The sequence below is a fragment of the Arachis ipaensis genome, chromosome B8 (assembly GCF_059453495.1).
Source record: "Arachis ipaensis isolate K30076 ecotype BB chromosome B8, ASM5945349v1, whole genome shotgun sequence".
Classification (NCBI taxonomy): domain Eukaryota; kingdom Viridiplantae; phylum Streptophyta; class Magnoliopsida; order Fabales; family Fabaceae; genus Arachis; species Arachis ipaensis.
In genome coordinates, this window is record NC_142443.1 from 17,332,508 (window position 1) to 17,404,596 (window position 72,089).

General features: G+C 34.7%; 2 protein-coding genes, 1 long non-coding RNA gene and 1 pseudogene across 3 annotated transcripts; all 4 read right to left on the minus strand.

Annotated features, from left to right (window-relative positions):
• Positions 1-10,830: 10,830 nt before the first annotated feature.
• LOC107614182 (uncharacterized) lies at positions 10,831-13,748 on the minus strand. Its single transcript, XR_002352016.2, has 2 exons — positions 13,117-13,748; positions 10,831-10,935 (listed from the first exon to the last, which is right to left on the minus strand). It is a non-coding gene; the product is annotated as an uncharacterized LOC107614182 (long non-coding RNA).
• A 4,888-nt stretch (positions 13,749-18,636) lies between these two features.
• Positions 18,637-20,661, minus strand: LOC110265401 (uncharacterized). The gene is made up of 3 exons (XM_088497557.1): positions 20,464-20,661; positions 19,381-19,488; positions 18,637-19,284 (listed from the first exon to the last, which is right to left on the minus strand). Exons 1-3 carry the CDS (start codon positions 20,659-20,661, stop codon positions 18,637-18,639), a joined length of 954 nt encoding a protein of 317 aa, XP_088353683.1.
• A 673-nt stretch (positions 20,662-21,334) lies between these two features.
• On the minus strand, positions 21,335-22,843 carry LOC148547335 (uncharacterized; annotated as a pseudogene).
• Positions 22,844-66,184: 43,341 nt separating this feature from the next.
• On the minus strand, positions 66,185-70,010 carry LOC110265240 (protein FAR1-RELATED SEQUENCE 9-like). Its single transcript, XM_021108134.2, has 3 exons — positions 67,612-70,010; positions 66,914-67,201; positions 66,185-66,364 (listed from the first exon to the last, which is right to left on the minus strand). Exons 1-3 carry the CDS (start codon positions 69,322-69,324, stop codon positions 66,185-66,187), a joined length of 2,181 nt encoding a protein of 726 aa, XP_020963793.2. The 5' UTR covers positions 69,325-70,010.
• Positions 70,011-72,089: the final 2,079 nt, after the last annotated feature.

Genomic DNA, 72,089 nt, shown 5'->3' on the forward strand with positions numbered 1-72,089 from the left:
TTACCAAGGAATGAACGATCATGATCTCCACACCATTATCATAAACAGTTACTCTTTGGTAGAAACCACTCTGAGGCATCAAGATATGATTGGTGATTCTGTGAAGTAGTGCTCTTACTGGACCAAGAGCCTTATGCATCAGAATAGTCCCATTAAGTGCAGAGAAATTTTCACAAGTTCGAGTTAGAGCAATCTGATAAGAGATTCCAACCTGCGAATCCCACTTTTCAGTCATGTAGGCAGTTGCTCCTTCATCAGTATATCCTAATGCTGCACTGATAGTTTCTCTTGTTCAGAGATAAATGAACCCTTTTGACATATGAGTGAATTGCTCCGTCAAGATACACTATGTTTGCATAGAACTCGCGAACCAAGGATGGGTAAATAGGTTTTTGAATGTTGAACAGAGGAGTCCACTTCAGATTATCAAACAGAGTGGCAAAGTTGATGCCTTTTGCAGTCAGTGTCTCCAAATTCACTGTGTGAGAGGCACATAGGTGACGTTTAGCCAGATCTTGATTGTGGAACTCATAAGTAGCACATGAGTTGAATCTACCCGGATCAAAATGAGAATGCCCCTTGTTGAACTTGTTTTTGAAATCAAGGGATTTTATGTTTGGCGGTTTCTGAGTGTTGCAGAGAGTGTAGCCTTTTGAGCGTTGAGAACTGCGGCCGGAGGGGTGAGGGGTTGATCTTCTTGGTGGTGAATGAGATGGAGAAGATTGTGACTCCTCTTCTTCTTCTACAACAGGCTCCTTTTCCTTTCCAATCTTCTTTCGAGATGAGATTTTCTGGGCAATAACTTTTCTCCTCATGGTTTCGGTTGTCTGAGAGGAAGATGAAGGAGATGAAAAAGAAGTAGAATGTATGTGAATGTGAGTATGTGTTTAAGAGGTAGAAGAAAATGGAAGATTTTTAGAGAGTGGAGTTTGGCTACTTCTTTTAGGAGCCACCTTCTTTTTTCATGATATGAGAATGAAGAAAGGAAAGGGAAGATGAAAGAGTGGCCGAAGAGATTGGAGAGAGATGGGAGGTTACAATAGCATTTAATGCTGAGTAGAGAGAGAGGGTTAAGTGAGTAATGGATCATTAATGTCACGGTTATCAATCAAGGAAGGTTTTTAAATTAAAAAAAAATGAGAGATTAGTTCCTAGAATCAAAGAAAGAGGTAGGGAAAAGATTATGATTTGACAGGAACTCCTTCTTACAAGGTATGAAGTGACAACTTCCCCAAAAATTATTAAAAAAATGAGGAACTCAAAACGGGCCAGAGACATGGATAAGGTCAAAGAAGATTTAATTGGGCCCAAGATCATTAATATCAGATTTAGTCTCCCCCTTTATCCTGGCCTGTTCATCACGTCCTTAAATTTGTCTCCTCCCTTCCTACGAGACAACCAAATAGAATCAGAAAAAATCACAATTTATCAACAGAATTCAATTCTATCATTCCTAAACTGTTCCTCAGTGAACAGAACCTATTCTCACACAAAGGTTTATTGAATATATCAGCAAGTTATTCTTCGAATTTCACAAATGTGTTGCACCATTAATTGGGGTTCCATTTGAAACAGGCCCAGAGAAAGATGAAAAACCAAGTGGATCATCATCGGCGGTCAAAGGAGTTTTCGGTGGGGGAATGGGTTCTCCTCTGCGTCAAGCCATTCTGACAACAGACGCTGACCATGCAACGTCACACCAAGCTCAACAAATGGTTCTATAGGCCATTCCAAATTATGGAGAGATTGGGTCCAGTCGTTTACCGTTTGGATTTACCGCCAGCATGTGCCCTCTACCATGTTTTCCACGTCTCGGTGTTAAAGGAATTTAAGGGAGCGCCACCACTTGAATTGCTGTCAACTACCGATCTCTCAGTTTTGTTGCAGCCCTGGCCTAGTGCAGTGCTTGCACAACGAACTTGAACATTCTCGAATGGAACACGATTTGAACTGCTCATGGATTGGGAAGAGGTGCCAAGAGAGGAAGCATGTTGGGTCGGGTTGTTTGACCTTAGGACTCTGTTCCCAAATGTGGACCTTGAGGGCAAGGTCCTAGTAGAAGAGAGTATGGTTGATAGCACACCAAGAGTTCCAGGCCCACTTGAAGATGCTGAGAAGGATTCAGGAAGTGAAGAAGTTAGGCCAAAATTAGTGAATGAGGTGAGAGATGGCCCAAAGAGAGTGAAAAAAGCCCCAAAATGGATAAAAGACTATACTAACTGAGGGAGTACACTATACTAACTGATGGAGTAGATAGTAGGAGATTACACTTGGGAGGTGAGGTTACTAGTTTGTTAGAATGAGTGGAACTTATGATAAAAGGAAGAAATGACAGATTTGGAGAATAATCTAAAAACCATTGTGAAATTTATTAGGAGTTTCTCCCTCAACTCGAAGGAGGGGTTTCTTTAGATTTCTTCAGTCATAAATACACAGTCCATTTTTTCATTCATTTCTAACAATTGTTTCTTTTATACATTTAAATTCACATAAAATAAATTATTATACAATTCTTCTTCTTCTTTACATAATCAGAACCAACAGCATATGCTACTCTATTGTACAGTGAGGAATTTTTGTTTGGTGATCGAGTTCTTGGGAAATTGTTCGCAACACTGGATCCAAGAAGGATATGTTTGTTATGGCCTCCAATAGAGTCTCTGATTGCCTGCAACTTTCTTCGAGTAACACTATCCTTTATAATTTTCTTTCATTGCGATTTACATTTATGCTGTTATTAGAGGAAGGAAAAGATTGCTGCCCAAGATGGTTGAGATTGATGCTATATAGTGAAATTTTGACAATAAATTTCTGCACTTTATGCCTCATTTGACATGATTGATAAAGAAATGCTTAATAGAGGACAATTAGGATTACTAAGACTGCTTAAGGATGCTTCTTGCTTGCTCCTTTTGAGATTATATTACGATCAATTAACAAAAAAAGTCTGTAAATCTGTTGCACATTATATAATTTAAAATCATCTACTCATTCTATTATATAATTTTGGTGCATTAAATTACTAGAATGTGGGGGAAACAATACAAAGGAGAGTGCCTTTCCACCTTCCCCACATCCCCATCACGACAAGAGGAAGAACTTCCATCCTCAACTTGCCATCCGAACACATTTTCAAGTTAACACGCAAACGGTTTCGCACCCCAAACCTTGTCATCTCGACCATTCTGGCCATACTAGTCATTGCCAGTCTCAACACTCACCCCTAAATTCTAAATCAGTCACATCTTCGCACTTTTCATTCTTAATTCGTCAATTTCCAAGCTTACTTCATCCACAAGTTACCACCATCTCCTAACCCCATGATGTTCCTAGACTTACTAATAAGATTTAGGATTAACAAAATGGAAATAGAGGTTTGGAAGTTTGTAGTTTGGCTTAGAAACACAAAATCCAGATTTCTTAAATAGAGGCCACTCGTACGCGTGGCCCACGCGTACTCGTGACCTTTCAGTAGTGCACTCCCACACGTACGTGTGGCCCACGCGTACGCGTGACCCCTGTTTCAGCAAATCTGGATTACGCGTGGGAGTGCATTTTGGCCTATTTCGCGTACGCATAGCCTTGTCCGTGTACGCATGTATGCGGGGAAGAATCGACCCTTCGCAAATGAAGGGTATGCGTACGCATACACTGCAGTTTGGCCAGAAATGGCTAACTCTGCAAAATTTCAACTTCGCCCTCCGAACTTCCGACGCGCATAACTTTTTTGTTTTAAAACATTTTTCATCCGTTCTTCGAACGTCGTAAACCTCACAAATCCAATTTTCATTTGAAATAAGTTTGAAATATTTGGAGGTCTGAAAGCCAAGTTATAGCTCACCGAAGTTTGGCAAAAAATCAGTTTTTTCACAAAAATCCTCAAACCTTTATTTTTACCAAAAAAATCAAATTCAATACCATATTCCACTCATACAATAGCACCACAATTCACCATTTACAGCACCATCATCCCCTTAATCAGCCATTCCTCGATATTACACCATTTCAAACATAACCTTCCTCAACTAACTAACAAATTCATCAACCATTCATCATATACACATATTCAATTCTAACACCTTACCAATCATCATTAAAGCATCATCTAGCATTCTATACCTCATCCCCAATATCAAACAACAATCATCTCCCAACTTAGTTCACAATTATTCCCAAGGCACTAAACAATTTAACATACACATGCATTCATTCCTATCCTATGGTCATCTAACCTAAGTTTTCACAAGACATTATATATTAAATACGAGAAACCTAAACCATACCTTAGCCGATTTTCACGTATTAACCAAGGCAACCCTCAAGGCAAGCTCACAAGCCTTCCTCACCACAATTCAGCTTCCCAAGCTTCCAATTAAGCATCCAATGCCCATAAATCAAACTCCAATATACATATATACCTAAATTCACATTAGCACACATGTATATATCTAAGACTTAATACCCAATACAAAAATTAAAGGAATTAGCTAGAGTTCTATGATCCTCACCTTACCCAAGCGTCATATAAGTAAGAGTGAATATTTTCTTCAAGCTAATCGGGTCCTATAACATCAAAGAAGCAAAATCACACCACCACTCCAATAATTTTCGAAAATCAAAAGGGGTAGAGCAACTGGAGTGAAAGTGAGGCTTACCAATGAAATTGTTCCGATAGATTTGTAGAGCTCGACGCGATGGTTGTGTGGTCACAAACGGTACGACAATCGGAGCTCAGAGTGGAAAGATATGGTGGTTTGAAATGGAGGTTAGGGTTTGGAACCCTTCTCTTCCCCTTGGCTGTTTCAGCATCCTTCTTTGCTTAATGGGGAAGAAAGGGCTCTCCCTTCATTAAGTATTGGGCCAATGGATTGGGCCTTGGTCTCATTTTGAGCTCGGTTCGACCCGTTTGAGGAGGTAGAGTCTCATATATTTAAAATTTTGCATAAACACTCTCTCTTTCTCTAATTTGAATTCTAAATTTTGTCTTTAATAGAGTGACATTATTTAAACTCAAATCCTAAAAAAATAATTAAGAGATATGACACTCAGTGTTTTCAACAAAACCCTAATGAGAGGAAAGTAGAAAAAAGTATGATATTCATAAATACATTTTCGCAGCTCTCTTTCCTGCCTTTCTAACTCTTGATTTACAGCATATATAGGTAGTATTCTTTTTTTTGCTCTCTTAGAGACTTAGAGGCTGATTGGTATAATAAAAATGAAAATAAGACATGAAAATATAATTGATTAAACATTTTAAAAAAAAATTAACGAAAATATTTTCAAAAAAATAAAACAAAGTTAAAAACACTATTTTCATGTTTTCAGTCTTTTCGGTTTTAAAACTAAAATACGTTATTTTTGGTTTTGGGACAAAGGTTTGAATCTCTCTTTTATATGTTTCTTTTTTCACGCTACATTCACCGAGTGTATTTTGCTAATTTTTTTCTGGTTTTTTCTCCTTTCTCTATACGTTTTGTTGTTAGAATATCTATTATTTACCTTTAATTTATACATACATCTCTTAAAAAGATAAAATCTTTTTTTTTTTTAATTTTATTTGACCCTTTCAATTTTTTATTTTAGACTTGATTTTTGTATTTTTGAATATATAGATAAGGTAATTAAAGAAAAAATAAAGCTCTAATTAGAATTAAAATATGTATTTATTGAGTTGTTTATTTTATTTAGTATTAAATACGTATTCTACAAATTAAACATATTTTTGTTAAATTTCTTTTTTTTTGACATTTATTTTTCGTTAAAAAAATAATTTTGTTATGAAAATAATTTTTTAAATAGACAGTCAATTATAAAAGTATCGATAATAAAAATTAAAAAAATACATAAAAACTTAAAAATATTGACAAGATGGTTGGTTTTTTGTTTTAAATTTTTTTAACTTTAATATTTATTTATTCATTATTTTATTAATAAATTATTTGTTAAAAAAATATTTACATCAATAAATTTTGATAGTAATTGATTCGTTTGGTGTAAAACTAATTTGGTATAAAACTAATTAAAGATAGTATAATAAGATAGTAATTTATTTCATATTGATACAGTATAAAAATTAATTGTTAATTTAATAAAAAATTAAATAACTAAAATCGTACATTTAATAAAAATATAGTTTTATAATTTTAAACTATTAAATATACATTTTGAAAATAAATCAACCAAAAATATTTTTATTATTTTCGCTACTTAGAAATGATTCTTTTTTTCACAAACCAATCACATTTTTTAAAATGCGAAAAATTGAAAATGATTTTCATTTTCAGAAAACAGAAAATATTTTCACAAACCAATCGGTCCCTCAGTTTTTTTTATTAGTGTTTATTTTTAGAGGTTAAAATTGAAATCAAAAGACTGGAACTAAATATTATATTTAGTAATCAGAAATTAAAACTAAAATTTTAGTTTTATGATATAAAATTTCAGTTCTTTTAGTACTTCTAAAAAGTGAAGACAGAAGAGACTAAAATTTTTGGGATTGAAAACTAAAATTTTAATAACATTTATTTTTAAAAATACTTATTTAATTTTTCAAATTTTAAATTTATTATCACTCAATTTTTATATTTATTTTAAACCAAATATAATACTCAGACATAACTCAGATCAATATATTTTACACTAAATATAATATAAAAATTTAATTTAATCTTTGTCTTTCAATTTTAAGTTTCCTTCTAAATGTAACTTTATTAATCTTGGTTCTAAATGCAACCTTTAGTTTAGACAATTGTGCTATTAAGATTTGTTATTGTACTTTGTTGTTCTTTTTTTCCGTCTTTTGTTGTGTCAAGGCCAAGGGTAATGTGATATTGTCATTATTCTTCATTTTTATTCAATCATTTGTATTACGGGATGTTATTACTTTTTTGCTCACTCCAAGTTTTGCAACTACCTTACATTTTATATGGGTGAATATTTATTTCGGTCCTTGATAAATTTTTTTGAAGAATTATAAATTTTAAATAATTTTTTTTAAAATTTAATTTTATGAAATTGGTTAGTTATTTTATTAATTATCTCTCTTTAAAATATATTTATGTGACACGATGATCATTAATATATTTTTTATTTAATTTTTATAAATAAAAATAATTTAAAAATTATTAATATTTCTTAATTTTACACAGTAAATTTATCCAATGTATTTAAAAAAGGTAACAAAAGAAAAACTACATAATATTGACAATTATCTCTAAAAGACAATAAAATTCCTAACAAAAATAATTTGTCAATCTTAATTGATTCTTAACAGATAAATTAACAGTTTAACCTACTTTATTCTATTAATACAGAAAAAATATTGACAGAAGAATTGATAAATCTCATAAAAATAAAGATCAATGACAAAAAATATTAATATTTTTTATTAAAAATCTCATTATGTTTTAAAGTAATGGTCAGAAATCGTTTAAATTTTTTTTTTTATATTGGATCCTAACTCCAATCAATTTTGATCCGAATGTTTCTGGACACTTCTTGCAGTGATCCAATACTTTTAGGCTTCAATTTTTCAAGATTTGCAATTGTGATTTTTCATTTTGCTACATCAGAATAAAATTATCCCTTGCCATGTTATGACTAAGGATGACAATAAAACAGATAGAGATAAATTTTTGTACTATTTGATCCCACTTGGCTTTATTCTACAATAATTTGCTGAGGAATTGTTCTATTCTTATTCATGGGTAATAAAAAATTAAACTCTAACCTATTTCTGTGAATACTCATTTTATTCTTATAATTATTAAAATTTAACAAATAAAATTAAATTTTAAAATTTATATAACTATTATTATATACATAACATAAATTAAAAATAATATAATATTATTAATTATTTTACTAATTATTTTATTTTTATTACATATTATATATATTACAGTAAAATTATATATATACCAGAGTGAGTAGAAACATGTATTACTTAAACTCATTCTCTCTAAAATTCTATCTCGCTAAAAATCTTACCTGACAAATAGGAGTAAAATAGATATCTACAGATCTATATGGTATTGCCAAGAGATATGACATTCACTGATTTTATAATATAACTCTTTTTTGCACCTATACTTCTTAAATTTGCAACTCATCTTTTTTTGGATTTTTTTTATTGTAATCTCCTTCAGCAGGTGCGCTTCTCCTTTATCATAATTTTCCTTTTGAGCTTTGTCCATTTCTCCCTTGATTTTTTCCGTCTTCATTTTTAATGTCATGATTTTTTTTCATAGTATTTTTGCATATGAAACATTTTTACCAAACCCAAGTGCAAACTAAAGTCATCAAGTAGTATTATATTTGTAATAATAACAATGCTTATTTAAAATAATAATTTGAGCCTAATAACAAAGAAGATTCTTCTTTGAAATATGATTTCTAAAATTTGGTTTCTCCTTTAATAATCTCTAGATCTGTCCTTGATTTGATTCATCCCTATTCTTTGATGGTCATGCCAAAAAAAATTGAATGAGATAGTTTCGTTTAAAAAAGAGACTTTTATTTATGAGAGAATTGACTAAAAATTACACACACATATATATATAAACATAAAGTATTATTTGTATTAGTTTGATTAATATCAAATTTGATTTAAGAAACAAATAAAACCAATGAATTCACAACAAATAATTGTCACATATCATATATAGAGATAAATGACATTTGAATTTGTTGATTTTTTACTCTTGAGTTAAATATTAAATCGAAAACATTTGCAGGGAGTGAACGAAAGCCAAGAAAGAAGTTCAAATATACAAAGAGAAAGTGAAGATGTATCTATCTTTTAATGACAATAATATCATACAAAAACTAAGCTTAATTGACTCAATTCAACGTTTGAGTATATCTCATCATTTTAAACGTGACCTTCACTTTATTGCGTCACGTTTTTGTTTTTTTGGTTTCCCACGGTATCCCCCAACCCGACAGGTCAAGGACTAATCCGTCGCGGTACTGAGCTCCATTTAAGGGTTTGCCGCTGGCCAATGGGTTGCTGCATGCACAAGGCGGGATTCGAACCCCCGACACTTACTTAAGCGGACTAGTGAGCTAACCACTAGACCAACCCAACTTGGTTCGTCACGTTTTTGTTTACTCCAACAAAAAGGATATTATTTTTCATGGGCTAAAAAATTTGTATGTGGAAGTAGAATGAGTGTTATACCTTAATGTGGTAATTTTTGGTGTTTTTTAAAATTATGAGAGGTACACAAATCGAAGTTGTGTTTAAAAAATTTTAAAAGTTTGGAATACACAAATCGATCCGATTTGTGTTGAAAAAATAAAAAAATTTTGGAGTACACAAATCGGACAGTCGGATTTGTGTATTCCAAATTTTTTTAATTTTTTCAACACAAATCGGTAGGTCCGAGTACAGAAATCGGATGGTCCAATTTGTACTCCGTACATTAAAAAAATATCACAATAGATCACAATTTAAAAAAATATCATTGTTAATCCAATATTAAAAATAAAAAAGTGTATTTCATCAGGTATATATGTAAAAATTCAATATTTTATCTTATATGTAATTCCAGTATAAAAAAATATCCATTATTAATTATGGATTCACACTAATTATGTGAATTACATAGATATTTTCAACTAATTCAAGAATAAAAAGGGAGAATTCAACGAACCAACTATTGTTCAAGATGCTAAAGGAATATGGAGTTTGTATGAGCATGCACAATTAAGGGTTTATAAAAAGGGAGAATTCAATAACCAACCGCTTTAATTACTAATTCACTGATTTAATAATTCAACTGGTTGAACTCCAAAATAAAAGTTTTATAATAAAATTAAATAATAAATAAAATATAAATAAATACACTAAAATATATTTATAAATTTATAGTGTAACATGTTTATAATGTAATAAGGACTATCACTTCTTTACGTGGTAGAAATCTTAAGAAAAAACAAAAAAAAGGAACTTATTACATTAACATTTATAGCAAAATTTTACCATGGTTATATTTATGTATGTATACTTATTTCTGTTTTGTTTTTTTCTGGATAAACAGTTCTGCTTATCATTTGTGGTAATTTCTCCAAAAGCTAAAACTGGATTACACCAAAAAAAAAGCCTTTGTATCTGTTTCTATATATGTACAAATTCAATTATATTTCACAACAAATAATTAATAGCAAGAGCAGCATAAAGAGAACTAAAACAGATAAGATGCGTGTTCGTATTGACACCTCATATGATTGGTGTTCTTAATTAGAAGCATAAATATGCTTTTGGAAGCTGCCCTGTGGTCCTAATTGTATTGGCCTTCTCTTTGCTTTGCGCTCTTCTTTCATATGCTTCTCGACTTAACCAAATTTTTAAGATCTTATGACATTCATGGAATATTCATTATATTAGCATATGTTGAACATTGCAGCAAAACAAAGAAGGCACAAAAAACATAATTTTAAATGACCTAATTGAACACAAAAAAAAAAAAGGAACAGAGCACAAAAATACACAGCACAGTAGTGAAGAAGACACAAAAGAGTACAATACAGCACAATAACAGTGAGCTAATCAATAATCAGTCAATAATCAATATAATGTATCAATATCAATAATCAATAACCATTCAACAATTTATCAGTAATCATTCAACAATTTGTCACTATCAATTTATCATCAATCTGTAGGCCAATAACAGAGTTAATCAACCTAGAACAAGCAAGAACAAGCTAGTAAGCCAGTAACAGATTTAATCTTTATCATCAAGCAGTGAGCCAAAAAAACACAAAACACTAGCAGTGAACACTAGCACTAGTAGTGGGCAAAAAATATGACGAGCAATGACGTTTGAAGAACAAGCACGAAGAAGGTTTGATTTCTGAACAAGCACAGCAGCAGAAAGCAGAGTTAATCATTCAACAATTCAATCTGGCACTAGCAGTAGCAGAATCCTAAACCGAAGAACAAAAACATTCAAAATAAAAAACAATCTGAGTAGCACTAGTAGAATTCTAAACCTTCGTTCTCGCTTTGGAACAGAGCATTAAAGAAAATGAAGAACAAGCCCAAAGAAGACTGTAAATCAATAGAGAAACCAAACAGATCTTAAGGTTTTTAATTTTTCATTCAATTTATGCAGGAGTTTTTTTATTTTTACAAAAGAAGACATTGTTTAAAGATAACTTGTTCCTAAAATCCCAAAAACCGATTTGCTTTCCCTTTCATAATTTAACCAATCATATGAGAAATAAATTCAACCACAAATTAGAGAGAACAAATAAAATCTTCTATCTTTAAGCATGAGCAACAATTATATCAATTATAACAATTAAATTTCTCATTAACCTTCCATTATAGACAAATAAAAAGATTGCTATATATCAAGAAATCATGTTGTTTGAGCCAGATATAATCAAATTAAATAGATATTAGATTATATACCTAATTTTGCTCTTCTGAATTGATTAAAATGAACTCGATTCTAGCTAAGTTAGGTCGTATATCTAATTATATATCTATTGTGTTGAAGTGACGATTAATACTCAAGTGAAAAAATTCAAATACGGCCACGTTCTGGAGTATAAAGAAATGTGATAACTATAGTATTTATAGTCTCGATCTTATCAACTCATGTGCACTATTTTATGATTCTTTGTCCACAAAACCTAAGCCCAAAAACCCAAGTCCAAATATTACCGTTTACATAGTATATTAATCGAACAAAATAAATCTTAATTTACAAAGAATATCGGTGATAAAATGGTAAAATTTTATTTTAAGATGTGTTTGGACAGAATGTTTTAAGAATTAATCACATTCTAGAGTATAGAGAAATGTGATAACTAACAGTATAGTCTTGATCTCATCAACTCAATTGCGCTATTCTAGGGTTTGTTGTCTTATAATCTCAATCTCATCAACTCACTTGACCTATTCTAGGGTTCGTTGTAGCCCAAAAATCCAAGTCCAAATATTGTAGCTTACATAGTGTATTAGCCGAACGAAATAAATCTTAATTTGCAAAGAATACCCGTGATAGAATGGTAAAATTTTATCTTAAGATGTGTTTTGATAGAATATTTTAAAAATTAATTATATTCTGAAATATAGAAAAATGTAATTTTAAAAATTAATTATATTCTGAAATATAGAAAAATGTAATAATTAACCGTATTTATAGTCTCGATCTCATCAACTCACTTGCTATTTTTAAAACATTCTATCCAAACGCATCTTAAGATAAAATTTTACCATTCTATCGCAGGTATTCTTTGCAAATTAACATTTATTTTGTTTGGCTAATATACTATGTAAACTACAATATTTGGATTTGGACTTTGTATAGTAGACAACAAACCCCAGAATAGCCCAAGTGAGTTGATAAGATCAAGACTATAAATACTGTTAGTTATCACATTTCTCTATACTCTAGAATGTGATTAATTTTTAAAATATTTTATCCAAACACATCTCAAGATAAAATTTTACCATTTTATCACATATATTCTTTGTAAATTAAGATTTATTTTGTTCGGCTAATATACTAAGTAACTGTAATATTTGAACTTGGATTTTTGGACTTGGATTTTGTAGACAAAGAACCCTAGCATAGTGCAAATGAGTTGATAAGATTGTGACTATAAATACTATAGTTATCACATTTCTTTATACTCCAAAACGTGACTATATTTAAATTTTTTACTGTTTGAGTGTTAATCATCACTTCAATACAATAGATATATAATTAGATATATACGATCTAACTTAAATCGAAGAGCAAAATCAGGTATATAATCTAATCTCTATTTAAATTAATTTATAATTCATATACAATTCGATTATATCTTGCTCAAACAACATAATTTCTTGATACAAGACAATCTTTTTATTTGTCTATAATGGAAACGAAAAATTTAATTGTTGTAATTGATATAATTGTTGATCATGCTTCTCTCTAAATTGTGGTTGAATTTGCTTCTCATGCCATTGGTTAAATTATGAGAGGGGACGCAAGTCAGTTTTCGGGATTTTAGGAACAAGTTATCTTTACTATGTCTTCTTTGCAAAAATAAAAAACTCCTGCATAAATTGAATGAAAATTAAAAACCTTAAACCTTCCTTTGAGCACTGACCTTCGATCTTTGCAGTCTGGGCAGACAATGACGGATAGCAGTTGAGCGCGACGGCGATCAGACAAAGGCGAGCAGATGAAGACAAAGGCTTGCAGATGAAGACCAGACGACGACCACTGTTATTCCTTCTTCTTCACTTCACCGCTGACGACCGATGAACCAGCTTCCAAGGGCGAAGATCGAACAGACATATCGTTCAGAAGACGACGGCGATGGCGGCGGCGGCGGAAGTTCAAGGTCGTCCTCCTCGGCGCAGCGACGGCTACCAGACAACGGCTAGCAGAGGAAGACGACGGACACCGAGCCCACCTCGAGGAAGAAGTTGCGATCGGTGAAAGCGAACAGGGGTTGGAGACTTGGAGAACGAGGGAAGCTAGATGGATGGACGGACGGACGGACGGCGGCTTTGAGTGCGACGGACGGCGGCGATGTGCCACTGCTTGCGGCGGTGGTGAGGCTAGGATATTTTTTTTTTTGGCTCAATTTGTTTCTGAATGAAAGAAAGAAAGGGAGAAAGGGGCTGGGGGAGAAGAGACGAATGAGTTACTTTTTGGCCAATGCTATGGTATAGAAGTCAAAAAGCTTCTAGATCAAATTATTTTGAGTAATTGTTTTTTTTTTTTTTTACTTTGGGCCAAAATTTTAAACAACAGAAATTGAAAGAACAACATATAGCAATAGCAGCATAAAGAGAACTAAAAGTCTAAAACATATATATTAAACAGATAAAAAAAGAGACTTTTTTTGGTGTAATGAGGGACCGTTTGGAAACTTTAGAAATAACTTTTTTTTAATTTTTGACTTATGAAAAGTAGTAGTATTAATGTCTGGTGTAATTTTTAAAATTAAATTGTAACTTTTTAAGAAGCTATTTAGGAGTTTATAGAGAAGTTAAAAAAAATGATTTCTCTCATAATACTTCTACTTTTCATCACATTTCTATAAAATAAGTACTTTTAGAGTTAAAAATTCAAACACAAAATAACTTATTTATAAGTTATTTTTAACAGAATTATTTATTATTTAAATTATTTTATCAAAAACACTTAATTAAGTTGGTTACTCAAACTGGTCTAATTCAGTTTTAGCTTTTGAAAAAATTACTACAAATAAAAAAAATAGAACAAAAATAAAAGAAAAGATTTAATTTAACAATATTATTAAAATCAGACTGCTAAAAAGAAAATACACATACATAAATATAGTCATAGTAAAATTTTGTTACAAATGTTAATATAAGAAGCTCCTTTTTTTTTTCTTTAAGAATTCTACAACATAAAGAAGTGGCCGTTTTTATTACATGATAAATATATTAGATTATAATTATATTTTAATGTATTTATTTATATTTTATTTATAAAACGATTATTTCAATTAAATTACAGTCAACCGAGTGAATTATTAAATTAATAAATACCGAGTGAATTATTAAATTAATAAATTAATAGTTAAAACAGTTCGATTTTTTGCTGATTTTTTTATTTAGTTATTAATTTTCGTCGTCCTTGGAGATGCCGCAACAAAGCCAATTCCACAAGCAATTGCACAGTTCTCTCTGTTCATGTCCAGACAGCAAACCATTGGGAGCCGGTGTATTTTGTTGGTTTCTCTTGTCCAACTGAACTTGAGAAGAGAAAACATAAAGAGGGTCACTCTTTAAATTATTCTTATTTTTATTTTTCTTTTAATATATATGTCCAAATATAAAAAAATTAAAAAATTAATTTATATTGACATTGATTTTTTATACACAATAATTATAGTTTAATTATAAATGATAAACAAAAACACATAATTATTATATATATATTATTTGTAGGATAAATAAAATTTATGTAATTAAAAAAATATCTATAAAATCTATATAAATTTAAATTCATATCTTATAATTCAGAATAAGAAAAATGAAAAAAATAACAGAACATACAAATTTAGAAGTCATTTTTTTTAGGTGTCAACTTTTTGTATTTGATACAATTCATATCAATCAAATGAATATATACAGGGCCAACTTCATTAAGTGCTCACATACTGATTGAGCCTTCCAAAAGTAGTCAGATTATAGACCCACAAACTGACAAACCCCACATAATTGTTAGTTCTCGAAAATAAGCGTCCACAAATCCTACATGAATGTTAGTTCTTAACATTATAGTACTTTTAACTTAATCATTTTTCTTAAACATGCTACAACTACCGATTCATACACCATTTAAATTTATAATTTAGTTTGTGTATTTTTTTATTTTAATTAAAATATAATTTGATTTGACTTAGACTTACGTCTAAATCTTGCCAACCAATGTAATAAATCCTTCCTTAATGCAATCCATACTCCATAGCATAAAAATAAGAATATGAAACTTCCACCCAATCTGAATTCCACCTCATTTGAATTTGCCAATGTTGTGCAAAACTAACTATTTTTTTTTAAAAAAAATTCAAATTTTGTTCATATAAAAGTTTTTATAGAGGTTGAGTATTACATAAAAATATAGTGATCATATAATAATTTAATTAAATATATTAAATTATTTAACGATTTTTCTATTATCTTTATGCGATATATTATCCCAAAAAAAATATTAATTTTTAATTTATTATTTTAAAAATGATCTAAATATATAAATTTGATTATATAATTATATAAAATTTCTTATATTACTATTGTATTAAAATTATTTTTAAAACTGATAACAAATTTTTTTATTTTTGTAATATCTAATATACGTAGAATAATCGGCACAGTAACACAAATGTGATAAAAAAAATGGGAACAATTAAATATTTTTTTTATAATGAGAAACCTTAAAAAAGAAGTTGTTCTGTTCTAACTTCTAACTATTTTTTAACAGCACAAAGAAGTACTAGTGTTGCTCTCTCATATGTGGTGGAGCTCAATTTAAATTAATTATACTGCATTTACGTTTGCCATATGAAAGATAATGGATATAAATATTGTATACTGAATTAGTATTTTGTATTTTTTCTTTCAGTAAAAAGTACAAAGATATCAATAAAAAATACAATTATTTGTTTTTTTATTTTTTTATTATTTTTACCAATTTTACATAATTATATTTTTATTATTATATTTTTCATTTTAAATTTTTTGTAAAGAAAACAAGTGAGAGTAAATTAGACTTTCATAATTTATTTATTTTTTTATACTTAGTTTATTCTTAAATAAAATACAAAAATATTAATTTTTGTATCTTATCTTTTATAATTTATTCCCAATGTCTTATTTTGTTTCTCAAAACCAAATGCACCATTAGATTTTATTCGTGGATTTTAGACACTAGTCTTTAAATTAAACATGATTATGGTAGTTACACTTTATAATTTGATCAATTTTTTTTTTTAGTTTTTCCAGATTTATAAGAGTTATCAAATAGAAAAAATATATAACCTTAGTTTTGGCTATATTTTGTAAATATTGTTAAAGTTTTATAACTATTATCATCATCATCATTATAATCATTATAGAATGCACGTTATGTATGTATAACTAAACGAAAGCTATTACCAATTTACCATGCACAAAACGAAAAAGTAATGATGCATAATTAATACAGGATTAACAACACGTTGCAATCAACTTTTACTGTTCTACACACAAAAACTTGGAATATAATACAAGTAGTAATTCCGCACCAACTACTCCCTCGTCTTTTTGTATAAATTAATTGCTAAATACTAATGGGATCCAAGAGTAGTGCAACCAAGTAATCTTTCAGTAATTCTCCATAGTGTATTCATCCTCAACGTGTGCATAGACGTAAAATCAATTATGTGTGCCAAATGATGAAGAACAGAATCAAGCATTGACTATGGGATATTCTTTGTCGTGAGACATACTTCGTTTATATCCTTTCAAAACTGTTCAATTTCCTTATGAATGAGTTTATAGGCCTCTTCTTGTAAAATGTTACATTGCTTCATGCAACATTCAACTGTGGAAGCTAAGCAACATGAACCCTTTGTTGCTCAAACTAGAAACAAATCAAATCCAAGAGCTCAGTTAGATAAGTTGTATAACTGTAATTAATATACTTACTGAATCATTTATTTATTATTCATATATTATTTAAATTATATTTTTCAAACAATTTTAAATAGTAAAATTGATATGCAAAATAAAAATGAAAAGAAGAGGTTGTGATATTATAACTACGAATTAGCGCTGACTAAATTGACAAACAATAAAAACAAAAACATGAAAATATGTCCTTACAACTTCTAATTATTAATATATATGACAACATGCATTTTGCTTTTAATTACAATTTATGAGCTAAATAAAAAAGTTTGAAGTTCATGCTAGCAATTTTAAAAAAGAATAGAGAACTAAGTATATTTTAAATAACAATAATTCTTCACATTCAAGCAATTTTTTCATATAAGTCCTTACAAATCTTTTAAATATAATTTACCTCACGCGCCAACTAATGTAACCAATTTTTTAATCAACGTGTGAATATATAACTGCCTTTTTCGAACGGATTTCCTTTTCTTTTTCACCGTTTTCGATCTTCCATCTCTGCATTTTTTTCCCTTCGTTTTCATGCGTTCTCTTTCGTCATTTTCGTACGTTTCTCTCTGCGTTCTCTTTTTTCGTTTTTCTCGATTTTCTTTGTTCTCTACGTTCGTTTTTGAAATCAAGCTCTGAAATCGTTTTGAAGATAATGAATTATTCAAGTTCAGATTGTCAACCACTACAAGAAACGTCGTTAAAATCGACGGCCAAATCGACGGCTTAGCCGTCGATAATATTGAAATTCGACGGCAAAATAAACGGCGCAGTTGGTCGCTATAAAGCCTGTCGATTTTTTAAAATGCTAATAAAATCGACGGCTTTCATAGCCGTCGATAATAATCTAATAAAATCGACGTCCATTCCGTCTGTAATATGGGTGTGAGAATTTTACATTCTTAATAAAATCGACAACATTGCCGTCGATATTATTATTTAAAATCGACGTCCTCTCTGTCGATAATTGATTTAATAAAATCGACAGCCTTTTTGTCGATATTTAACTTAATAAAATCAACAACACTACTGTCTATAATATGTTTAATAAAATCGACACTGTTACCGTCGATATTTAACTTAATAAAATCAACATCATTGTTGTCTATAATATGTTTAATAAAATCGACGCTAAAGCCGTCGATATAAGCTTGAATAAAATCGACAACATTGCTGTCGATTTTAATAGTTATATGTTTTAATTTTTTTTTCTATTTGAAAAATAGTAAACCGTTAATATAAATAAACTTTTAAATATAAAATAAAATTTAAACAGAATATTAGATAACAAGACAAATAAACTTTTAAATATAAAAATAAAATTTATACTAAATATTAGATAATGAGTTTACAAACTTATCAAAATAATAAATAACCCTCTAACATAAAGACTCAAGACAAGATAAATAACTAAACTTAGACTTATATTCGTTTAAATTGCAATCTACTAATAATACAAAATATTCAAAGTAAAGTAATTAAATAACCTACTCATACTCGTCTAAATAATCATCTGAGTCATCAAAATCGTCGTCAGAATCATCCTCCCTTTGAGAACTCTGTGGTTGTCCTGGTCGCTGCAGAATAGGTGGAAGTTTTCTACCTGGGGTTGGGGTTGGGACTGGGGCTGGGGCTGTGCTTTTCTGAGAGCTTGGGAAAGTAAAAGGAGGAGGTGGGGGAACACGTGATCCAGAACTACTAGGACCCATGACTCTCACATACTCAGTCAAACTGCTCAACTGATGACTAAATTGATCCATCTGTGAGTTACTGGTGTTGAGATCCTCACGCAAGGATTCAACAGTCTGTTGCCACTCTCTTTTCTCCCTTTGGTAGCGGTCTTCAAGCTCTCTATATTTAGTGGCATGTTGTTCAACTTCCCTATTGAGTATTATGATTCGTTCTCTAAGATCCAAAACATCAGCGCTGGTGGTCGTGGTTGGCCCATCAACTCGAGGCCGCACCATGGAAGAGTCCCTTACCTCACCCATGCCATATACCCTACCTCTTCGTTTTCCACCCACTGTCTCAATCCATATGCTTTCCTCAGAGACAGGCGGTGGATCAATTACACCAGCCTCTATAGCAGCCTGCCGCTCTTGGTCAGCCTGAAACATACGCTCTTGAAATATATCCTACAATGAGGAGAAATTATTGATAAACTACTATAAGTATTAATAATGTATAATAATTAGATAACAAAATAGTTACAATTAATAAAGGTAAGTTACCTTTGTCTTTCGGGAGTGTTCATCAACCCATTGAGTCCTATCCTCTTTGCGAGTATGAGTGTGCTCAAAAAACTCATCCATACGTGATTGTCTTCCAAGCGAATGATTCTACATAATGTAACCAAATTATCATGTAATATGGGATGTATTGTACTAAGCAATTGATTAAGCAGAAAATAAAACTCAGCAGTTTGCATCAATTCAAGAAGAAACTAGATCAAGATCATTATTAAGAATAGATTTCACTCTCTATTGATTAAGGCTTACCAAAGCACAACCAGATTTCACTCTCTTTTGGTACCAACTTATAGAGCATATGTCTACTTCAGTAATAATCCAAATTGGTCATTATGCCATAACAAAAAAAAAGGTACTTAGGTACCCTTCAATGGCCCCAACATCATGTCTTGCAATTCATGAAGCACAAGATAAATAGATAATGACTTACTTAGAAGACTGCATACAGTAATTAAGTAACACTCTTACATGCATAAGCATAATAATTAACTATGAAGCATGATCATAATTGGAGTTAGAAAACCTTGGCTTAGTCATCAGAGACAAAATAATGATGTCTACTTTAATGGAATAAATATTATTGCTCGGTGCTGACTTACTAAATCAGAAGAAAACCAAGATTAATGGTTGGAAAAGTTATAAGCAAAGTAGTAGTTCATTGTTAAATATTTAATGTACTTGTTTCTTTCTCCTGCAAGATTTAATAATTGATTAATTATATAAATAAATAAATAATGTGGGGTCCAGCAAATGGGCCAAGGAAATCAGTTAAACTCCCTCTTCCAAAGAAATAATTGATGATTGCTTTGTTTTCATGTGTGGGATGGGAGATATGTTATGTGCAGTTCCCACTTCCCACTGTGCTTGCTAGCAAAACAAAAAGCTCTCATCTTTGTATATTTGGAAAATAGCAGCTTGATGATATCAGCATGAAGTGTGATGATGATCCATATACTGTGTCCTTTCTATGTATAGTGCATGCAAATACATATTATTTATTTTATCAATTTATATTCAAATTCTGTATAATATAAATATAAGTTACAAATTCTATAAGCAACTTACTAAGCGTAACCTCGCTTCTGGAAAGGTGGTGCCTCCTGCAGTGTGAAGAGAAGTACCTCGAGTCGATTTCCTGGCAGCTGTATTTCTCGCCTGTAATTGTCTATAGGCATCAGTGTTCCAACGTCTCATCAATTCACCAAGAACTTCTAGTGGGATCCAATATGGACGGGCACCTTTTTTGCGAATGGCATGGAGCATACCTCTCAAGCGCTTGGCAGCCCTAAACCTCCAAGCTTGATAGATATCATCCTCTTCCGTATCAATAATGTCAAAGCATTTCTATTTTAAAAAAATCATTGGAATAAAATTTAGCCTCTGAACATATACAAATTTATTTTGCTGATAAATAAATAACAAGTAATGCTGAGTTTAACAAGTAATAATAATCTAAAGATATCAGAATTCTCTCTAATAGCAAAATTATGTAAAATATTAGGATAAAACGAAAAACAATAATGAGGTTTAGATAAAATTAGTTTAATAGTACTATTGTCGAGAATCCAATGGGTGTCATGTTTGATGTTTGTGAAGATTTAAATTCAAATCAAAGGTTTGCACATGGATGGCAGCAGGGGTAAACTTCAACAATATTAGGCTTTAATAATCAAATGAAGTAGAAGAGAGTTCATTAACACAGTAAAACAAGGTAGATAAAATTTACCCTCCACTCAGTCCACCATATTTTCCGAATATCATCATCTGCCTCATCAAAACTCAGCCAAGGCTTGTTGTAGTTTTCCTTAAAAACCTGAGAAATACGCTTCAATCCAAGCTTAGGTGGGTGCCAACTACATCAAAAACCAAAAAAATGATAATGACATATTACTTAGTAAAAATGAGACATGCTATTCATAAAATTTAAAGCAAAAGGCTAATAGCTAGGAGGTCCTTCATCCTCCTCAACATTCTTCTTAAAACCAACTTTATTACGCCTATAAGGATGACCTTCAGGTAAATATCTCCTGTGACAGTCAAACCATGAATTCTTTCCGCCATAATCTAACCAAAAGGCCTTGGTATCCTCCATGCATACTGGACACGCTAATCTTCCCCCCCGTACTCCAACCAGATAACATTCCATAAGCAGGAAAATCGTTAATTGTCCACATTAATGCAGCCTTTAACTGAAAATTCCTCTTGCTATGAATGTCGTATGTTAGGACGCCTTCATCCCATAACTCTTTAAGTTCATCTATCAATGGTTGAAGATAAACATCAATTTTTGCTTTGAGATTTTCTTTTCCGGGTATGATGCACGTTAGGAATAAAAAAGGGTCTTTCATACACATATGAGGTGGAAGGTTATAAGGGGTAACTATAACAGGCCAACAAGAGTACAGTGTGCTAAAATGAACATTAGGAGAAAACCCATCAGAACAAAGTCCAAGTCTAACATTACGCGGTTCACTTGCAAAATGAGGATGGTTGGTATCAAAATGTTTCCATGCTTCACCATGGGAAGGATGTGTCATCACGTCGTCATTTCTGCGATTTTGGTGATGCCACAACATATGAGGGGCAGTACTCATTGATGCATACAACCTTTGTAGCCTTGGAATCAATGGCAAATAATGCATTCTTTTATATGACACCTCTTTATTTTTTCCCTTCCTAGGCTTAAATCTCTGCTCCCCACAAAATTTACATTGTCTAAGATCTTTGTCCTCTTTGTAATATATCATACAACCATTGACACAACAATCTATCTTAACCTCCTTAAACCCAAGTTGGGAAACAATTTTCTTAGCTTCATAGTAATTAGCAGGAATTTCATTTGGAGTTGTTTGCATTTCTCTAAACAAAGTTGCCCACTGGTCAAAAGATCCCTGAGATTGGTTTCCCTCTGATTTTATACCCAGCATCCTACTAGCAAGTGACAATCGTGAATGGATACAATTTTCCCACAAGGGTTTACTAACTGAATCTAAGAGGTCATAAAATCTCTTGGCATCTCGATTTGGTTCCTCCACTGTTGGTTGCATGTACATGTGAAACTCAGGTTGCAAAGCATCAACAACCATCTCATGATAACGATCAAAATTTTCTTCCCATGTAACACCACCTAATTCAGAGCTACTTTCAATATCTTCTTCTATCCTAATCTGATTCTCTGTGGGTATCTCTTCTCCATGCTCTGTCCAAACCCAATAATTAGGTTTAAACCCATGAGTATATAGATCAATCTTAATGTCGATCAACTGTTTAAACGTCCCACATTGACATCTGGCACATGGACACCTAACTAAATCTCCTCTGAAAATTCATGAGTTCTAGTACACACATCCACAAATTCATTTACCCCTTTAATAAAACTGGGTTTAAGACCCCGCCTCTGATCATATGTTCTATCATACATCCAACTTCGGTTATGGTTTTCCATTATTAATGAATTTAATTTCCTACATATCAAAGGGATAATATTCACTTTTTAATTTTTTTATTCAACGAGAAACCACAACAAATAAATCTTATCATCAATATAATTTATACTTTCACTATGAATGGTTTACACAAACAAGCATACATAAGTAAGTATAGATAAGCATGCATAATAAATAAAAAAGTAGAAGGTTAAACCTTGAATACCTTTTTTGGGAGTCTTAAACTCTACCAATACTTTGTGATAGTGTATATGCTGAAGAACCAAATACTCCACTATTGTTTCTTTGATCAAAAGATTCTATTGACCCACACCACTACAATTCCCACTATGAAATGCTGCATAGAAATATCAAATATTGCAAAAGAGTATATCAGAATCTTGAGTTCGGTAGCAGAAAACTGAATATTCTTTCAATATTGATGATTTCTCATACTTCACAAAGAAGCAGAAAACTAACTAAGCTCCAAGAAGCTAAACCAGAAAACAGAATCAGCTAGTAACAAAATGCTTAATCAGTAACCGAATATCATAACAAATTGCAAAATCAACACATGAAGAATAAGCAGAAGTTGGCAATTGCTAATACCTGAGCTGAAATTACAGCAAGCAATAATTGAAGAAATGAAAAGGGTAGTGTACCTGGTCATAAGAAACCCTAACTTTGCAGCACCAGAGAGAGAGGGAATCTTTTAAGAAAGCTGCTTCAAATGTATATGTTGTTGTTAGAAAATCAAAATATATAGTTAGGAATAGGGAATCATTGCAATCTATAGATATAACTCTAGATATAACTCTAAATTTCCTGCTAGTTTCAAGGATAAATAATTGTATATCTTCATGAAGCAAACATACAAATTGAATATTATTCAGAAATATACAAGTAATTTGACGTGGGATGACTTTATAAAGTAGTTGAAAACCAAAATGAGATACAGTTGAGCACCTTAGAGAAGCAATCAAAGAACTGTATTGAAAGCAAATTATGAAATGCCTGTCATTTTGCCTATGTCAAAAAATGTGCCATATAGGTTTGTGATAATGTTATATGAGTATGACAGCACATAATTACATCAGAAATTTTGTGAGGCCTAGCAACAACTCTGTCCAATTAGTCTTGATCTTACTGTCTGAAAGAACCTGAGAGAAATTTATGATTTTGGGTTCAATTAATTGAATTCTTTTTTTTCCCCATAATTAGTTAATGCAAACATGATTATTCACTATAACTAGTTACTTCAAAAGGGAAGGAGAGTGATTACTGTTTGCATAATCAGATTGCTGATTAGTGATTGCCAAATAATAATATATTAGCTTTAAAATCACTGATCCATAATTATAAATAGATAAATCTATGATCTGTGTCCTGTGATGATAGCCCCACTAAATAATGGATCACTCATCCATGGCAAATATATCAAAAAAATGATGAGAAAGTGCATAATCTTTGAAGGCATGTGACTTAAGCCACACTCAATGGAATAATCGGTTAAAAAGTAAACACCCACTTAAAAGATATGGGGGTTTGATTAGTTTGCTTGGGAAGTGATTATAGACATAGACATATATATAATAACAGAAGATAGTATTGTATTATTAAAATAATAATAAATAAATAACAAATAACAAGATTCTATTTATATTATACGATTAATTAATATATGGAGGATTCATTTTCATGCCCTGCTTAACAAAAAAAAAAACTCATGGAATGTCATTGGACCAATCAAGGGAAAACATTAAGTATACCAACTGTATAAATATGATATATAGTTGAATTCTTCTCCATGGATTTATTGCTTATCCCTTTTACGGTATAAATGTGAAACTCTCTTTCTTTTACACAAGTTGTATAATATAATCATTAATAAGGATATATTTTTTTCAACAAACAATCACTTAAGCCAGAATGGAACACTCTGATTCTTTTCACACAAAGATTAATCAATCATATGATTATATTATACAAATACTTTCCTTGTAGAACAACACTCTCTTCTGTTCTCCACTTGTTCTTTGATCTTTCTATTCCTCCTAGAATTCTGGCAGCCACCCTTTCTTTCCTTATTCTGTTTTATTCAGCTTTACAAATTTTATCAATATCATTTGGTTGTTAGTTAGTGCATGTGCTACTTTTTGTTATAAAATCCCTTCAACTTCTGAATTTATGAATTTTAATTTCATTTAATCTAAAACATATCAAATCAAAGCAGCTAACTCTGCTGTTCTCCAATTTTTCTCCTCTTTTTATTCTTTGACCTTTCTATTACTCTCTAAAACAGCTACACACTCTTCCTTTTTTCTTCCACTGTCTATTAAGCTTTTTAAATGGGAACATTGTGTTCCTAAAGTCAAAACTCAAGACAAGGGATTAAAACTTTAAAATTGTATTTTTGTTATCAAGATCTATAATTATACCATCACCTTTGTCCTTCTTTCTATATGATTAGAAATTTCTATTTTCAATTCTTTGACCATAGCTTAATTTCAAAGCAGCTATGATACCTCCTTCCTCCTGTGGTAAATTCCAAATATCACCCATTCGTTCTAATCAATATAATTCTTGTTATTAGATTCTTCCCTAGTTAGATACAATTCACTATTTACTATTTTACTCTATCAAAATGTTATAAAATTGAAAAAATAAACCTAATAATAATCATAATAATAAAGCCTTACATACAAAAATTCCATTCAGGCATTTCTCCGAACATGTGGTGTGCAGAGTTCAAAACAGTAAATTTCAGTTTAATCTAAGCAACATTCAACCCAGTAATTTCATAAAGATACAGCCAACAACAATTTCAGTCCAGAAACACAAGTTTTAACAAACCTAAGCCTAACCAAAATTTCTAAAAACAGAATTAAAAAGCAGTGAAAATAAAGAAAAGAAAGACAGGGAACAGGGGAAGGGAACCTGCATTGATGAAAGGAGGAAGAAGAACGGAGAGGCGGTGGGGTGGAGGTGATCTCGCAGTGGCACAGAAGGTCGCCGCCGCTGGTGGTTGCTTGTCGGTGCTTGAAGACGCGGACAGAGAGTGACTCCACGAACAGGGGTGTCGCACGCAGGAACGAAGAAATGGAGAAATGGGGAAGAAAGAGAAGAAGGAAGAGAGAGAGGGTAGGCGATGGTGGTCGCCGGTGGTGGTGTCGGACGGAGGCGGTGTTGAAGAGAAAGCGTTTTTAGGGATAAAAATACCTAGCTTGAATTTGGGGAAGACATGCGTTTCTGAACTTTGGAAGCAGGAGTTGACAAAATGTGTTTTTAGTGATAAAAATCGACGGCCTGTTTGTCGATTTTATTCAAATTTATCGACGACAAAGGTGTCGATATTTTAAATAATAAAATAGACGACAAAATCGCCAATTTTAATATAAAAAAAACAACACATATAGCGTCTATTATATAAATTAAATTTAGACCTTCTATGCCATTTTAGAAAGTAATCTAGATCGTTCAAATTTATCGACGGCAGTGTTGTCGATATTTAAAATAATAAAATAGACGACACGTTCGTCGATTTTAATATAAAAAAACAACACAAATGGCGTCTATTATATAGATTAAATTTAGACCATTCATCCCATTTTAGAAGGTAATCTAGACCGTTCAAATTTATCGACGGCAAGGTTGTCGATATTTAAAATAATAAAATAGACGCCATATTCGTCGATTTTATTTTCGACTGCTGGTTCGCCTCTAATATGACGATAATAGGGAAATAAATTAATGCATTATAAAAATATCGACGACAAAGCCGTCGATTTTAATATTTTTATTTTTAATTATTTTTTCTAGTAATATCGACAGCAAGCCGTCGAAAATTATCGACGGCAGAAATAGCCGTCGATTTTTGCCGTCGATAAACACGCTTTTTCTTGTAGTGAACTGAACCACAGCGAAGTGGATTATTGTTTTGAATCCAATGAAGTCCTTGAGGTATCGTTCAATTCCAGTTAATATTTTCGTTAGTAGTTTATGATTGTGTAAGTGAATAATGTTGTGAACCTTGCTTGTGAAAATTGCTGTTTATTGTTGATTGTTTGAATTGAATGTAATGTAGTAGTTCTGATGAATTTGTTGCATTTTATATCAGATTTTTCGGTGTAAATCAGAAATATTTTGGTGTATTAGGGGAGCTTTTCGGTGTATCTACAGGTTCTGATTTTTTCAGTTGAACGAGGGTGAATTGTATTATTGTTTTGAATCGAATCAAGTAGTGAGGTGTGGTTTAAATCTAGACAATGTAGTTTGTTTATAGATTATGATTCTATAGTTGTAGTTGCATTCTATAGTTTATCCTAGCTTTAATATAGTGTATTGTGGACTATTTTGGGTGTATTTTGTAATTTTTTTGCGATGTTGATAAGCAGTTTATTCCCAAAGTTGGGATGAATTTTAACACGCTTGAAGATGCTGCAAAATTCTAGAAGGATTATTTGAAAGCTGCAGGTTTTTCTACAAGAGTTCAGAGCACAAATAGGAATGGAAATGAAATTAAGAACCAATTGATTACATGTAGCAGAGAGAAAAAATGAAAATAAAAAATATCTCCGACCGAGAAGACTAACCTCTCTACTGGTTTAAATTATTTTATAAGAATTTATATACACATATTGAAGGATATTGGTATTTGGATCATTTCGAAGGTCGTGTTGCATCATTCACATCCATGCTGTGCAAACAAGCAGAGATGCTTAAACAGCACAGGGAACTAAGCATGTCCGTGCGACGTACAATAAAGAATAATGAGGAAGCTGGAATCAGACCAAGAAAAATATACCAATCATTGATCACAGGAGCGGGGGTAACTGTGAGTTCAATTTTATCAAAAAAGATGTGAGAAATTACATCACGAGAGAAGTGCGGAATATTTCAAAACTAGAGGATGCAAAAGAATTCGGGAAATACTTATTAAGAATGAAAGAGAAGAATCAGAATTTCTTTTTCGATCTCGAACTCGAGGTTGATCAATCGATTAAGATTGCTTTTTGGGCCGACGCAAGGAGCAGGGCTGTCTGTGAGTATTTTAGAGATGTTATTTCATTCGATACCACTTATAATACAAACAGGTAATATGACGTTCTGGTTTATGCGTATTTGGTATTGTTTTCGGGGTAAATAGGTATTATTTCAGTGGATTTAACGTTTTTGTTTCTGTTTGGTTGTATTCAGGTATAATCTGGTTTTTGGTTCTTTTGTCGGGGTGAATCACCACGGTCAGTCAACACTTCTGGGATGCGCTTTGATGAAAAACGAGGATACTCAATCATTCAAATGGTTATTTGAATGTTGGTTTCGTTGCATGGGAGGAAATGCTCTAAAAGGCATTCTTACCGATCAATGCGCATCGATGCAAAGGGCCATCGAAGCTTGTATGCCCATAACGATTCATCGGTGGTGTATTCGGCACATCATGAAGAAGATTCCAAGCAAATTAAACGACTACAAGAGACATGAAAAAATTGAACATGAGATGAGTCATGTTGTTTGGAACTCTCTTAGTCTTACAAAAGAATCATTTAATAGGAATTGGAATGATTTTCTGATGAAGTACGGTCTTAGGGACAACAAGTGGCTTTCAGATAATATTTTTATTAGGATTTAAGTGATGCTGTTAATTTCAATACATGTTTTGCATCAGGAGCAAAGGTGTAAATTACATGTTTTTCAGTGTATGTTAGTTTTGATTTAGGTGTTTTGCAGAGCTTTTCGAAGATCGTCATTTAGAGATTCCAATTTATCTCGATCACCACTTCTAGGCCGGGATGAGAAGCACACAAAGGAGTAAGAGCATGTATGCTTTTTTTAACAAGTTCATTACGCAGAACATCTCACTTACAATTCATCAAACAGTACGATAATTGCCTAGGAAGCAGAGAGCAGAGAGAGAGAATCGGATGTTGCAGATTTTCATACCGTCATACCGTGTGCAACAAAATCCTCAATAGAAGTTCAGTTTCAACATGTGTATAGTCACGAGAAGTTAAGGAAAGTCCAAGCACAATTCAGAGGGAAGGTGAATTGCATCACAAGATCAACGCACTCCGCTCTAGGCTATACGGTATATGAAGTTTTAGAACAAATTTCCAACTCAACACTCAACAAGCATTGCTAAAGTACACATAGCCAATTCACATGAAGTATTTGCGAAATAAATTTTGCTACCATTTCGTATGTAGCACCCGCCAAATAGATCCAGGCGTGTCAGAGTCATTTCTGATGCGTCATCCGCAAAATGGGAGGGTCCCATTTTTGTTGTGTCGCTTGCGAAATGAAGGATCCCATGTCTGCTTAATCACCTGCGAAATGGGTGAAGCAGGAGAGTATACCAGAGAACAAGAGTATGAGAAATGAGTAGAGTAAAAATAAAAAGAGAAAATAAAGAATGAATTACAAAGTAGATGAGATTAATTTTTTTATGACAAACATATATAGCATGAATCTTAATTTAAAGAGAAAGAAGATGCATCTTGAAAAATAAAGGAAGAACAATATGGCATTAAAGGATGAAGAAGTCGAAAAAAGAAAAAACTAGGGCAACATATAATATATTGGGTTGTCATATATTAAATTACATTGGGCCTTATCCAATATTTTTTTAACACTATAACAAGAATAATAATACATGTATATTTAATGAAATTCAATTTTTACAGTTTAAAATTTCAATCTTGATTTATTACTCAAATGCTAATTTAAAAATTTATTAATATATTTTTATTATTAGTATTTTTTAATTTTTTAAATTCAAATTCTTTAATTAATAAAAAGAAAACAAACAAGAAACTGCTTAAGAAATGCAGTCCCGCTGAATACTACTCTCAAACTCCTTCTAAGGCAACAAAGCTCCACTTGGGGAGAAAGGGTCCTCATTACAGTTTTTGCCATGATGTCTGCTACTGTGTTTGCATCTCTCAAGATCAACTAGAGATCAGCACGCCATTTCCAATACATGATATCTCAGATTTTCAACACCAAAAGATCAATAAAACCAGAGCAATCCTGTAAATTATTAACAATAGTAAAGGCTTTCACACAGTCTGTCTCACATATAATATCTCTTTGTCCTGAATTCCAGGCTAAAAGAAAACCTCTCCAAATAGCAAACAACTCTCTTTTCAGAATACTTTGGAAGAAAATTGTATGTTCTTGTAATAACATGAATCCTTCTGAGATGATTTGTGATCAGCCTATACCTACAAGAGGGGGTCCTTGGAAGAATATTTGTCAAATACAAATCAGGGAGCCACAAGTGAGAGAGAAGATGATCAGAAGCTTGGTTATGGAACTAGGAGATGACAAGATAATTCGCTTCTGAGAGGATAGTTGGTTACCTTGTGATGCTCTGAAAGTTACTTTTCCAAGCCTTTTCTCGGTCTCAAAGCTTCAAGGATCTGTCATAGGGGATTGTGGGTTCTGAGATGGGTTAGAGTGGATTTAGAATTTTCAGTGGCGACGAGAGTTATTTCAATGGGAGCCGGAACTAGTAAACCAGCTTCACGCAGTTCTAAAATCAGTGAAACTGACAACTGAGAGAGAGGACAGAGTGGTATGGAAACTTAATAAAAAAAGGTGTTTATTCTACTAACTTCTTTGTGCAGGTATTGCAGGCAGAGGTAGGCAGATATCACAAGCTATAGCTTTACTAGTACTATTTGGAGAGGATTCATCCCACCAAGGATTGAGTTGTTTACTTAGTTTGCACTAGTTGATAGGGTGAATACAAGGGAAAGACTGTGTAGATTAGGTGTTATTGGCCAGAATGATAACATGTATGTTCTATGTCATAAGTCTGTTGAAACTGCTTTTCACTTGTTCATTGGTTGTGAGCTCACTTGGCAGGTGTGGTGTGCTTGGTTGTTCGCTCTTGGAAGGATATGGACTATTCCAGGTACGCTCAAGAAACACTATGAAAGTTGGACAGATATATCAGCGAGAAAGATGGAACAGAAGCAGTGGTTGGTTGGCTTTTTTGCAGTCATCTGGACAATTTGGCTAGAAAGAAATGATAGAATCTTCAAAAATCAAGGTTCAAGTGTGGTGGACATTATTAATAGATCCTTTACAAGTTACGATGAGTGGATTGGTGGTGAACCCTGTGGTTGTTGATGGCAATGCCGGAGATGGCTAGGGGTTGTTATTTTTAGCGTTATGAGTTTTTGTTTCTTTTCTTTTGCTCCACCTTGTTGTGTTGAGCTTTTTTACTTCGAAAAAAATTGTTCCCAGACAGCCTCATTGCCATCTTCCTTTCTAATCTCTACTTACACAGGCAAAATCAACCCGAGCACCATTGTCAGGATAGCTAGCATCACAATTAATCTTAAAGGTACTCACTGAGGGTGGGAATCCAAGAGCCACTTGTAACACCCTAGCACACAAAACTCTACTCTCGAGTCATAAAGTAGAGGTGGCAAGATATTACAACCCCTAAAAAGAAAATATATACATAATAATAGTTGAAAGGAATTTTATAACGAGGAGCCTTTGAAGGAAAGTTTAAAACAAAGGGCGCAACGCTCACGTAAACGGAAAACTTGTGTACAAAGAAACGTAAGATATATATGAATAATAAAAAGGAAGTGTCAAAAGATACAAAATATTCAAGCTCCAAGCTCAACCTGCAAAGCCAAGGTTGGCCAGAGAATATTTACATAAATATACATAACCTAAAATATCCCAAAACAGATAAAACAATAACCTGTTTCTCCACATCGACCTCTAAGAGGGACAAAATAAATTTAAACATACAAAGGAGAATCTAAATACATAATAATAAACATATAAGCTCAAAATACAGAGTCCCAAGATATAACACTTCGCTTGTAGAAAGAACTCCAGACGCTTGCCGAAGTGCCTCTCGACTTGCATTTGAAAACAACAACATATATATGTCCGGTTCTCAATATGGTAACAGTCCCCACATAACTAACATATAAGGTACTGGAAAAGCCGAAGGCAATCCTAGAAGCTAGAACTTCCGACAAAAGATTCAAACTTAAAACTAATCTTTATAACCATAAATAAGCCATAAACAAAGTGGGGTAGTTAAGGGTTCAAAACTCTAACTCAACCTAACTTGATTCTTTAGCTTCTCGCCTTCCTTCGTTCCTCCAGAACTCCATAGCACAGACAATCAAAATACAGACAAAGCAAACACAAGTAGAATACAATTACAGCAGGTAGCAAATTTAGCAAGTAGGCATAATAATCACATAGGCAAGCCCAATTAATGCAAAATCAAACAATACACACAAATGCATATGATGCATGCCTGTCCTATGGCTGATGATATCATCTGTCGCTTATATAGCCAACCCAACACGTCCTGGTAGCTAACCATGGACAGAAACACTCATTGCGGAGCAAGTGGGTTTGAGCTACAACCCCCTTGCTACTACCCGCTTAACCCAGAGCGAGTGGAAGAACCACTACTACCGCTACTACCCAAGCGGGTGTTTAAAAGTTCAACCTGGAGCAAGTGGAATAATCCACTACTGCTGCTACTACCCAGGCGTCACAATCACTAACTTGGAGCAAGTGGGACGAACCACAATTCTTGCTACTACTCAGGTATCACAAACATACATTTATTCATTCTTAATCAATTATCATTATTATCACATCTCTGATATTGACCCAGAGCAAGCGGGACGAATCACAATCCTTGCTATAGCCCAGGTATCATAAACAAGAATTTATCCAATCTCAGCTTAATCATTAATCATCGTATCATTATACATCATGAATTTAGCCACCACTCACAGTATATATAACATTACAACACTTCCTTATTCATCATCATCTACTTTACCTCTTTCTTCATCAACAAGTTATCTTCTTCACAGCCCTAATCATACTTCACTTACCTAAAAATCCACCTATCATGCTATAAACAAAATTTTTTAGGAGTTTTGGAAAAACCCAGAATAATGGTCCATACTGTAGAAATAATAAATTTTATTCAAAATAGTAGTTTCGGAGGGTAACAAGCTTATCGGGAAGTCAATTAGTGGAAAATAGAATGTTTGGAAAAACAGGACAGTGTGCGTACCTTTCTCAAGTTAGTTCAAGCCTATAACATCAAAGAATAAAAAATTTCAACACCCACACATTGAATTTTTGAAATTGGGGGGAGGAAATTTGAAACTGAAAATGTAATCTCCTTACCAAATTACTTACTGGGCTTTGTAGAGAATTCTGAGACGAACGCATGACCGCTGATGGCTCGTCAATCGAGACGCTCCGGATCAAAAGTTATGCAGATTTGAAATTAAGCCAAGGGTTTGGTGTTTTCTTTTGTTCTTTCCCCCTTCCCTTGTATTTTCAGCGTGTTTCCCCTCTTGTTTGGGGGAAGGAAGAGCTGAGCTCTTCATTTATTTGGTGATTGTGTTGGGCCTTGGGCCCAATACGGGCCCAGTTTGTCCGGTTCGGGCTGTTCGGCCAAATCTTGTGCTAAATTCTTTAAAATTAGTATCAAAATTCTTATTTTAATTAGCTCTATCTCATTAAACTATAAAATTAAAATTTTTAATTTTTAAATTAATAATTAATTTATTGGCTAATCAGTTACTAATTTTGCGGGTTTTACACCACTAATGGTGGAGGGGATAGATACTCATTGCAACTCAAAAATATTCCGGAGCTCTTTTTTCAAGGACAAAACCATACCTATCACCTTGTTTGTGGTCCAAGGTTCGTGGGGATGAAATATCTTATTATTCCTCAAATGCTAAATCCACGACAGACCAGAAAAGAATATAAAGGGGCGCTATTTGCTATTATGTAGAACCAACTTATCAAATCCACTAGTTGACCAGAAATTCCTAAAACTTGCCAAACTAGCTGGACTTTTAGACAATTTCGAATGCAATGTAAAGCCGATTCCTGACCTGAGAAACATCATGGACAGCTATCCGTATATGAAATGCACCTCCTAAAACAAAATACAGCAGTAGGAAGAGTCTCTCGAAGACATAGCCAGGACAAAAATTTGTGCTTTTTCGGAACATGTTGACGCCAAAGCCAAAGCCAGTTCTCCCTATCCTTCCAACTAAACATCTTCTTACTGAGTCACAAATAATCACTATGAGCATCATAAACCTTTGAAGCCGCACCAGTCCAACACCAACCGACCTCTGAACCAGCTTGAACATCCGGGTTGTAAGAGTTAATGTTGCTTTGCAGAGATTGATTCAAAGGAGAATAGATATTCTCAGGATTCCACTGTCCAGATGACCAAAGGTCCAAGATCCGGAGATGCGAATAAAAAATGTGAACATAATCCATCTCATGACACAGTCACCCCTCTCTTCTCCATTTGAAAAACTAAAAGTTCTGTTCCAAATCCCCAATGGACCAAATAAATTATTTTGTTTGTAAATTTTAAATTGTTATGTGATTGTATCTTTAGTATTTAAGTTTTTAAAATTTAAATTCCACTGTAAATTTAACATTTCAATTCCAGCTAAATATTTAAAATTTAACAATAATTAAAATATAACAATTTTAAATTTTAAATAGCTTTTACATAACTAACTAAATACTTTATTTAATTGTGTTATTATTTAAAGAGTTAAAATTTACAAAATCAAAAAACACTAAAAAAAAGATATTAATAAATTTTTAAATTATAATATTTAAATAATAAATCAAGATTGAAACTTTAAATTATAAACTAAAAATTGAATTTCATTAAATATGTATTATTATTTTTATTATAGTGTTAAAAAAAATATTGAATCAGACCCAATATAATTTAACATATGACAACCTAATATATTATGTGTTTTCTTAGTTTTTTTTTTCTTCTCCTTCTTCCTCCTCTAGTGCTATTATTTCATTCCTTTCTTCTTCAAAATGCATCTTCTTCCTCTTCAAGTTAAAATTCATGTTATACATATTTGTTATAAAAAAAATTAATCTCATCTACTCTATTCTTTTTTTTTTATTTCTACTCTTACTCTTACTCTTACTCTTTCTCATACTCTTACTCTTTTTCTGCTATACTCTTCTGCTTCACCCATTTTGCAGGTGATGAAGCAAAAATGACATCTTTCATTTTGCGAATGACGTATCAAAAGTAGCTCTGACATGTCTGGATCCATTTTGCGGACACTACGTATAAAATGGTAGTAAAATTTATTTCGTAAATACTTCATGTGAATTGGCTATGCGTGCTTTGCCAATACTATTGCATTGTGCGTATTTAAGAAATTAAAATATTTTTAATATTTATATAAATAAAAAACCTAAAATTGTTCATCCTCATCAATTCACTCCTCCCAAGTATCTTGTATTTATTAACTAATAGGTTTCATATTTATTTTAAACATTTTTTTTCACTTTTTTACCTAATATTTATATAATTAAATAAAAATTTCAAATATAAAAATCAACTATCCAAATTTATGTAACTTTTTTTCCATTGACTTTTCACCAGTTATAGAAGATATCATTTACAATGTGTTATTAGTTATAATTTTCAATTATAAAATATTTACCACCTTCAATAGTGATTATACTAAACTAATGTTTCAATTATTTAAAATTAAATCGTAATTGATCATTCTAAAATAAAACCAAATTATTCCAAAAATAATTTATTGACTTCATAATAAATATTTAATTGGTAATTTAGTGCCAAAAAACTTTTATTGACTTCATCATAAAGATATGCAGCAAATGATAGTGCTACAAAAACTAAAGGATTGGGCGGAAATTTTAATCAAATTCAAATTTAAATTGTTGTTGCGGTACATTTTGAGATTACTTTAAAACTATTCGTTCTCTTTCTTAACCTTGTGTTCCAAAAAACGAGAAAACAAGAGAAAAATTTAACACGATGGAAAGCAGAGAAGAAGAAGAAAACACAATAGGAAGTACAACGAAAGAAGGAGAAGAGGGTGGCGATGTTGGCGGTAAGAATAGAGGCCACCGCTGCTGCTGGATCCGCCACCGAAGAAAAAAGTCGTTTGAGTGAGGGAGGCATATGCTACTCTGTTGTACGGTGAGAAATTTTCGCTTGGTGTTCGAGTTCTAGGGAAATTGATTCGCAACACTTGAAGTGGGTTTCAAACCCACTATCCTCAATAAAAAAGGCGTCTTTCACAGCTACCAGGCTATTATACTTTTTGTTACTTTATTTGCGAATTATAATATATATATATATATATATCTTTCATCAAATAATTTATTTTTATTTAATTTATTTTAATTTTAGTTATAAACTCATTTATTTTTTCTTTTTATGATTATATAATATCTATTAATATTAATTTTTAATAAATACTTGTAGTATATAATGGTATAATAGATATAAATTAATCAATAAATTATTAAAATTTAAAAATAATAGTTATTTTAATATAAAAAACAAAATAAATTATTTATGATAGAGTAAAATTAACAAAATACTTATTATTTCTGTTCCATATTGTTTTACAATAGCTAGATATTCTTAAAATGTTAGTGAAAATATGTATTTTAAATTTTTGACTATTTTTTTATTTACATAAGACCGGATTAACCGGTTTACCAATGACACAGTAATTCAGTAATCTGACCGGTTTGATTACTGGTTCAATTCTGACAACTATGCATTTTATTATATGTAATTTTGTTGCATTAAATTACTACTAAAACTTCATAGATAGATGTAATGATGAAAGTTATTTCTTTATGTCAAGGTCAGGACATGATCTAAACCTATGGTGCTAACCTTTGCGGTAGAAAAGTTGTGGAACACATTTGTCTTCTATTTAAAGCAAAATATGAATTGTCTGAAGAGGAATCACTGACATTAGATTCTAAAGCCAGTGGGTTTGAGCAATAGATAATGTTTACATTCTATGATAAATGAAACTAAATATCTTGAAATGTACTGAATCCAGTTCAATTCAATCTAACCATGTTTAGTTTTTGACATTTTATTTATTTTATTTTTAACTAAATATGCTTAAAATTTATGGAATCCGTTCCCAAGAGGGAGTACAATGCATAAAATTTGTCAGGAATTCTAAAATTTTAGTTAATCTACAATAAATTCATTTTTTTCTTTCAAATATGATTGCATGCACATTTATCATTGTTCGAGGTTTAGATCTATTTGATTATCAATTGCATTCTCACTCCAATTAAATTTATAAGAATTAAGAGGTTCAACAAAATATTAAGATACGGAATCCCTAGCTGAGCATCTAAAAAGAAGAAAAAAGAGCAAGCCAATGCTGTAATCCAGGAAACAAAGGATCATAATGAAAAAGTTCAACATACTGTTTCAGATAAAGGAAAAGAAAATCATCCTCCCAGCCCACACTTTATTGGTACAACCGTACAACTATGATAGAGTAACATATTTATACTGAAACTTTTTTTAAGAAAGATTTGTATTTCTCTATCAAGTAAATACAAATAAAAGAACAATCTAGTTTGATAAATTATATAGAATTGATATGAGAATTGATATGCAATTCTAAATTACATTTCTACCCAGAAAATTCTAAATCCTAAGCCTTTGTAACAAAGCATTAAGAACATCAATAATTCCATCAAAACTACCAAACTCTGAAGCCACCAGAGAGATAAAATTACTAAACTAACCTCTTCTTTTAAAGGAATCATGGACAATTTCAATAAAAAAAGATTGCTTTCGACCTGTTTTTTCTTAATTCAAACACAAAAACACAAAGAATTAGTCTTCATCTCAAGGCATTATTATTACCAAAGAAGTTCACTCACAAATCATCTACGCTTAGTGAAAATTAACATAACCTCAACCGAACGATCAGCGAGTGGTCAAGTCACTGCCTAAACCAAGTGCCTCCATCTGTGGACTAAGCATTTTCTCTTCTCTTCTCTTCTTTTAGCATAAAAATCCAAGGGGGCATTTTTGTTCTACAACAACAGCCGAAAAACTTCCTAAGCCAACTGTATCTGCAGCTACAAAATTGGACGACAAAGAGTGAAGCTTGGAAATGATTCTGCAATGGCACCAAAAGCCCTAACTAAATGACACTCCATTTATTCATACAAACAATCATAGAAAAAGAAAAAATAAACTCAAACAAAGAAAATAAAACAAAAATAATTTTGAGAAAAGGGTGAGGACAAAACAAACTGAAACCACTTGTCCGACCTGGTCGAAATAATCATACAGGTGCCTTTCATCAGCCTCAGGATCCAGATCCCCGATGTACAATGATGTCGTAATGAACTGTTTCGATGCATTCGCAGCACCCACTGGTCGGTAAAGGAACGGTTGTGACGCTGTTTTGCGGATCTGCGTCGTGGCCTCCATCACCATTGTCACCTCATTTCTCTTCCTTTATCTCTCGACGTAGCCTCCTTCTTTCTCAATCCATCACCGTCGTTGCTTCCTTATACTTCTTCCGTCATGCTTCTTTTCGTCACTGTGTTGTTTTCTTCTTTTCTGCTTCGTTCTGTCTTTCACTCTCTATCTCTCTCTTTTTTGTATTATTCGGTTACTGCTTTCATCAGCAGCGAGCTCCTTACTTTTTCTTCCTCGCCGGTGATAGCTCCATTTGTGTTTACTCAATCAGATAAAAAGTGAGTGCAAGACAAAAAGAAGAGAAAGAGAGATAGAGAAAATCTAGCAAAGAATTTATTTTTAAAGTAAATTTAAATCGGTACACTCAAAAGGGAAAGATTGCGCTCAACTCAATCATTCTTTTTAAACAGTGTTGGAAACAATCAAACAAACAAATAACTATTTGTAACATTAGTTTTGAATTAATGTTAAAATAATAAGGAAAAGGTGTATTATATTTTTACCCATTACAAATAATTGAAATAGTTTTTGGATCCTTATTTTATCTGTGCAACTTATCAACCAAATAAATCTAGCACTTATCCAGTATTTAGCTATGACACTTGTCAAGCAAAGACCACAACTACATTCCTATTATATATTAATAGTGTAAATCCCCCGATTATGTACATAATCTATTTTATTGTATTTATGTATAGTTTATTTATAAGAAGATTAATATATATTTATAATAAACTGATATTGAATATGTAATGAAAATTTATTTATGTTTTGGATATGGAAAAAAATGATCCAGCACATATAAACAAGATAACATAGTTGTATATATATGTGCTGGATCATTTTTTTCCATATCCAAAACATAAATAAATTTTCATTACATATTCAATATCAGTTTACAAGTTAAGGAATATACTATTGCATTGTGCATTTAATTTTTAACAAACAAATCAAAAGGTTTTTACTTCTTCAACCATCTCCGTTCCCAAAAACAACCACACCCTCTTACATAGACACAGAAAAGGTTCTCCCTTTCCAAAAAACAACTAACCTCATGACAAATTTAAATACATAATGCATGGATATGAAAGTTTATACATGTATTAATTTTTTTTATCTTATAACTACCGTATTAATGTAATAGTCATTGTGTTTTAATCCCAATTGCACTTCGAATCAGACAAAATGCAGAAAAATTATGTTTATCAATTTATGTTGTTAAGTTCTTAGGATTCAAACCTTTTTTCCTATTGTAAAAATTGTTTCTTCATCCCATATAGACCAACAAATTTGTTTTTTCATATAGACCATCTAATATCACTTTTTGAAGTTCAAACAAATATGTCCTAAATCTTGTCCCTATATAAAGTGAGTCATGAATCAATCAGTCATATTATCATATACCAAAGTCACTGTCACATCATTTTCACTTACCTTCGGAGCATTGGTTGATAATCTCAATAATATGCTAATATAGTATAAAATCACGAAAATAAATTTACATCCAAATGAAGCAGTTTGCAACAAAAAAAATCTCAAAAAATAATAAGATTTGAAAGAAAACTCTTCAAACTTTTAAAACAAAGATAGAACGAAAAGATATATGGTATAGTTAAAGGACGATGTTGAACTTAACTATTACATTTGATGTGCTTCAAGTATCATTTCTAAGCCAATAGAGTCAAGCAAAAGCAATTAGAACCTAAAGGCGGCATCATATATAAGCCTCTAAACATGGCACTTCATATCTAAAAAATCAAAATTCAACAGTCACACTAAAATTAAAGTTTGCAACCGTTTCTTTAATTTCTTTCATCACCATTTTTGGCGGATCCCAATATAAATATTCAAGGAAAGACAATTACATTACATCACAAAAAAAGGTAAATAGCTAGATAATAGATCAATTCAAATCATTATAAATCATATATAATAAGGAATGTTAAGTTGACATGAGGATTTTTAAATAGTGAAATTCGAAATGAAGCACTTTTCAATCAAATATCCTTCATTTTTCTTGATCTTTAAGAAATGACATAAGATACGAAAACAGGAAAAAAATAGCAATATAGTTAATAAATGACAAATACGGTAAGCTACCAACAACAAAAAGGAATAATATTAAATAAACAACTATTAAATGCACAAATTAAATTTTATCCATATACCATTATTTGTTTGAGCTTTTTCTTTCTTAATTTCATGTTCTAATCTCCTTTTAATGAAGGATTTTTAAGTCACAAACTTATAGGAGGAACAAAAATTACATCAAAGATCATATATAAATTTTGAAAAACAATATGTTCATACTTGTGCTTCTATCTCATAATTTTTAAAGGCAGAGAAAGAACAGAAAGGAAAAATAGCAAAATATCAAACAAAAAATAAATTTATCAACAGAAGTAGTAGCCGTTACCATAAAATTGAAGTTTGAATGAAAGAAAGTGTTGCAGCCATAGTGGTCTGTTCATTTCTTATAATCAATTACCTTAAGAAGAAGAACATTACACACATACTCTAGTACTGCTCTCTCAATGTGTTTTGCATGAGACATCAAAAGACCATCCCCAACTACCTGCACAACATTGCAATGAACACAAAACTCATCAAACGGTTGGATTTGAGATCACTTGCCTCACATTTTGTGTATTTAAAAAAAAGCAAAGGTCCCTATAATATATGATGTAAAATTGTTATTGAGTGAGAATGCAATTGATAATCATATAGATCTGAACCTCGGAGAATGAAGAATGTGCATGCAATCATTTGAAAGCAAAAAAAAAATTTTATTTTATTGTAGATTAACCAAAATTTTATAACTAAGTAAATTTTATGCATTGTGCTCCCTCCTGAAAATGGTTTCAATAAATTTTAAGAATATCTAGTTAAATTGAACAGGATTCAGTACATTTTAAGAATTTCTAGTTTCAATCATTATAGAATGTAAACATTACCTATTGCTCAAACCCACTAGCCTCAAAATCTAATGTCAGTGATTCCAACATGTCTATGGCTTCTTGAAATCCATTAGTAACCAACTTTTCATCTCCTAGATTTCTATCAACATCCATAACCTTATCAGAGAAACAGCAACATAAGGACCTGGATTATTGGAAGACAAAGAAAAAGGTTAATTTCAAGTAGGTAAAAACTCAGATGAAGTCGACTTCACGTGAAATTGATACCTGAGAGCTGTTGAATAAAAATTTAGTCAAATCAGTCAAATTATCTAACGGCTCTCAGGTATCAACTTCACGTGAAGTCGACTTTACCTGAGTTTCCACATTTCAAGTAATATTCGGAAGATGAACATTAAATGAATAGCTTTTTAAGTCCTAGAAATGGGAAGACAAAATTAAGTTACTTTGTACCTCTCCATCCTTTCCGAAATATAGAAAGAAATAATTCATCTTCCACTTTTGATTCATAATCCACATTAATTAATCCCTAGAACAGAAAGCATGTCAGGGCTAAGAAAAAAAAATAGTTCACAGCAAGGTATATAGAATCAGCAGGAACAATGTAAAGGAACAGAGTAGCGGTGCTTACATGGTGGTGTATACACAGCAGTAATTCATTACATGTTCTTTGAGAACCTTCAAGTAAAAGGGGTTCTTACAGAACTTGTCAAGCATTTCTTTCTTTTTCTTAATGGGCTTGTTGTTCAATGGAGTGAAATTCAGAACATCTGTTGTTCTTGCAGCTGTAAAAAATCTTCCTTATCTTAGGCCCAAAACATGTCCAATAATAGAAAATTTTGAAGAAACCACAAAAAATATTATATTGAATGCACATTAAACGCAGTAGATACCTTATCTTATATTGGACTAAGAACACAACCATTCATTTCAATTAGAAACCAAAATAAAATATTTATTTTGTATATTCCAATTATTGAAAATCAATTCTTCTAGATTGTTGCTAATAGATGAAATTACTAACCTAACCACTTCTTTCAAAGGAACCATGGAAATCTCGAATGAGAAAAAAGATTGATTTCAACCTGTGATTAAAGTACCGGTATAATTGAGAAGGTCTAAATAATGTTAAATTAAACTCTAAGATGAAATATATCTTTGAACTTGATAAAAATATTATCAATCATGTCAAATGAGGCATAAAGTGCAGAAATTTAATGTCAAAATTTCAATTTATAGCATCAATCTCAACCATCCTAGGCAGCAATCTTTTCCTTCCTCTAATAACAACATAAATGCAAAACGCAATGAAAGGAATTATAAAGGATAGTGTTACTTGGAAAAGGTTGCGGGCAATCAGAGACTTCATCGAAGACCACAACAAACATGTCCTCCTTGGATCCACTATTGCAAATCAATTTCCTAAGAACTTAAATGCCAAGAAAAAGTTCCTCACCGTACAACAGAGTAGCATATGCCTCGTTGGAAGCTCCCATCTCTCAAATGACTTTCTACTTTGGTCGGCAGATCCAGCATCAGCAGTGGCCTCCATTACCGCCATTGCATCATTCCTCCTCCTTTCTTTCTCAATCTAACCTCCTTCTTTCTCCCTCACTGCTCTGTTTGCTTTCGCTCTCTTGCATTCGATTCAGAAAATTATTAGATCAAGTTCCATAGATAATGTAACCCATTTTCTTACTATTATCAGCCCAAAACTATATAACTTTATCAATTACTATTTTAATTGTTCCATAGCAGAACACTAACCTAAGTTTCTCCTTAAATCTATGTTGATATTGCAGTTAGATGCATAAAGATATCATGATTATCATCTTATATTATATGTCATTTTTGCATCTGAATGGTAACCAAGATGTGACAGTTTAAAGTATTTCAAGTCCTACTTTATTACTTGTTAGCATTACACAATTCCATGCAAGTGTGTAACAAAATATTGAGACCATAAGGCACCTACTCTATTCTATCAACATTGATTAGTGAAAGAAGGACTACATAATCAAATAGTTTGTAGTATGATTAGTTGCTGTTAGATCTGTTTTTTGAAAATATAATATTAATTAAAATTTATTTACAAATAGCTATTTTATTATGACTCGTTACATTTAGCAGAGGAATTTTACTTAATATGAAAAATATTTTTTGATAAAAAATAACTAACGATGAGTTTTCAAATACACAACTTTGTAGACAATAGAGTTCTAAGCAATATTATCAGTTGCTTGTAATAATTAAAAAAGAAGCATTCCTCAACTTACTTGAGCAAATCTCAAATTCCAGTCCATAATGGTGACTTTCGTGTAAATCTGTTTCCTAGATCTGGTATAATGATGACTTTCATATGAAAACTCCAAATTCTGGTTCTTGAATCTACAATATCTGACCCAAACACATAACTGTACTCATTAAAAATTAGAAAGATAAAATAATAATTATAATAAAAATTTATACAAAATCTAAAAAGGATGAAGAAGAACTTTAATTGACTTCCTACCATGGAGCAGTGGAACTTGAAACTGTCATTCACTGAAGAATGGATTATAAAGGATTCTTCTTTAGTTATAACAAAATCAAACAACAAAATGAAGTGTGTCTGCGCGAGAAAACTAACCATCCTTCATTCGCAGTATCCACCGGTGAACGAATGGCTGCGACGCTGTTCTGCGGTGCACGCATTTCTACGGATCCAACAGTGGCGGTAGCCTCCATCACCACCGTCGTCTCATTCCTCTTCTTTCCTCTGTTGATCTAGCATCCTTCTCTATGACCGTCGCTGTCATCGCCACCCTCTTCTTCTTCTTCTGACGTGCTTTATTTCTTCACCGTCCTTTTCTTCTTCTCTTCTTTGTGATGTCCAAAGAGGAAGTCTTGTGGCAACTACTCCCCCTATCAAAACTTGCAATTCTCTCACCGTCTCTTCTTGTTAACATATAAGAATGCAGCTGAAAGTCCTGAAACAAAATCATTTTCAATTTTAATTTCAATCAAATCCTGCCCAATTACTTCTTTGGATTGAGAACTGCCAAGTGCCCAACATTGAGGTAGCGTTTGGTGGAGAGACAGAGACGGAAAGACTGAGACTAAGAGACAGAGATTAAGAGACAGAGATTGAAATAAATCTCAGTATTCTGTTTGGTGCAAAGTGGGAGACAGAAATTGAAACAAGAATGAAATTCTAATTTAATTTGTACAAAGGGTAAAATTGAAATTAATTAATTGAAATGAAGGTATTTTAGATATAAAATGTTATTAAAGTTTCAGTCTCAATCTCTAAAAATTTTAGTCCCTTGTGTCCCCACTTTTTGGAGGTACTGAAATACTGAAATTTTGGGGACATAGACAGAAATTTTAGTACCAGTCTCTGAACCAACAAACATGATACTGAGTCTCATTCTCCCAATCTCTGTCTCAATACCTCAAAACAAACGCTACCAGAATTTATACTTGTCAATTATATATAGCTCCACATACCGGATATAGAACGCTTCACTTATCGAGCAAAGACCACAACTACATTCTTATTATATACTAATGGATAGATTTAGATACTTGTTTCAGTACATATTAATATCATGAAAATGTTGATGAGTAAAAAAAAATACGCGGATCATATTATTTGTATTGGTTTTATTTTTTATTTGTTTTTTAAAATATATATTATATAATAATTTATACTAAAATGGTCTTATAATTAATTATAAAATGACTAAAATAGCTATTTGACTAATTTTATAAAAAATATTTTTATGATTGTTTCACAAAAAAACTCTTTCAATGTATCGTATGAAAATTCAAAAACACTCTTTTAGTTAATTTTTAAAAGATTAAGATAATCTTTTGAGATTAATTTTGTTTACTTATATTATAAATTAGAAATTTAATTTTAAAATAACTATTCTTTTAGTTAATTCTAAAACTAAAATATTCCTTTAAACATTAATTTTAGAAAAACTAAAATATCCCTTTAAGAATTAATTTAATTTTAAAAAGACTAATGTATGATTTTTTATTAATTCTCATTTAATTTTAGGTGGATTCTCTGATGTAGAAAGTAAGTTATGTTCTACACGTATAGAAATGTGGTGGCAGGATAATTCAGTGACACTTGTCCACTTCATGAGACCAATTCTGAGAAAGCTAGTGGCAGTGTGCAGAGAAAACTGTGAATCCGTGAATGTTAAGACAGGTGAGTTTAGAAGATTAGGTGATGAAGTATATTAATTAAGTTGTATTACGGATCCGTTATGATAGTGATGAGCGGATAATTTATACGCTTTTTGGCATTGTTTTTAGTATGTTTTTAGTAGGATCTAGTTACTTTTAGGGATGTTTTCATTAGTTTTTATGTTAAATTCACATTTCTGGACTTTACTATGAGTTTGTGTGTTTTTCTGTGATTTCAGGTATTTTCTGGCTGAATTTGAGGGACTTGAGCAAAAATCAGATTCAGAGGTTGAAAAAGGACTGCTGATGTTGTTGGATTCTGACCTCCCTGCACTCAAAGTGGATTTTCTGGAGCTACAGAATTCGAAATGGCGCGCTTCCAATTGCGTTGGAAAGTAGACATCCAGGGCTTTCCAGCAATATATAATAGTCCATACTTTGGCCAAGAATAGACGACATAAACTGGCATTCAACGCCAGCTTTCTACCCAAATCTGGCGTCCAGCGCCAGAAAAGGAGCCAAAACCAGAGTTGAACGCCCAAACTGGCACTAAAACTGGCGTTCAACTCCAAGGAGGACCTCTACACGTGCAACACTCAGGCTCAGCCCAAACACACACCAAGTGGGCCCAGGAAGTGGATTTATACGTCAATTACTTACTCATGTAAACCCTAGTAGCTAGTTTATTATAAATAGGACCTTTTACTATTGTATTAGGCATCTTTTGATCATCTTAGGATCTTAGGATCATCTTGGAACGCATTGTTCTTAGATCAAGGGGGCTGGCCATCTCGGCCATGCCTGGACCTTCACTTATGTATTTTCAACGGTAGAGTTTCTACACTCCATAGATTAAGGTGTGGAGCTCTGCTGTTCCACAAAGATTAATGCAAAGTACTACTATTTTCTATTCAATTCTTCTTATTTCGCTTCTAAGATATCCATTCGCACCCAAGAACATGATGAAGGTGATGATTATGTGTGACGCTCATCATCCTTCTCCCTTATGAACGCGTGCCTGACAAACACTTCCGTTCTACATGAAATAAGCTAGAATGAATATCTCTTAGATCTCCTAACCGGAATCTTCGTGGCGTAAGCTAGAATGATGGCGGCATTCAAGAGAATCCGGAAAGTCTAAACCTTGTCTGTGGTATTCCGAGTAGGATTCAATGACTGAATGACTGTGACGAGCTTCAAACTCGCGAGTGCTGGGCGTTAGTGACAGACGCAAAAGGAGGGTGAATCCTATTCCAGCATGATCGAGAACCGACAGATGATTGGCCGTGCTGTGACAGAGCATGTGAGCATATCTTTCACTGAGAGGAGGGGATGTAGCCACTGACAACGGTGATGCCCTTGCATAAAGCCAGCCTTGGAAAGGAGTGAGACTGATTGGATGAAGATAGCAGGAAAGCAGAGGTTCCGAGGAACGAGAAGCATCTCCATTCGTTTATCTGAAATTCCTACCAATGAATTACATAAGTATCTCTATCCCTATTTTATTAATTAATATTCGAAAACACCATTATCACTTTATATCTGCCTGACTGAGATTTACAAGGTGACCATAGCTTGCTTCATACCAACAATCTCCGTGGGATTCGACCCTTACTCACGTAAGGTATTACTTGGACGACCCAGTGCACTTGCTGGTTAGTTGTATCGAAGTTGTGACAAATTATGAGTGTGTAATCACGATTACGCGCACCAAGTTGCTCACGTTGCCAGGAATTGTTCGAGCCTGGACATCACAATTTCGTGCATCAAGTTTTTGGCGCCGTTGCCGGGGATTGTTTGAGTTTGGACAACTGACGGTTCATCTTGTTGCTCAGATTGGGTAACTTTCTTTTCGTTTTCTTTTCAAAAAGTTTTCAAAAATTTTTTCAAAAACTCTTCTTTTGTTTTCGAAAAAAAAATGTTTTCAAAAATTTTCTTCAGAATTTTTAAGAATGAATTCTAGTGTTTCATGAAGCATGTGAAGCCTGGCTGGCTGTAAAGCCATGTCTAAATTCTTTTGGACTGAGGCTTCCAAACCATCAGAGGTAAGTTACATACTTGATAAATGATGAGCAGCAATTTGTTATCAAGATCAATATACTCTGATGTTAAATGCTGAAGCTTGGCTGGCCATTGGCCATGTCTAGTGTTTTGGACTGGAGCTTTCATTGAAAGCTTGGCTGGCTAGTGAGCCATGTCTAATTCCTGGACTGAAGCTTTAGACTAAGAATGCAAGATTCCTGGAATTCATATAAAAAATTTTGGAATCCTTATTTTTTTATTTTTCATATAATTTTCGAAAAAAATCCAAAAAAATTAGAAAATCATAAAAATCAAAAATATTTTTTCTGTTTCTTGTTTGAGTCTTGAGTCATATCATAAGTTTGGTGTCAATTGCATATGCATCTTGCATTTTTCGAAAATATCATGCATTCATAGTGTTCTTCATGATCTTCAAGTTGTTCTTGGTAAGTCTTCTTGTTTGATCTTGATGATTTTTTGTTTTGTGTCTTTTCATGTTTATCATATGCATTCTTGAATTCTTAGTGTCTAAGCATTAAAGAATTCTAAGTTTGGTATCTTGCATGTTTTCTTTGCATTAAAAATTTTTCAAAAATGTGTTCTTGATGTTCATCATGATCTTCATAATGTTCTTGGTGTTCATCTTGACATTCATAGCATTATTGCATGCATTCATTGTTTTGATCTAAAAATTTCATGCATTGCATAATTTTCATGTTTTTCATAAAAATTTCAAAAATAAAAAAATATCTTTCCTCTTTTCTCTCATCAAATTCGAAAATTTGGATTGACTTTTTCAAAAATTTTTGAAAATCAAATTGTTTCTCATGAGTCAAATCAAATTTTCAATTTGAAAATCTTATCTTTTTCAAAATCTTTTTCAAAAATCAAATCTTTTTCAAAATTATTAGTTATTTTCGAAAATTCTAAAAATATTTTTCAAAAATCTTTTTCTTATTTTTATACCAAATTTTCGAAAATAACATAAACAATTAATGTTTTGATTCAAAAATTTGAAGTTTGTTACTTGCTTGTTAAGAAAGATTCAAACTTTAAGTTCTAGAATCATATCTTGTGATTTCTTGTGAATCAAGTCATTAATTGTGATTTTAAAAATCAAATCTTTTTCAAAACTAATGTCAATCATATCTTTTCAAAAATATCTTCCTATCTTATCTTTTAAAAAATATCTTTTCAAAATATCTTTTCTAACTTCCTAACTTCTTATCCTTTTAAAATTTATTTCAACTAACTAACTAACTTTTTGTTTGTTTCTTATCTTTTTCAAAACCACCTAACTAACTCTCTCTCTCATTTTCGAAAATATCTTCCCCCTTTTTCAAAATTTCTTTTTAATTTATTAATTATTTTAATTTTTAAATCTTAATTTTCGAAAATTACTAACAATTTTTCAAAAACCATTTTCAAAAATCACTAACTTCTTTTCAAAAATAATTTTCGAAAACTCCCTCCTTCTCCTCCATACCTTCTTCTTCTTCTCCTATTCTTTCTTCTTTTGCTCGAGGGCGAGCAACATTCTAAGTTTGGTGTGGTAAAAAGCATAGCTTTTTTTGTTTTTTTCCATAACCATTGATGGCACCTAAGGCCAGAGAGGCCTCTAGAAAGAGGAAAGGGAAGACAAAAGCTTCCATCAAGGGTCTATAGCTCAGTGGTAGAACATTTGACTGCAAATCAAGAGATCCCTGAGACACCTCAGGGGATACATTTTCTTCCACACAATTATTGGAAGCAACTAAGGGTGGAACATATGGAGGAGCAGCAAAGACAAGGAAGAGACATAGAAGAGCTCAAGAACATCATTGGTTCCTCAAGAAGGAAACGCCACCATCACTAAGGTGGATTCATTCCTTGTTCTTATTTCTTCTGTTTTTGTTTTCTATGTTATGTGTTTGTCTGTGTTTGTGTCTTCATTACATGATCATTAGTAGTAGTAACTATGTCTTAAAGTTATAAATGTCCTATGAATCCATCACCTCTCTTAAATGAAAAATGTTTTAATTCAAAAGAACAAGAAGTACATGAGTTTCGAATTTATCCTTGAACTTAGCTTAATTATATTGATGTGGTGACAATGCTTCTTGTTTTCTGAATGTATGCTTGAACAGTGCATATGTCTTTTGAAGTTGTTGTTTAAGAATATTAAATATGTTGGCTCTTGAAAGAATGATGACTAGGAGACATGTTATTTGATAATCTGAAAAATCATAAAAATGATTCTTGAAGCAAGAAAAAGCAGCAAAGAACAAAGCTGGCAGAAAAAAAAAAAAAGAAAAAAAAATAGGCGAAAAAAAAAAACATAGAAATAAAAAGCAAGCAGAAAAAGCCAAAAGCTCTTAAAACCAAGAGGCAAGAGCAAAAAGCCAATAACCCTTAAAACCAAAAGGCAAGGGCAATAAAAAGGATCCCAAGGCTTTGAGCATCAGTGGATAGGAGGGCCTAAAGGAATAAAATCCTGGTATAAGCGGCTAAACCAAGCTGTCCCTAACCATGTGCTTGTGGCGTGTAGGTGTCAAGTGAAAACTTGAGACTGAGCGGTTAAAGTCAAGGTCCAAAGCAAAAGAAGAGTGTGCTTAAGAACCCTGGACACCTCTAATTGGGGACTTTAGCAAAGCTGAGTCACAATCTGAAAAGGTTCACCCAATTATGTGTCTGTGGCATTTATGTATCCGGTGGTAACACTGGAAAACAAAGTGCTTAGGGCCACGGCCAAGACTCATAAAGAAGCTGTGTTCAAGAATCATCATACTGAACTAGGAGAGTCAATAACACTATTCGAAATCTGAAGTTCCTATAGATGCCAATCATTCTGAACCTCAATGGATAAAGTGAGATGCCAAAACTAGTCAAGAGGCAAAAAGCTATAAGTCCCGCTCATATGATTGAAGCTCTGTTTCATTGATAGTTTGAAATTTATAGTATATTCTCTTCTTTTTATCCTATTTGATTTTCAGTTGCTTGGGGACAAGCAACAATTTAAGTTTGGTGTTGTGATGAGCGAATAATTTATACGCTTTTTGGCATTGTTTTTAGTATGTTTTTAGTAGGATCTAGTTACTTTTAGGGATGTTTTCATTAGTTTTTATGTTAAATTCACATTTCTGGACTTTACTATGAGTTTTTGTGTTTTTCTGTGATTTCAGGTATTTTCTGGCTGAAATTGAGGGACTTGAGCAAAAATCAGATTCAGAGGTTGAAAAAGGACTGCTGATGCTGTTGGATTCTGACCTCCCTGCACTCAAAGTGGATTTTCTGGAGCTACAGAACTCGAAATGGCGCGCTTCTAATTGCGTTGGAAAGTAGACATCCAGGGCTTTCCATCAATATATAATAGTCCATACTTTGGCCAAGAATAGACGACGTAAACTGGCGTTTAATGCCAGCTTTCTACCCAAATCTGGCGTCCAGCGCCAGAAAAGGAGCCAAAACCAGAGTTGAACGCCCAAACTGGCACTAAAACTGGCGTTCAACTCCAAGGAGGACCTCTACACGTGCAACACTCAGGCTCAGCCCAAACACACACCAAGTGGGCCCAGGAAGTGGATTTATACGTCAATTACTTACTCATGTAAACCCTAGTAGCTAGTTTATTATAAATAGGACCTTTTACTATTGTATTAGGCATCTTTTGATCATCTTAGGATCTTAGGATCATCTTGGAATGCATTGTTCTTAGATCAAGGGGGCTGGCCATCTCGGCCATGCCTGGACCTTCACTTATGTATTTTCAACGGTAGAGTTTCTACACTCCATAGATTAAGGTGTGGAGCTCTGCTGTTCCTCAAAGATTAATGCAAAGTACTACTGTTTTCTATTCAATTCTTCTTATTTCGCTTCTAAGATATCCATTCGCACCCAAGAACATGATGAAGGTGATGATTATGTGTGACGCTCATCATCCTTCTCCCTTATGAACGCGTGCCTGACAAACACTTCCGTTCTACATGAAATAAGCTAGAATGAATATCTCTTAGATCTCCTAACCGGAATCTTCGTGGCGTAAGCTAGAATGATGGTGGCATTCAAGAGAATCCGGAAAGTCTAAACCTTGTCTGTGGTATTCCGAGTAGGATTCAATGACTGAATGACTGTGACGAGCTTCAAACTCGCGAGTGCTGGGCGTTAGTGACAGACGCAAAAGGAGGGTGAATCCTATTCCAGCATGATCGAGAACCGACAGATGATTGGCCGTGCTGTGACAGAGCATGTGAGCATATTTTTCACTGAGAGGAGTGGATGTAGCCACTGACAACGGTGATGCCCTTGCATAAAGCCAGCCTTGGAAAGGAGTGAGACTGATTGGATGAAGATAGCAGGAAAGCAGAGGTTCCGAGGAACGAGAAGCATCTCCATTCGTTTATCTGAAATTCCTACCAATGAATTACATAAGTATCTCTATCCCTATTTTATTAATTAATATTCGAAAACACCATTATCACTTTATATCTGCCTGACTGAGATTTACAAGGTGACCATAGCTTGCTTCATACCAACAATCTCCGTGGGATTCGACCCTTACTCACGTAAGGTATTACTTGGACGACCCAGTGTACTTGCTGGTTAGTTGTATCGAAGTTGTGACAAATTATGAGTGTGTAATCACGATTACGCGCACCAAGTTGCTCACGTTGCCAGGGATTGTTCGAGCCTGGACATCATAATTTCGTGCATCAGATATCTAATAATGGGCCTATCTAAAGTGGGGTTTTTTGGTTGTAAAGTATTTGTAAATGGAGCAGAAAAAATGGCTTTGGTGGTGACTTCAGGTTGCTTCGCTAAAAATAGAAAGAGGGTAACCCAGGGGATGAACTTAACAGAGGAAAAATAGAAACCGTAGATAGAGAGAAGAACTTGCTCCTCCTCTGACGGCACCGGAGCGAAGCTGAGTTTCCCTGGGTGGTGGCTCCACGTGTGTTAGCGAAGATTGGTCGGCTTCACTAGAGAGTGGGCTGTGCTACGGGTGGGACAGTGTCGATGCTCAAAAAATGGAGCACCGAAGCTGGGCGAGACTGCCATCGATCGCGAACTGCCGGTGGAGGTATGCATTGTATATTTTCGTTGCACAAAGTCCAAATGAAACTATTATGCCATAATTTTTTTTTTCTCTGAAATGTGGGTATGCTCATGTTTGGGTGAAGATGTGATGTGCTTCCTAAGAAAAGGTTAGAGTTTTGATTCTACATTTGTAGGACCGTGTTCATAATTTCTGATCCCAAGAAATTTGTGCCTAAAGTTTGCAATTGTAATAACAAGAGTTAGTTTAAACAACATTCCATTTCAATTTTCAATGGTAACTTAATTTAAACAGTTCGCACAATTCTAGCAAGCAAGGGTGTTATTAATTGCTAATTCGCAATGTTAATATGCCAAAGTAGTTTGATTACATGTATAGTCTCCCTACTAAATCATAGCAGTGGCAAGTAGGATTGGTTAGCTAGCCATGTTGTCAGCACTGTTCATCTGTTATTGTGATGCATACAAGTATAATGCAATGCAATCAATAAAGTGAGTAACATCCCAATATAGCATCACAAAATATTTGACAATTTGGCTAAAGGAAAGAAAAACAGTGTGCACAATCTTTGATAAAGTGTTCCTTAATGTAGCAAATAACTTTTTTTAGCATTTTATTAAAATTTATTTATCTTTAAGGGATTTTAAGGGCGGTTTTTTTCAACAGTTAAAATTTTAACTTTAAACCTTTCAGAAGAGTATATACACAGAATAATAGTAATCAGTTGCAGACATAGAGAATACAGGTAAATGTAGTGCAGTTACATGGAGTTCAAGTCGCACGCATTCTGTTTTCCTAATTATATTATTCTGTTATAACAGAATCAGTAGGCAGATTAGTTAGTTGCTTTCTTCTTCTTTATATAGCTAAATGTATACAATGAGCTTCACTGGGTTAGATCAATACACATACACATTACAGTTACTATTCTCTATAATACAAACTCTATTAATACTAGAGTGTATTGAATTTACCTCCATGTTCAGTGGACTAACCGGCTATCCTGTATCATTGAGCATTGGGGCTTAATTTTCTAATAACTTAAGTAATCTATGATTCTGCACGTGGGAACCATAACCACTATTTCCATTGCCGATCACCCAAACATGTTCTAATAAAATCATTAATCAACATCCACCTCCTAACTCCCATCTAATTAGTTAAAAATTGTGAAGGTTGATTTTTTTTTAACTCATCATTCTGCAATGATGTGGAACCAGATGTTGGTGCTGTCCATTTTGTTGTTTTGAAAACAAATTGCAAATGCCCTTTATTTCCTGAACTCAATCATCATATTCAGCCTTTTATGTTTTGCAAAGTAAAGAGTGTCCCCTAGAGAGAAGCTAAATCCAAATGCCAGATTCCTCAACCATAATGTTTGTTTATTGTTAACTTTTTGGAAGTTTTTAGGGTCCTAAGAACCCAATACTTTGAAACAGATTTTGAGAATGAGTTTATCTCCGTTTGCAAAATATTTTTATGGAAGTTGTTCATCCGTAAGATGATCGTGCTGGACATGTAGTTGATTAAGAACCCCCAAATCGGAAAGAGATAGGGCAAGATTTTAATTGCTACAACCAATATGGTTCCCTTTTGCTTATTTTTTTGTTATATATTGAACACTATCTATATATCTGATCTTTGACTTTCTATTGCCTTGTAGATGTGCAAAGAGATTGACAAGGTTGGTTAATTTTTTGTTTAGCCCATATTGCTATTTTGTTCTTCACGCCACCTACTTGGGTCATCCTTGACTGCTTCTATCACAGAATCTGCCGTATCTGCATTCCTCAGAGCCATATATGTTACAACCTTAATCTCTGTAACTGCTTTCAGGTTAGCTTCTATTTTCTTGTCCACCTCTATTTTCGTTTCTTTGACTACTTCCACCCGAGCGTGGGCAGCAGCTTGTGTATCCTAAAAGCATATTGAACAAGTAGTTCTACAATCACATTGAAGGCAACTGTAGTCATTGTAAGAAAGATGTTAATTCTTTTCACAACCAAATGGTAAAATGATTTCTTTTAAAGGAAAAAGGGGGAACAAAAGATGACATTTGACACTGCCAGAAAATTGTTTTTTTTTTTTGTATTTTCTTATTTTGCTAAAATGTCTTATCCTAAAAGTTTTAAAGATAAATTGTTTAAGTGAATATTTTTGTATTACAACCTAAAATTATAAAACCTACTCTAATGATGAAACTATTTGTTGGGACTTATAGTAAAGCTTTTATTTTAGTGTGACCGTTGTTAATGGTTTATTACTAGTGCACGTGAACACATCATTTATTACAATGGGTAAGGCTTTAGATTATTATTATCATCTTGTGAATGAGTCTAATTCGCAGTCATAATTGTTTTATCTTTAGTGTTAGTTGTTTGGGTTTTAGGAATTACTAACACATTTAATAAGGTCTATCATTCTTAACAGGATGACAACTTTTTAAGAGGGTAGAAAAGAAAAGTTAGCAAGTTAATTATCACGAATTATATTCCAAGTCGGCAAAGCTTTTCCATTTAGTTGTGCAGTTGTATACGCTGGGATTAGTTATGGACATTTTGATGTATGTACTCTAATTTCACAGATGGAAATTAGCTGCTTTGTGGCGACTAACGGTAGAGATGGATACCATAAAGGGGATGCGAGGTGTGGTCCAAGTAACCAAACAGATGACTCCGCTGATTTTGATGTAATAAATGAGGATTCAGATGAGGAAGCATCTGGTTACGGAGATGTATTGGGGCTGACAGCAGAGGATATTAATCGGATGGTGTTCCGAACTGAGCAACGAGCCTATAAATTTTACCTGCGATTAGGAAAATGCCATGAGTTTGTTATCCGAAAAGGGGATTACGGCAAGGATGAAAATGGAAATTTGATCCATAGAAAATTCTTCTGCAACCAGACCGGGTTGAGAGATGGAAAACACTATGCAAAATTTGATAGGAAGAGAATACATAAACCGGAAATACACACAAACTGCGAGATAAAGTTATCAATATATTTAAATTGAGGTACTAGTAGTTAAAAGGTTAGGAAGGTGATCCTTGACCACAACCATAACCTAACCCTGATAGGTATGGTTCACTTGATGCCTCACTTTCATGGAATGTCAGATGCCCTTTTACAGGGACTTCTGCAACTGTCCTCACTAATAGAGCCCTTGGGAATGGATACTCCTATAACATATAACTCTACATATTCCTTCAGGTGGATTGGTTTTCTTTTCTGTGTCCGCAAGCAATTTCCGAAATCCACCGTGTTGGTGATTATTATTTCATGGGAATTTATAGTATACATATGTGAGGATACAGATATTCCTCCTGGGGCTATGTGGTGCTAACAGGTGTCCACGGGGAACGGTGTAACGTGAAGCCACCATGTAGCCGAGTAGCTGATGCGCAGGAAGGGAATTGGCTCCGTTTGGATAGAAGTAGCTGCGGCAGGATGTGGAGGATTGGGCCGTGGTTGGATGGGCTCCATGTGTGGCCTTGGATATGGGTGGGCCGTGGGGGCATCATGTTTGAAAGGGTGGCATGCGTTACAAGCATACTGGAACATTAATTAATTCTGTGTTGTTTGACGGTTGACCAAAAAAAAGAAAACGTTGTATGACCCAAATAAACTCGAAAAAAATTAAGGAAGTGAAAGAAGAAATGCGTCCGGACTAAATTTTTGCTGAACATTGAAGATTTAGTGTGTGTTTGGAGTGCGGTTTGTTAAATTGGAGTTTGAATAAAAGTTTGGGTCAACATTAATAATTGTTTGGAAACTCTTTACTAAAATTGCTTTTGATGAAAAAAATATTGTTTGAATAATATTAGCAAAATCACTTTTAGGTAGATAATTACTTAAAATGACATGACGTTAAAGTGTAATGTTATTTTTTGATACATGTTTAATTTTTTTTTATACTTTTCTCTTATATGTTTTTTCTGAAGTATATTTTTAATACTGTTAGTACTCCTTTTTAGTAAGTTATAGTATTTAAGTGTTATTATTATTTATGGTTAATTTTTTTGCTTAATTTAATTGACCTAATGGGATCAATAAATTCTATTATAAAAAGATAATAATAAATATAATACACAAACATTATAACTATAAAAATATATAATGTCGAATAAAAAAATTAATAAAAAATGTAAATAATAAATAATTAAAAAAAGAGCTCATATAGAGAAAAGTAATAAGAACTCTATAAGTAATGCAATAACATGTATAAAGGATAAAGTCGGTAAAAGAAAAATATATGTTGAAGATAGTGGTTAAAAGCACGTTAGTGCAACGGAGAAGCTAGAAATTATTGAATCTTGTAAACGTGGTTTTATGAACAAAATAACTTTTGCGTGTGTAGAGAAGAAAATTAGACAAACACAAAATTGAAGCTTTCAAACAGCTCTAATGTGGTTTTTCCTTTCAAACGTGGTTACCAAAACCACTGTTAGTTTATTTGGCAGGAAGTAGTTGTTTTAGTGATGTACTCGTTATTGGTTAATTTTGTATAATTTAAAAAGTAATGAATAAAGATAACGCATATTAAATACTTGGCACTACTAAATTAACAGTAAAAGTATAATTCATGCAGTATTCGCAAGAACTTTGATATGGTAAAATATCTTTAAAAAAATACAGTTTAGATACAGTTTAAATGTGTCGATTCTATTTATTTATTAGGACTTTAACTAAATAATATAGTAAAAGATTCGAATATGTAAATATACTGGTTGGCGCCATAATTACTGGACGTTATATAAGTCTAGTCTGGAGTGTACCCGTGTAGGGTTTGTTGACTTCTGACTGTTAGTATTAATTAAAAGAATGCACTAGAAAGAGTCACTTTGATCAGTATAGATGTGGGTATGCCTCCGAAGTGGCTGCATTATTGGTGAATGGCAGTGTGTAAAATCAGCAAGCAGTTGGTTGTTAGGATATTCCGAATTTGCAGCGAAAAATCTAAAGAGCAATTCGGATCGGTCTGGAGGAGAGAGGGCGTTTTCGATTCGGTCGAAGTTATGAAAGACTGGGAAAACTCGGTGAGGAGACAAACTGAAGTCCAGTTGCATGAATAATGCAATTTGATGGTTAGCAGTGAATTTGAGCCAAAACATTAAGAGCCATAAGCGACTAACGATGCTGAGGACCTGGGGACGGCGGCAACGATGAAAGGCTAGAGTTTTCCTTTGCTTCAGAGTTGTCCAGTACAGGGAGTGAGTAGTGACAAATGAATGAATGATTGCGGGAAAAGGGGGGTTGGTTCACTAGTAGATACGTTTCCGTTTATCCTTTTTTTTTTCTTTTACGGATTAGAAAAAGTTGTCGTTTTATCCTAACCGGCAGGCAACCGGACCGGCCCAACCGGCCATTGATTGGCCGGTCCGGTCCAACCGACCGATTCTTGGCTGTTTTGGCGGTTTTCCAGCGGTATTCCGTTGAGCGTTTATGGGTGGAGGACCGGATCGCTTGCATCGTTGGTTTCCGTTGAATCGATTTGACCGACTGGTTCGATCCGGTTTTTAGAACCTTGGCCCTCACTCCTTACCTTCAACCCTTGGCCATTCACCTTTAATGTAGAAGAGTGAAGCTTCCAAGGTTGAATCACGTTCAACCCTAACACTGTCTTATTCTCCAACATCAAAGTAACGGCAGCTTCATCATATGAGAGAGAGAGATAGTCCGAATCTGTTGCGTGCATCTCTCTCATAATTGTTTCATCCATCTTCTGCAAAGCCTGAGACTCGGAGGGTATGTTTTTGTTGGTGGATCAAAATTGGATATGAACTTTTTACCGAGGAAGATATCCTTCCTGGCCGAATCCGATCTCGTATTTTCTTGGCCACAAAATCTTGAAGCCTTTCTTCAAGTCTTTCCTTTTGAAGCAAAGATCTTTGCTAGCGTTTCTTTGTAGACTTTTCCATTACGCAATACATAAAGGAGGGTGTATAGCTTTTAATGTGACTAACCCAATTTGAATTTTAGCTTCCAGTTACCAAGCCATGTCTTGACGTGTTAGAATTTTTGTTTTTTAGTTTTTCGTAATGGTTTGTTTCTTATTTCCCAATTGATATTACTCAGATTTTAAAAGGTTGATGGTAATGACTCTGCCCATTAGTTAAAAAATTTTAACGCCCCCTGTCTCGCTTTTCCTCGAAAATTAAAAAACTCTCTCCTCTTATATCTTCCTTTCTCTATCAATCTTATTGTTTCACTCATTCTATCTCTCTTATATGTCATTATCAATGACTAATTACTCATTTTACAATCAAAATACACGACATAACATTCTCTAAGTATATTTTAATTAAATTAAATTTGAAATTAAAATACTAAATTTGAAATACAGCTATGTTATATATTATATTTATATATTACTAACTAATTCAATAACCAAAATGTGTCCCATGACACTCTTATTAAAGATCAGATAAAATATTTTCCTCTAAAATAGTAAACATCCATCTAATAATTTGTTATCTACGTCTCCCATGTTTTCTATTTTTCTCTATCATGCTCAGTCTATATATATAATTTCTAATTCATATTTTATATAAGTAGTTTGATTAAGCAAAATGTGTCACCAGATATTAGGGTTTACTATAATTAAAATTAAGATTTTTTAGGCTTCTAAAATTAACAAACTTTCTCTCTCATTCTTCTTCTTTATCTCTCTCTTTCCTCTCATTCTCTATTCGTCTCTACCGTTATGTAAAACAGAAAATAAAATTAACAACTTAATATAATTTAAATAAAAAAGTTAAAGTATACGTACTTCTTAATTAATTTTAAATTTTTACTGCTTATATTGTTAATATATGTTTTCTCTTCTTCCATTTTAAATATTTATTGCATGTAATTTAAAAAAAATACTAATGTTGTAATTAGAAGTTAGAATCACAATTCAATTGTTCTACAATGAATGAATTAATTTCATAACTATGAATAGAAAACCTTTTTCATGCTAATAACTAATTACTCTTTTATATTTCTAGAAAAAGAATATTATTGGTAAATAGCGATTAGGAAAATTAAGTATGCCAAGTTGTGCAACAAATTTAATTCCTAAATAAATATAAAAATAAACACATTAAATTCCTTCAAATTTTAATAACGAATATTAAAATAAAGTAAAACAATTAAACTCTTCCATTTGAAAAAAAATACTAAATAATTTATTATCTAATTTTTTTTAAGACCTGTTCTTCTTAGCTGACGGAGATTTTGTCCCTTACGACCATTTTATAAAAATAATTTAATGATATAAATTGTTCGTTTTATAATCTATAAAGTAGTGATAGTTTAATTTGTTGACCTTTTTCAAACTAAAAAAGCAGGTGGAAAAAATTCTTAAGTTATTTTTAATTTCTAAAAATGATTTCCTTTATTTATGTTTTATATTTTTATTTACGAGAATGTTATTGTTTCTTTCTTTACGAGTTCGAAAGCCTAATCCCAACATGAAGTCCTGTGGCTTATAATCTGTTATGTTTCTTTCATGCAAATAAATTTTTGTACTTGTTTGGATAAAACTTTTCTCAACATATTAATGCCGGTATTGCACCAATGAAATAACAAAGTTCTCGTACGTGGCTTTGCATGGTGTCAGGTTGCATGGATCGCCACAGCTCTTGTCCAAAGTAGGCTTCGATTCGGGTGGGCTGGCGGACAGTGGGAGCGCGGCATGCATGTGGCATCAGATTGCATGTGGGGTTTCCCGCGGCATATGTTTCCCCTATATTTTCACGTGCATTGCATGGGGACGGCATCCAGCAGGACATGGAAAGTTAGTGTTTGACCTACCCGAGCATCTGTAGGTTCAAAGGATGCGTGCTCTGGAGAGGCATGATGAGCCTACCTTAGCCGGCGAAAGTGGTTGTGACTGAGACCTTGCGGCCCTCCGCTCCTTCTAGGTCATAGTTTTAATTAATACTGTTAGTGTTTTTCACACCCTCCTACGCTACTTACGGCTTCTCGTCACGAGAGTTAATGGTCGTGCAACAGTGGGCATGTCGACGGTAACTGTTCATGCTGAGCCGTGTGTAGATATTGCGGTGTTACAGCGTATAATATGTGTCTCTTGTGACGAGCTACGCCATGAACGTACTGATCAATTATTTTTAACGTATTAAGCCTGTATGTACGAGAGAAGAAGAATGACCGGCAAATATCGATCAGGGGACAAGTACATACGATAAGAATGGTTAATTAATTTGTACATACATATGGCCAATTATGAGATGAAACATACATGAAAATAAATTTAAAACATTTGTTGAAGAGCTAAGTAGTGAAAAACATATACTAGTATCAACTATTGAAACAGACAAAGTAAAATGTCTCAACTTGAGATACACCAAGAGATTATTATCGGCACCATTTGCTATTCCACAACGTCGCTCACTCGATGTGCCAACTTATAGCAGGGAGTCGGTAAACTTGCATTCACTGACGCTAAACACATTGGTAGAGCGGCAGTCTTGCAAGTCACCCTGGCCTTCTTAAACGTGAAATTTGCCAAGGCATACACCCATTAATGGATCCGACATAATTAGAAAGGTAACTGAGTCATGTGTTTGTTCCCAATGCCACCCAATCCCAAGAAAACATTGAAGGGGTTTATGTGTCTGCCTAACAGGTATTTGTAACGTGTGTGGTGTTTATTTAGTGGGGTGAGACTCTCCCCATTATGGAGTGCCATGTTTTGGAGGTTCTCTAAGGCTCTCTTCTAGTCTAACCCTGAAGGGCTTTGTGTGATGCATTGTGGTGTGGAAGCCTTTGGGGGATATTTATAGTGTCACTTTCTTAGGTAGTTTTTTGGATGGTCGAGTTTGCCCCGATCATAACAATGACTCTCTACAATGTACAAGTCAAATTAGCCAGCCTCGTGATGCATGTATAATGGGTCAAGTTGCGGGCCCCACGAATACCTACATAGCTTCGTCTTGTGCGTTGTGCTTTTTTGTTAAAGCAGCTATGACACGATAGCATGATGGACAACACAATGGTTGTAATGTAGCATGCATTGGTTTGTGATGCCTGTGGAAAGACTATTTCGTCCCTGGCTATTGTGGTTTCCTGCCACAAATATGAAGATGGTCATGGTCATACTAATTTGATGCGAATGAAGTTGACGAAAATGTAAGGGGTAGTTCCGTCAAAGGTCAATTCATGTGATGACTATGTGAGGATGGGGTTAGGTAGCAGGAGTCGTTCACGAAGATCACAACACTTCCACGAGGCATTGCAGAAAAATGAAAAAAAACTTGGGCCTGTTAACCTCCTCCACGAAAATGGTATCCATGTTGGTGACTGGCAGTGTGCGGGTGTGACGCTATTATTCCTTCGCCACTGTTTCTCGGCACGCCAGAATCTTGCCACCGAAGAGGACAACACAGGGCAGACTCGGTTCGTTGGGGTCCGTGAATGGAACCCTAAGTGGCGGACACGTTCCTTACCCGTCTGCAGAAACCACGTGAAAGATTTGCTCTTCGCTCAAAGCCATGTGAGTTGATTCCTTCCTAGTATAGCTGTGATCTGTTTCTTTTGAACCGTTACTATTTCAATAGTGTCAGCGCACTCGGGTCCGTTACCCATGTCTTTCCCTTCACAAGCTCTGCCTAGTAAGTATCTTGCCGGGGTTGGAAACATGGTCTTTTCAAAAGACCTTACTGTCCCCGTTGTCGTATTAGGGTTCCGTGAGCATGTGTAGAACCAAGTTGGCCCTATGAGTGTCATCATTGGTGCAGGCCCATGCATGCCTGGCCCAACAAAACAAGCATGTTTAGAAAGTAACCAATCTGATGGGCTGTGATAGCGAGAGAATGTGTGGGCCAGTGGGTTGTAGTTGACACAAGCATGTACCCCTTATACTCCTGGGCCTGTCAACATGATCGCCGTGCTCGAAAAGCTGAAAGGAGAAGGGGGTGCAGGGTAGCCACCGTCGATGGAGGTATTTGTATGGCTTGGGCGTATAACCCGTGGTGCTATGCTAACCGTTGAAATTCCTGGGTATTTCAGGCGCTCCCGTCGTTTGTCCTTCGGCGAAAAGTCGTTTGAGAACGTTCGGGAGAGACCGCTTCCTGTACCAGTACCGGGGGCTGGATCGAGTTCCAAATGTTCATCGTCGTGTGCGAGGAAGAGGTCGTGTCTTAAAATTAGCAGGTAATTAAATATATGGAGTTAATTATTTAAGGGTCAAAGTATACATTGCATGGAATGTACCTGGGATAGTATGCTAAAGTTTTATTCTCAATTGAATTTTACAGGGACTTTGTAGGCGGAGATGATGATAAAGTTGCATCATATGGAAGTTCCCGATCCTCCCGTGCTCCAAAAAACCAGGTACCTCTTACTTGGGTCCTTTGCCTTTTGCATCCAAAATGTGGGTTATTTGGAAGTGCAAGATTGTGTGATGTGGTACGTGTTGCTGCAGGACGGCGAAACCATCGCGATAAGTACGGTGACAAGTGTCTTCGAGATGCAAACAGAGGTGAGGAAACTTTCAGCCATGTTATCCCGGCATGATGCACTTGTACAAGAAGTGAGAGATGCAATCAAGCTACTGAGAAGAGACAATTCTGCTATGTCCCTGAACCTGGTTCCCTTTGGGCACTGCGCCACTTGCACATGCTGCAAGGGGGAAGCCACTGCGACGTCGAAGAAGAGGACCATCGACAGCCAACTACGTACTCCAGGACAAGGCAAGGGTTTCTCATCCCGTCCTACCATGGACACGATATTCACGGTTGATCATATGCCGTTCAAAAGTTTGCGGAAGAAGAAACCCGCAAGAAAGAACCTTTGGCCCCACAAAAAGTCACCCGCAAGTCCCTCGCCGGAAGTGGTTTGGTCTTCTGGGATAAGGGGGTTTATTTATAGCATGCATATAAATTATTCTATGAAACGTTTGTTCAAGATAGCCTAATAATTCAGTTCATTCTTGTAGGTCGATTTGACTTCCGAGAAAGTGTGTGATAGCCCAACCAGGAGGAATCCCCTTAAAGAAGGCACTGGATGCATGCGTCGCCCCACTAGGGTTCAGACCAATTACTATCCCGCTGAGAACGACGATGTGCTCGATGTTTGCCAAGGGACGGCGATGAAACTCGACCACATTCCCCGGGTGCGTCCTTCAATCTATTTTTAAACTAACAAAAACCAACTCTAACCTAGTATGCGATATCAGAGTTGCTAGTAGTACTTTGTTTGTGACACTTTCCATGGATTTGGCAGACCATGAACTTGGCATTCTAGCCACAGCATGACATGAATCTTTCTCCAGTTGAGCTGGCCGTGGCGGCTTACGTCTTCTGCAGGGATCTCCCCCCAGGTTAGTAACATGAGGCGGGCTTGCAATAAGGGCTCTGTGGTCAGAATGTCTTTTGATATTCGATTTTTGTGACATGACTGCATGCTTTCCTGACAGCGAGCTACTAGTTGATGTCAGCGACTGCATCACTAACAAGGCAGCCCTGATGACGCTTGTTCCGAGAGCGGACGTTGTGGACGATGTAGGTGCCTCTAGAGAACCTGATAGTATAACGTGGTCTTAACGGCATGCCTTTATGCGCGAACTGATGATGACACACTGACCCTATTCTTCATTGATCACTTCTTTCGCTGCAGGTTCTAAATGTGGTCGTCCGTATGCTCACAAGGAATTCAAAACAAACTCAATGGTTCCTCCCCACAAGCATCATGGTATGTCATGGTCTTACTTTCAAATTTGTTGAGCGGTAGTTAATTTGTTGAGAACATAAAGGTAAAGTTTCCCTTCTTGAATTAAACCAGCAAGCCGCGCTCGAAGGCCGTATGCTTACCTCAGGCACTACCACCTCGCTTCGTAACAACTACATGCGGTGCAAGGTGGACAGGGTCACCAGGGTATGTTAGTTACGTGACCCAATTACTTTCGAGTTAATTCTTTCACGTCAGGCCTGAATTCTGATGTGTTGTTCAATTTATGTCTAGATACATCAACCGATGTGGTGTGATGGTCACTGGTATCTCATGATAATTGACGTTCCCCGCATGAAACTCATTTACTTGGACTCGCTTCGAGATCCTGCCCAAGCAGAAGCAAGGAATATCACAATGATGCGCGTGGTGAGTATCCCAGTTTAATTCCCGACTTTCGGATCGCATTAGAATTTTTAATTGGTGTTGACGCTGGGTTCTTGATCGTTGTAATAATCTTCCTGTTTAAGTAGGCATTGTACCTTGGAGGGCTAACCCTGGGACAGTCTTGGCTCTCCGGCAACTGCTCCGTTCGACCCAGGTTTTCAATGTTTGATTTCGAAGATCCTGAACTGCCCCAACAGGATCGAAAATTGTGAGCAACGAATATCCTCAATCCACATGCCTCGCACATGCATCGTTGACTCAAGAAAATAAAAAGTGTCTCCAGTCATGGTAAAAGTGGCATCTTCTATGGAATACATACTCACTTGTGTTTTTTGTGATTATGCAACAGAATGGATTGTGGCACAGTGGATGATTAGGGACCATCTGTGGGAGGATTATAGTGTCCAGGTATTTTTCTCTGTGACTAGTTCATCCCATGATAGGCTTGTGTATGGCTAACCACCTAGTTTAAGTCGGGTTCGGTTTTCTTGTGTTATAGAACGTCAGCACCGCAACGCGTATGCGCTTGGCAGTAGATCTGGTGATGAAGTCGCACAACGAAATGGCTGGCGACATTGTTCACAAAGCGGTTGCTCACTGGCAGGTGGAGGCCAAGTAGCCATCGCAGCAACAAAAAGTTCCGATCCTAGGACGTGTTCGTACCCTTTCTTATTACACCAACAACCGTGTGGCCATTTTGGAACAACCTGGAGCGCCACCTTAGGTTTATATTTTGGTTGCATTAAGCACTTTTGGAGGTCATACTACCAATTTTTTGTTAAAAACTCTTCACCTGGCAAAGGAAAGCTTCTTCCACTTCGGAATTCTCTAGCGTGGAAGACTTATAGCACCATTCTTATGAAGACATTATGCAACTCTAACCACAAGATACATTTTGTAACAATCACAATGTTCGTAAATTACGTATTGTTATAAACCAAACGATGGTCTAGAAATTAAAATCAGTGTTCAGATCTATTGTATTAGTGTATACTATACGTACTTACTGAGAAATCATATTAATAGACTTTATGCAGTTAGGAAAAGAAAAATTGGCTACGTTTAAAAATTCTGTTCAGAAAAATGTATAATTAAGTAAACAATGAATGAGTTAAGAACTGAAAATAAATTAAATTAAACACAACTATATCAATGGGTGAAAGCTTTATACATATATTTTAATTTGAACATAAGTTGATAACGAGGAGGTTAGGCCGGGGGTTGTGACTACCTTTGCTTTTCCTCAGGAAGGGGATTCGAATCCTTGCTGTTTCATTTTGTGACTCGGGTATAATGGCCCACCAAAACAAAAAAACGTTATTGTTGGCCCACAAATAAAAAGTTATTGTTGCAAAAAAAAAACGTAATTGTTGGCCCACAAAAAAAATAGGTTATTGTTGCCACAAGAAAAAAAGATTATTGTTGGCCCAAAAAAAAATCGTTATTGTTGCCACAAAAAAAACATTACTGTTGGCCCACAAAAAAAAGTTACTGTTGCTAGAAAAAAAATTTATTATTGGCCCACAAAAAAAAAACCTTATTGTTGCCCCAAAAAAAACGTTATTGTTGGCCCATCAGATACAATTGGCCTCTTTGCAACAGTACTCAATAACTCGATCTGGCAATTGGCAACCCCAAATATTACAACCAAAGTATTTCAACACAAAGAAGACATCAATGCAACGTACACCTAAGGTATTCCAAATTTCAACACCAAGAAGTTCAAGTTCAAATCCTACATTAACTCAAACAAAGCAACCAGCATCCAGTTATTCTACTAAAAATGCGTATTCTCCATCTTTATGAAGGAAGCAAATAACTTCAAGTGGTCCTGCATCTGTCCTTCAGCTTGAGAATCTGTATCTACGAAGCAAATTACTTCAACTAGCCCTGCACCTGTCCATGAGCTTGGTACTAAGTTATCATGATCCGACTCCTCATAGTACAGTGGAGAAATCTTTAATTATGCAGAAAATGGGAGATAAGGACATAGTGAAATGAGCATTTAAGACGTTCCAGAACAATTACAACCAACCAAATTATCTCATGTGAGCACAGATCCTTGATGAAGAGACTGGTGTGGAAACTGACTGCTACCCAAATTATTATGGACACAAAATTAAAAAAAACCAACTAAAACCTCTAATGCCGTGTGTTCGCTGGCAGCACTAAGAGAGTGACCACCAACACACTATGGAATAGTAGTTACAAGAAATCAGAAAAACAGATCCCACACTATTGAAATTTGAAGAGACCACTGAGCAACACAAACTTTACCAAAAAAAAAAAAAACAAAATTTGGCTGCACAGAAAGTATTCGTTACCTGTTATCCGCCGCTTAAAATCAAGTTCCACGCGTGGGAAATCCACCCGGCATTTTGCTGGAGGAGCAAGGACCAATCACATTCTGTTCGACACCAACAGGCACATGGTTTAGTCGACAGGTCAGAATTGCTAAAACAGAGAAATAGAAACATCGTAGTACATCTCAGGAGAACCCGCGTACCTGGAGCAGCCACCATTCAAAAAAGTCCTCATTCGTTGCCCTTGTTGGAGTCGCCATACTGCAGTGGCCTTCGTGCGGCGGCGGTTCGCTTTGGTGTCCAGAGCAAGGTTGGGATGCATAGAATTGGTGGATGTGTTGGCCCCCAAGGAAGAAGGTCCCCCCACTTCCCCCGCCACAGAACGGAGGATGCCAAGATCGACTACCTCTCCGATTCACCATGGAGGATGTATTCACCGCTGAGCTAGACACGTTATTGAGACCACCTTCGCCATGAGTCGAGGTTTGATCCTGCAAGCATGTTGGCATGTTTAAGATTTTGTTCAAAATACAATCCACTAGGCAAAAAATTGATACCAGTAATTAACTTCAGCAAGTAGGAAACCGCACAGCCTCTCGTGTTCACTTAAAACAACTTAACCCTTCTAATTTAATTTCGTTACTTGTCTCAACCTATACAACAATTCCAATGATGACACAGTTTAACAAGCACAATCCACTAATACTGATACGCCTGGCCTATTATTATTCTATTGGGCAAATGCAATGTTCAAACAACTCCTACCCATGAATAACATCACAAATGGTATTGTAACCCAGGGAATAACATGCAACCTGTCACTGTAACACAAGACTAAGCATTACGGCATACCCTGTTTGGACGAAACTAATCACATAAATGCAACCTTTGCCAAGATTACCTCATACGCATAACCGCGCTCTGTCGGAAGCGACGCTGGCGATGCTAAAGGGCCGTGATGCGAACCTTTGCCAAACGTTGACGAGACCCCGTTACCTACCCCGGACACACCTCGTGCACAGTCCCCACTGCATGTCCTCTTTGTATGCCTTGGAATGCCACATTTGGTGTAACAATGTCTCTTCCCTCGGAAATCCGTTTGTCTGCTTGGGTCGAACTCCTTCGTCCTCTTAGGGGCCCCTTTTGTTCTTGAGACCACCGGGTCCTTCATCGGGCTCCATGCCGACATACGTGGCTGACTGCCTGCCCTCTCATAAATTTTGTGACGTAGCTTTTCTATTACACTCACGATGCTCTCCCTAGCGAATTCAAAGTCTTCGCCCTCCTCCGAACCAAGTCTTGCGACCAAGCTTGTGGCCAAACAAAGTGCGGCATACCTAAGCATGCGACCCTCATGTCCAGGTCTCGTAGTCACCGGTGTCCGGCTGGAATCCTTTGCATCCTTGCACCATCTTCTCATTATAAGACTGTCCGGTATTTGATCCAAACCCTCGTATTTCATCACGCAGAAAATGTGACTACATGGAATACTCTCGCTATTCCACATCGAACAGTCGCACTGAATTTTCTTGTCATCGGGGTGGAACAAAACCTTGTGAATCCTACCAGGGGCACCCATCCTTGAAAACTTGTAGACAACCGTTGTGTTGATGCTATCTCTCCCACGAAACAACAAGGTCGCAACACCCTTGATTTGTTTCTTCACCTCTCTAAAAACTTCCCGCGTGTACAGTTTTGATGCAAAAAGCTCAATGGAGTCAAGCCCGGTTGTTAACACGGGGCTATAATACGTAGAATAGAACTGCGCCGTGACTTCGTTGTTTTGATAATCCTTTACAACGCAATCTAAGCTGTGCACCAGCTCCAAAATGCTATCAGTGGATTTCAGGAACCCCTTTATGTATGCATTAATTCCCTCACACCTGGAGGTTGTCCTGTATCCCGCACAGAACGTGCCCCAGAGATATGCTGTTGCCCAACTTTCTTTGAGCTCGTATGTGCTTTGAACCCAACTATTATTTTGAAGGCCAAGTGACTCCACTGCCTTCTTCCAATATTCCTCGAAGTCCTCCACCTCGAAGTTGGCATACATAGCCTTCTTAAAGACCTTCCGGAATTCGGTATCCTTAACCCTCTGAACACAGTTTTTCTCTAAGTGCCACCCGCACAGCCGGTGCCTAGCTGCCGGGAACACCTCCGCGATGGCTGCGCGCATCGCTTTGTCCCCATCCGTGACAACAACGCACAGCGTCTTCTCTCCCATTAGGTCTACAAGATTTAACAGCAGCCACCGGTAAGTATGAACTTCCTCATCCTCCAGTAGCGCAAATAAAAAAATGGTTGTTTGTTTGTGATGATTTGACCCGGAGAATACTACAAGCGGTTTCTTGTACTTATTAAACCGATACGTTGAATCAAAAGCCATAACATCTCCAAATAACTGATAGTCCGACATCATCTCACCGTCGACCCAGAAAAGGCTCCCCAGCCGATTATCTGTAGTTCGCGTGTAACGTGCCACAGTCGTCATGTCGGCATTCGTTGCCCTCCAAGTAACTGATCGTTGCTGCAGCATCACCATCATTGATTCGGGCCATCCTTTGCCCGTGTACGTAATTATACAAATCACGCTTTGTAAATCGCAGCATTCCATACCCTCCAGATTGACCAGCCATGTAAGCCATTATCTTCGAGGTTGGTATCCCAAACTTCTTCATGCTATCAACTTGCACTTTATCACCGTTACTCATCTTGCGATGGCTAGGCAAGAGGTGGGAAAACATGGCCGGAGCAAGCTTGTGGCTGTGCTCATCGAAGATGGTCCTGACCTTCCACACACTGCGTTGCACATCATAGTAAATCTTCAACTTCGCCTTGCAGTCGGTTCGACTCTCCAACCTCTCCTCCCTAACTCGCTCAGGACGGTCATAGTGCTTAGAATGTCTTGTGCCTTGTCGGTGGCAGAAAAAGTCTCTCCTGACCAAAACCCCGTCAACACGCCTCCACATCTCCCTTGCGGACCCCGAAACCCCTCGTCTTAGCAAACTCCTTGTACGCAAGGTAGGCATCCTCCTCCCCAACAAACTCTCTGCCTAGGAAATCCTCTGCCATAACCAGCCAAATTTTGCCACCATCCCCTGCATGACTAGCACCACCTGAGAAATTACCATGTTCATCTTCTCTGCGCCCTGTTGGGTCACCTTCCTGACCACCGCAGTCCTTACCACCTTCGTCCTCGTCACCTTCGTCGTCACTCGCATAATAATGGCCACAATATCCATCCGAGCTGTTCTCATCTGACTGTTCCACTTCGGCTCCAAACATCCCATTGAAATCCATCAGAGTTATCAGTTCACAGTTCTAGCCTGAAAACATGAAAGCGCTCAACAAGTTACGATCAATCACTCCGCCCATGAAAGTTCTTGTCAAATTATACTACAGATTTTAAAAGGCCAAACAACCATGCACACGCACCACTGTAACGGACAACACCCTAACGTCTTATGCACAAACAACTACATGAATGAAAATTATTTCAATCATGACAAGGAAATCTCATGCTGAGTTATAATCCTATTATATTCTCCATGACATATTACAAACACAACACATCAACCTGAAATACATACATAACCGTAGCATAACAGCCGTGTTATAGAGGAACTTTGCAATTGCACTCCTAATCACAACAGCAGCCAATGATTACTAACACCAATCCACAGGGGTTACATACTTTCTCAACTGGTAAATTTTAAAAACATTGCCAATCTTATACCTTGTCTCAAAGTTACAACACACGATATTCTGTTTCAACAGATACACAAGTCTTAATTTTTAAATGAGTGTATATTCTGAAAGTATTTAAGAAAATTCCATAATATTTATTGCCAACTTACGAATCAGTATGACAGAAAAATCCATTAGCTACAGGGAATTCCAGAATCTCTTCCGTCTAATAATAACAGTATACAAGTACAAACAGCTAAGCACATCTGAATCATGATGATGACACATTTAACAGCTTCCAACTATAACAGCTAAAGATTCCCTTACGGGCTACGAACAATGATGAGAACAGGGCGGCAATAGAAATAAAAGGAACACCTACAAACTTCAATTAGTGAAGAGGTATGATAGACATAAGATGACAGAATTGCATTGGCGTTGGAGATTTTTGCAGGACCCCTACCAGAGTAGTCATTCTCGTGTAGCAAGTACAATGTTCGGCTTACTCTGGAAAGGAGGAAACCATGATTTGATCCGAAGATGTTCCCCAATCCCCAATCACATGCCTAGAACAATAACCATGTCTAAACCCTATTGGACTATTAGTCCAGTAGACGAAAATCAGAGCCCTTGAACTATGTACGGTAATAAGGGCTAAAATAAATTACACTTAATCCTTTTCTATTTTCTGATCCTGAACGGTGAGCCAGAGTCATCAAACATCAAAACAGCACAACGCTAAAATTCCACTAATGTAAGAACCGATACTATAATTTTTTTTTCTTTTTACAAAAATTGATACTCCAGGGCGTAGAAATGTGTCCCTACCCGAACAGATTGTGAATCTAAATCACAAAATCCAAATTCCGAATTTCCTAAACGCCATTCTCGCCATGCGACCATGGCAGCGACTGTATCGTTAAGCTTCATTTAAAGTACAAAACCCACAGCAGTAAAACCACTCACAATAAACACAAATTTACAAATAAATTCAAATAAAGGAACGAAAATACTAGACACCTGACTTTGAACTATATCAGCGTCCAGCTAACGCGAGAACCGAATTCCGTGGGAAGATGATAATCCTCAGTGAAAATCTGAGATCTGACAGGAAAAATTAAACGAGAAACTGCGGATTCTGTGATGCGTTGTTTCAGCAGCAGCGTTTTGATTCCCTGGACCTTCCAGAGCCTTCTTTTCCGTCGAACGGCGCCCAGATCTCCACATCAGACGGCAAGTACGGCTCACTGCATCCTTCAGCGTGGGGAACCACGTTCAACACTGGAGACAACGACGGCAACACAACTTCAGACCTCCACTGCGACCCTAACACAGTGCCCAGACCTGCGCAACTGCCGCCGGCAACGACGACTCTTCGAATCAGGGAGACAGAGGCGACAGCCAGGTCTGCAACGGAGAAAGTGGGTGGGGCTTTGGTTAGGAAACTAGTGCTGCAGACTGTTTCCCTTTTCCCACACTAACTCATAATTTTTTTTCTTTTTTTGAAATTGACCCAAAAATATTTTCCTCCCAAAGCCCACAGCCACAATGACCCACCATCAATCCAGTCCTGTTTTCATATCCCTCTTTAATGAATGGTATCGGCTAGGCTCACCCCTTGTAAGCCTTCTAAGCCAACATCGACTCCCGCACCCTCAAAGTCTTTTCCGTTACAAACCGAACGGCACACGC

Coding starts and splice junctions, on each gene's coding strand:
- LOC110265401 (XM_088497557.1), bottom strand. CDS start 20,661: ATGCTCCATGCCATTCGCAAAAAAGGTGCCCGTCCATATTGGATCCCA. Junction 19,489..20,463: donor CAGAAGCGAGGTTACGCTTA/GTAAGTTGCTTA, acceptor TACATTATGTAG/AATCATTCGCTTGGAAGACA. Junction 19,285..19,380: donor AACACTCCCGAAAGACAAAG/GTAACTTACCTT, acceptor TCCTCATTGTAG/GATATATTTCAAGAGCGTAT.
- LOC110265240 (XM_021108134.2), bottom strand. CDS start 69,324: ATGGAATGCTGCGATTTACAAAGCGTGATTTGTATAATTACGTACACG. Junction 67,202..67,611: donor AGCGCGGTTATGCGTATGAG/GTAATCTTGGCA, acceptor ACATGCTTGCAG/GATCAAACCTCGACTCATGG. Junction 66,365..66,913: donor TTGAATGGTGGCTGCTCCAG/GTACGCGGGTTC, acceptor GCATAATTAAAG/ATTTCTCCACTGTACTATGA.